The sequence below is a fragment of the Mus musculus genome, chromosome 11 (assembly GCF_000001635.26).
Source record: "Mus musculus strain C57BL/6J chromosome 11, GRCm38.p6 C57BL/6J".
Classification (NCBI taxonomy): domain Eukaryota; kingdom Metazoa; phylum Chordata; class Mammalia; order Rodentia; family Muridae; genus Mus; species Mus musculus.
In genome coordinates this window covers 16,235,176-16,307,264 of record NC_000077.6, presented here as the reverse complement: position 1 = coordinate 16,307,264, position 72,089 = coordinate 16,235,176, and the positions used below count along the sequence as shown (strand labels likewise).

Sequence of the window (72,089 nt, the reverse complement as noted above, 5' to 3'; positions counted from 1 at the left end):
GGAGTACTACTCAGCTATTAAAAAGAATGAATTTATGAAATTCCTAGGCAAATGGGTGGACCTGGAGGGCATCATCCTGAGTGAGGTAACCCAATCACAAAAGAACTCACATAATATGTACTCACTGATAAGTGAATATTAGCCCAGAAACTTAGAATACCCAAGATATAAGATACAATTTGTGAAACACATGAAACTCAATAAGAATGAAGACCAAAGTGTGGACACTTTGCCCCTTCTTAGAATTGGGAACAAAGCACCCATGGAAGGAGTTACAGAGACACAATTTGGAGCTGAGACGAAAGGATGGACCATGTAGAGACTGCCATATCCGGGGATCCATCCCATAACCAGTTTCCAAATGCTGACACCATTGCATACCTAGCAAGATTTTGCTGAAAGGACCCAGATATAGCTGTCTCTTGCGAGACTATGCTAGGGCCTAGCAAACACAGAAGTGGATGCTCACAGTCAGCTATTGGATGGATCACAGGGCCCCCAATGGAGGAGCTAGAGAAAGTAACCAAGGAGCTAAAGGGACCTGCAACCCTATAGGTAGAACAACATTATGAACTAACCAGTACTCCCCAGAGCTCATTTCTCTAGCTGCATATGTATCAGAAGATAGCCTAGTCGTCCATCAGTGGAAAGAGAGGCCCATTGGTCGTGCAAACTTTATCTACCTCAATACAGAGGAACGCCAGGGCCAAGAAGTGGGAGTGGGTGGGTGGGGGAGTGGGTGGGGGAGCATGTGGGAGACTTTTGGGATAGCATTGGAACTGTAAATGAAATAAATACCTAATAAAAAATAATTTTAAAAAAGAAGAAAACCCTCTTAATTAAAAAAGAAACATCAGCCTCAGAAGTAAAATAAGTTGTAGTAGAAGAATCATTGAGCCAACATATTCCTGTAAAGAAAATAAACTCTATTTGATCCATCAATGCAATTATATGGATCATATCTCTCCTAGAGTGTATATTATATTTTTTAGATTTGTCTCCCTTGGATGAGTAACAATTTTAGATAGTTGAGAAATTAAAAATACTTTAATTTTTAGAGGTAACAGAATTCCTAATACTTAAAGTTACTTAAGTATAGAGAGGAATGGACAAAGAAAATGTAATATATATTATATATGTATAATATACTAAAACACACACACACAATGCATTCACAAAGAATGAGGTATTCCATTTACATGAAAATAAATGTCTTTGAAGAGAATAATTTTAACGCAATTAATTCAACCACCAGAAGGCAAATATCATGTATTTTTCTGTCATTTTTATTTCTTAAAAATTTCATAAAAATCTATGACTATACAGCATGAAAGAAAAGTGAAACTTTAGTGAAAAACAGAAGGAATAGTTGGGCGGATTCAGAGACCAGAAGCAGGAGGGTGGGGTGGTATGGAAATATATTCCATGCACAAAATATTCTAAGGTATGTTAATTTACTTGAAACTCCGTGGTGGGCTCCTCATGACCCACCCGTATATTTTAGATTCGTGAATGAAAGACATACACACACACACACACACACACACACACACACACACACACACGCAAACACACGCACACACACACACACACACACACACACACACACACACACACACACACGGCCTTAATTTTAATATGCCCTAAGCAGCTCAACAGTGGGGCCACTCCTAAACTTCTGCATTGCTAACTTCTCTCGGATGTTCCTGAAGTATTACTTACAAAAATCTGTATTTCCTCAGCTACCCGAGACTCAATCAGCCCCTGGGCCATCTTCCCTGATTCTTACATGGTTATATGCTCTCTCTCCTGTAGCTCTCAGGCTTGATCTTTCTGATTTCCCATTATGGCAATTCCAAAAACTCTTTCCTCACATAACTTGCCCTGGAACCTCAAAGAAACAGGATGACTCTGACTCCTTGTGTAGTTATTGGCCTCTGACAACTTGATTTACCGATTAGAACCAGTTGGGGACATGGACTGTCTGTGTCTCCCATACAGACATGCGAATTCTCCTGTAATTTGGGAACTCAAATAACATAATATAAGCAACACACCAAATCCACAATAATATACTCGCAAACTTTTAAAAATATTTTTTGAAAAATCTAAAATAAATACCATTAAAAACAATCCAGTTAAAAGTTGGAGCATATGATGCCAAGAAGCACTTGCTGACAGGAGCCTGGTATAGGTGTCCCCTGAAAGGCTCTGCCAGCACCTGACAGATACAGATGCAGATACTCATAGTGAACCATGAGACTAGGCACGGGACCCCAATGGAAGAGTTAGGGAAAGGACTGAAGGAGCTGAAGGTGATTGCAACTTCATAGGAACAGCAATATCAACTAATGACACGTCCAGAGCTCCCAGAGTCTAAACTATCAACCAAGGAGTACACATGGAGGGGCCCATGGCTCCAGCTACTTATGTAGCAGAGGATTGCCTTATCTGGCATCAAAAGGAGGGGAGGCCCTTGGTGCAATAGAGTCATAATACCCCAGCATAAGCAGATGTTGGAGCAGTGAAGTGGGAACGGGTAGGTAGGGGGGGAGCACCCTCATAAAGGCAAAGGGGAGGGGGAATGGGATGGGGGTTTGTGGAGAGGAAACTGGGAAGGGAGACAACATTTGATATGTAAATAAATAAAATAACCAAAAGAAAAAAAAAGTTGAAGCATAGACCTAATCAGAATTCTCAAAAGAAGAAATACAAACATTTGAGAACTAATTTTTTTAAAATCTCAATACCCTTAGATATCAGAGAAATGAAAATTAAAATTACTTTGAGATGTTATCTTACCTTAGTCAAAATGTCTAAAAGCAAAGAGCAGAATAATAACAAATGCTCTCATGAATGTGGAGAAAAATAACACTTATTCCTGTTTATGGGAATACCAACTGGCACATTTACTGTGGCAGTCAGTGGAGTTGCCTCCCAAAGCTAAAACAGATCTAGCCCTTGATCCAGTTACACAAGCTTTAGTCACAGTCCCAAAGGGCCCAATGTCCCACTCCAGAGATAACGTGCTTATCATATGCATTGCTTCTCTATTCACAATAGCCAAGAAATGGAAACATATAAAAGAATAATCTTTGTCTTTGTCTTCTCATTTTTACTTTTGGTCTGGATTCATCCTGGTACCTGACATAGGGGTGAAAGACTCCAGGAGGAGCCCCTCGCTCAGGCCTCAGGACAATAGCGGACACCCAAGAACTCACGACAGACTGAGCTTGTTGCAAACCACATGAGGCTTTATTTGGGGAAAGCCAGAGCTCTGGGGATGACTCATATCCCACACAGGGGTAGAGGAGTCGACCTCGAGGGGAAAGAGTTCCCAGTTTTTATAGGCCCTCAGGGGGAAAGGAGAAGGGGGAGATTAGGGGATTTCCAGATCTAAACAATGTCTATTCTCAAGAAATGGGTATGGGAGGGGTACAAGGAAAGAGTCTAATGAAGGTGCAGCAATGGGCACACACCTGGTCAGAACATTGGCAGACACACAGGTTCAAGGAGTGGCCAGAGCATTGTGCACCTCTATTTTTCTAAATCAGTGAAGCTAGTTCTGCTAACACTGACGTCTATCTTGCCAATTTCAGGGCTTCTGTGTCCTTTTACATTCTTCCAGGATCTTTCAGGGGCTTGTTTCCCGGGTGGTGGTACCAGGGATTGGCTTCGAAATGCCTTTTCCTTTCTGGGTACACTGTTCAGGTATAAGGTCTTTGAGCTGCACCTGAGGGAGTCTCCTGCTTAGTACACTGTGATTCTCATCATATCTTCTGTCATATTTGTCATATCTGTTCATTGTATGTTTCCTTTGTGCTCATCATCATGGGTTCTCTCCCCTGTACCATGAAGAAACCCCAAATTAGGACTCTGAAAACCCTTCTGGTTTTTTCTGGTTACTTGTGGTCTCAAGGTTAAGACTCACGACCTGGATCAATTTTTTGGGAGGAGGCAGCTATACTGGTCCCCCAGATATCCTGAGAAAACATGTGGGACCCTGACGTCTGGATATCTGTTCTCTTCCTTGTGTAAAAGCTCAAGGTACAGTCAGCAATTACCCCTCCTTTGTTCTTTGTCCTCATTCTCCTTTCAGTCACCACCAGTCTAACAATTCTTCCCCAGAGGAAGTGGTGGCTGCCCATAACAAACACTGCCAGGATCAGGCTAACATTCACCTTTCCATTACTGACCCCACCCTTCTTTCTCCAGGCAAATAGATTGAACATGATATGGCTTTTACCCTCTTGAAATGATAACAGACATGATTATCACCACAAGATAGTTCTTGTCAAGATCTTGTTTGTGCAGGGTAGCAAGAAGACCCAACCCTGCTTGCATAGGTTCATGGGATTCTACCTCTCTCCAGACTCTCTACGAAGTTAATGAATTGCTGCTGAGCAAGAAGAGACTTTTTTCCCCAGTGATATGGCCATTGGTAAGGTGCCCATGATCTTATTAATCCAATTTCTTTGCTTCTGCATGTAACCACAATGGAGCTCATTAAATCAACCCCATCCCAAAAAACATACAAATAAAAGAGGGACTAGGAAGGAATATGAAAAGACCAGTGCTGGATAAGAGGAGGGATGTAAGTACGAAAAAATACATTATATGCACACATGAACATGTCCCAATCATCCAATTATTATATATAATCAGTAGATGCCAATAAAAGCAAAAAGAAAGGGACAAAATAAGCAAGGAAAAAAGGGTGGGTATAGCAGTGAATTGTTAATCCTCTCTGAGATCCCTGTGGATGTGTGATCGTCTCTGCATCTGCCCAAGAGCTCTGGTTTCACAAATGAAAGAAACTCTCTCTCCCTCCCTCTCTCTCTCTCTCTCTCTCTCTCTCTCTCTCTCTCTCTCTCTCTCTCTCTCTCTCACACACACACACACACATCATCATCATCATTATCATCATCTTTATATTTTAAAGTGCCTAAATTGCTCAGTGGTTGGATACTTCCAATTCTTCCCGCGCCTATCACATAATCCCCTCAGTATTCTCGAGTTAATATCGCTGAATCTATATTTCATCTCTGCTATCCCTGAGTGGGAGTGGCCTCTGGGGCTGCTTCTCTGACTCTTACATGTTGAGGATGGGGATTTATGTGTCTTAAGTCTGATCTCTCTGCTTCCCCATCATGGTGAATCTTTCTTCTGCGTGGTCCGTCCTCTGCCCCTCTCCTGCCAGAATCCCTTCCTTCTCTCCTCTGTGTTTCTTGCCCGGAAATCCTAAAAGTTCCACTATTGTCCCCCGCCCAGCCACTGGTCACTGGCTCTTTATAGATCAATCAAAAACCAATTGTGGACAGGGGCCTTCCACATCTGGATATGTAGATTCCTATGTGATTTGGGCAGCCAAATTAAGACAAAGCATTAGAAATAACTCCCAACAGAAGGGAGAGAGAAAAGAAAGAATTCAGGACAAAAACAGTGGAAAAAAACAGTGTCAGCTTCAAATGATATGAGAATGAAAGGTGTACATAAGTAACGTGGAAACGTGAATGGCACATTGTGTCTATTAGATGAACAAATGCTTACCTACATATTTTACACAGTAGTTCATATATAACATACTCAGTTTTTACTATTGTGTTATTTTTGCTATTGTGTTAGAGTTGACTATGGGGTAACTCAAATTATTAATATCACAACTCATAGTGGGATCCTTTTCAACTTGTTAAGTTCTACTAGTTTGGAATTTTCAATTCACTTCCCTCTAAGTTCTTTCTGTAAAATCATGAATAAAAGGATCTTATCAAGACTGACCTGTTTGATTTCTGGATATATGAATGGAACTCTGATCTTTTGATGACTCTTTTTTTGTGACCTAGTCTCACTAGGTCTCATTTTCTAACATGGGATGCACTACATAGAACCTGCTGCCCTTGAGCATTTAGGAATCCTACTGCCTCTGCTTCCTGCCTGATACTATACCTGTCAATCACTCTAGTCCATTGTGAGCTTCCATTCTAATCAGCAGCTACTGGACAACCCAAACCTCTAGGTAAACATTCAGGAATCAGTCTAATGTGGCTCTGTTGAGTTGAAATAAGATTATTCTTCAATGCACCTGGTTTATTCACTGACCATGGAGATGTGCTAGGATAGATGAAAAGCCACAATATTCTGTCGGCTTCAACATCAGACTTCTACTCACTTCTCTTTGACCTGGACTACTTGTTGGGGTGTATATTTCTCTGACACATCTAAATCAGTCACAGTTAAGTGGAGTTGAAGCTGCTCTTTCCTCTGAGGTATAGCCATTGTGTAATTGTGGGGATAGACAGGGAGGCTTGCTCTGTTCTGAGAATCAGAGACTGAGACTGCCAAGAGCAGTTTGAAATCCAGATTCATTGGCAGTGTAATTAGCATAATATCCCTGCAAACTCTGGCAAAACACTAGCTCTCTGTCTTAGCCTTTGCAGACAGAATGAGTTTCCGTCATTCTGCACTGGCACGATTTCAGAATTTTTAAGTGAGGATTCAGTTTAATCTACACACTATCTTTTTTTCCCTTCAAAATCAGAATGAACTGTAATTCCAGGGAGAATTTTTCTAAGATTCCCTAAGTACTAAACTCTTGAAAATTTGCTACTCCTTTAATATCTAAAGACAACTTCAGCTGGATTTTGGGAAGTTGTAACTCAGCTGAAGTTTAATGCCATCTTGATTGGGTTTCTAGCAGGGACTGCATGCTCACTGTTTTCAGTGTTTTCCTTTCATTCTTGGGAAAACATTTTGCTATGCAACTTCCATTATTTTTCACAGCAACACAGCTGGTAAGAGGTTAAATCCACTGCATCTAATTCCAGGCCTCTTTAGCTGTCTTCTGTGTCAAGATAATAAAATGACACTTTTAATCTTTTATTAGCATTTCAGAAATTTCTTCACATACATTGTCTTATTTGCTTCTTGTAGCTGCCATGTGAAACAGGCAGGGCAGAACTCATTACTTCCTTTGACAGGGGAAGAGATTGAGGGCCAAGGGGGTTAAGTGGCTCATTACCACCACACTCCTTCATTGGTGGAAGGTGTCATTGTAGACTGGGGAGGGTACCTGCTTAGAAGGCAGTGCCTGGAGTCTTGTCATCTCCATACTCTGTACTGTCTTGGCAATGTTGTTTAAGTTCCCTGAAGCCTAAGTCATTAAGGAGACCCCTAAAGCAAAGCAGTGTCAGGGATACTGTAAACACAAGCTCATAAGGCTCATTTAAAGCTACAGATAAAGAGTGAGGCGGCAGAAAGTAGGTAAGGGAGAATGGGCTAGCCAGGGTAAAACAAATGATGGAAACAGAGTGCTGAGGGAATTGTCATTATTATTTTCCTTTACTTTCTTTGTTGAAACATTTATCTGTATGTAAAATATACCAAAGACCCGGGCCACATTTAGTAATGAGCCATGTGGGGTTTACTGTGTAAGACATTATCCATTATCCCTTTTCTTTTTCTTTTCACTTTTTCTTTTAAACAGAATTGAACAAGCAGCAGCAGGAAAATGCATTTTAAAAATAGCTTGATCTGTGCAGCCTGGGGGCTTGAGTGATGTGTTACTGGGTTGTATGTTGCTAATGACAACATGCTGGGCACTGGGATGTGATGAATAGGGTTCTGTTGGGCCTAGGGGGTGTTTTGTAAAACCAGTGTTGGAAGGATCAGAGATGATAGGGTGAGCCCAGGGCTTAAAAAATTCCAATCACTTGCTTAGAAAATTTATGGTCTAAAGAAATGGGGAAGAATGCAATATTCAGCACAATCATATTCGACATTTGTTAGTTGTAGGCACACTTATAACCAGAAAAAGAATCCACTTTAAAATTTAAATTATTTCCAAAAGGTCAACCATATATTACTATACATTGCTATAATTATAGTTATTTAATTTACTTAAAGTTTTTTGTAAGTATGTTGATTAAAATAAACATGTCGTGGCTATTTATGACAACTCTTAGTGTAACATTCTCTATCATGTGTTTTAGGGAGAACAACACTGGATTCAAAACAAAGTAGAATGTGCCAGGATTCACTTGAGAGTTTCATTTTTTGTGAGTTGAATGGAGTGGATAGAACCTTTGTTTTTTCTAGTTTTTACACAACAAAATCAGTATTTATTTTTAGAGACATTTCATCGAATTCTTTTCTATCATGCTTTAAGACTAGTTCCCACTCATGGCTGCTTCTCAAGATCCTTAGAATAAATTATAGTTGAGTGTTCAGTCATAAACAGGACATTCATACCAACCTCTCTAAGTTCCAGGGGGCATTTTGAAAGAGGGAGCCTAAAGAATATAAAAGTTGAAAGATAGCAGAGATGCCAAATTCTGTTTCGTGGAATGAGAGCCATTGCAAACATAATCTTAAAGCAGCTGTGTTTGCCTTCAATATCCCTGCACAGGCCTGCACCTGTCAACAGCTAATATGGATCAGAGAGGAGCTTGTGAGGTCCCTACCCTCCCCTACAAACCACTGGCAACTGAGGTGTTTTTGGGTTCAAGAGATAAGTCTTCAGTTGTATACCATGGTGACTCATCAGGATCCAGAGTATAGTTGCAAACCAGTGGCCACACAGAAGATCCCGGTTAAAATCCGTAGGACACACACACACACACACACACACACACACACACACACACACAATCACTTTTTTGTATTTTTTGCCTCCAACACTTTTGATACTATAATGATTCACCAGCACAAAGGAAGCTTTTGTGTTGGTACCAGCTTGCTTCCTCCATGTCTGGCATTAAACGTGATACCTTACCATTGAGTTTTGGTGTGTTACCAAGAACAATGACAACAGACTAGTAGACCATGTGGTTCTGGGGGAGGAGTGTTTCTGGGACCCTCAAAACCTGAACAACAACTTAAGGGAAGAATTCTCATGTCTGATACTGGAATTTTTATTTGCAACCTATGGCTCTTGGGAGGACATTAACTCCGCATATGTTAACTCTGGTTAAACATTTTTTACATATTTACATTCTTAGGAACCTTGTAATATAGTAGGTTGCCAGATTACCTTTTCAAACATCCTTAGTGTTAAGCATTCTTCCTCCTCCCTCCCTCCCTCCCTCCCTCCCTCCCTCCCTCCCTCCCTCCCTCCCTCCCTCCCTCCCTCCCTTCCTCCCTCCCTTCCTTCTCTCTAGTTTCATATTTCCCTCACTACTTATACTTCCCCAACTTTTTTCCTTTATCCCTTTATGTTATCAGTGTTCTATTAAGTTCTTCCTTTAAATCTTTCGTCCATCTTCAAATGACCACATTCTAGTTTCTTCAGGTTAAACACATTTAAATATTTGACATTTGGATCCTTGTATGAGAGAGAACATTTGACAAATCTGTATCTAGGTTATCTTGTTCAGCACCTTCGCACTCCCCAGTTCTACCCATTTCCATGCATTTACCTTGAGGCAGTAATGCCTGTAGGAGGTAAGTAGAGGAATTTTGTGTTCTAATCCAATCTGCTCCATCTTCTTTTTTAAAATGGGGAATCCAGCCCATTGATATTCACTTACTACCAAAAGGTATGCAATGTTCCCTGTCATCTTCCTGATTTTATAGTTTTTTATTTGTGTTTTCTTTAGTCTCTTGATTGTGTTTATCTTTCTCTACAAGCATAAGTCCTTCTGTATCGTCTATATAACTTTACCTTGTGTATTAGGCTGGTGGGTAGCATCTTCTCTCAGAGTTTCAAGTGTGGTTTGCCTCACAAGCCCTTCTTGCTTTCCTAGTTTGGATTGAACAGCCAGTATCCTTCTGAGAGGCTGCCTTTGAATGGGAGATTATTTTTTTTTCCAGCTTTCAAGGTATTTTCTTTGTTCTAAAGATTGAGTGTTTTAAGGATGTTATGATGTGAGTAGTTTCTTTTCTAGCCTTGCATATTTGGTATTCTGTGTGCCCCTTAACTGAATAGCTCTTCACTATATTTAGTAAGCTTTTGCCTATGATTTATTATAAATATTTTATATTCCTTTTGCATAAAATTGTTCCCTATAATTTATAAGCTCTTATTTTCAATGTGTCTGACGATGTGTCCTGAATGATCCAATTCTTCTATTTTGTGTTAGTATCTTGATATTTTGTCTTCTATTCTATCGGTGAGGTTTCCTCTTGAACATCTTACTTGATCCACTGTGGTTTGCATTTCCATCACCAACAGTTGGTTTTTATTGAGAAATTTTATCTCTTCTTTTAAATTCTAATTTCATATCTTAAACTGGCATCTTTTTACACACAGCTATTTGTGCTTTTGTGGAAATATTCCTGGTTTTATTTGTGCTTTTGTGGAAATATTCCTGGTTTTATTTGTGTGGCCACATTTAAAATCACTTTCCTTGAGTTCTTTATCTGGAAATTTTCTAACTTGTTTTCATCTGGGTTCATTGCTACAGGGTTGGCAGATACTTTAGGACAACAGTTATCTTGCTTTTTTTATGTTCCCGGGTCTTTGAGCTGGGATCTGCCCATCTGGATTTTAGATTGTGTTTTTGTTGTTTCTCAGGAATGGATTTGTTTGGCTTACATCCCAGGTCATAGTCCATTACTGAGGGAATTAGGGCAGAAAGTAAATAGAAAATTAAAGCATAAACCATGAAGGAATGTGGCTTGCTGCTTCACTCACTGATTCATGCTTAGCTAGCTTTCTCTTTATGAATTTTTATACATTATATTTTGATTATGTTTCTTCATTCCCCCAATACTACCCAGGTCCTCCCTATCTCAGTAGCCACTGAACTTTGTGTTCTTACTTTCTCTCTTTTCCTTGAAAAGGGTAAAGATATATATCCAGATATTGTAAAACCGACCAATTTCTGGAATTGGAGAGATGAGGAATGGGGGTAGGGAAAGATTGAGGAAAAGGGCTGAGGGCTTCCCTCCATGCTGTGTGCAGCTTTATTTTTCTTTCCCTGTTTCTTTCTTAGAAAAAAGAATGAAAACAACAAAAAAAGGGAAAACAATAAAAGAAGCAACATCCCCCCCCCAAGAGACCAATATGACCAAAAGTTGTCAAAATATAAGAGAAAAGTCCACAAAATACAACTCAGTTAGTTTTATGTTGCAGCTACTATTGGGCTTGAGGCCTGCCCTGGAGTAGTGATTGATACCCTCAGCAACATGTCAATGGAGAAAAATAATTTCTATTTGTCAGTGGGTGTCAGTGGCAGATAGGTTCATGGTTAGGAGGAGGAGCCATGTCCACTTCCCCCTCCCAGTGCTGGGACCCCATCTGGCTTGAAACTGTACAGGTCTTGTATGTGCTGCTACAGTCTGTGATGAACATCAGTCTAGTTGTGTCTGGGTCTAAGACAGTCTCCTTGGAGTTGTCTATCCCCTCTGGTTCTTCCAATCTTTCTGCCTTCTCTTCCATATAGATCCCTGATTCTTGATGCAGGAGTTTGTTGAAGACATCCCGTTTAGGACTGAGTGCTCCAAAGTCTCACTCTGCTTGTTTCTAGTTATGGGTCATTGTGTCAGGTCCCATATACTGCAAGAAGAAAGATCTCTGATAATGGCTGGGTGAGGCATTGCTCTATATGTATAGTAGTGTGTCATTAGGAATCATTAGGAATCCTCTTATTGCTTTGTTACCTTAGTAGAATTATGTAGTATTATGCTTTCCTATAGACCTCACCTTTTAGTCTCAGGTTCGTGGCTCCTTCAGCAGTGTCAGGTATGTTTTCTATCATGAAGTAGACCTTAAATCTACTTACTAAAAAAAGGGTTTGGTTCTTCCCACAGTTGTTATTTATTTCAGGCTTTCTTCTTTCAGTGACTATATTTGCAGTGTTGAGATGAGAGTATATTGTCATATGTCAGAGTGTTCTTCTCCAAGGTCAAGTTTAATTTGACAAAATTCCCATGTTTCTGTTGGCCTTTCTGCTCTGATGGAAAAGTGTACTGGAACTCCGAAGCCCGGGAACCACACAGCTCTGAAGTGGGACAGTGTCCCAGTGGACAGGTATCTTGCCATGGAAGCCCAGGAACTACACAGCTCTGAGAGGAAGTCTCCTCAGCAGAGGTGGTATAGCTTCCAGGGGAAGGTATCCCCAGCTGAGCTGAGGTGAACTGAGCTGAGCTGAGCTGAGCTGAGCTGAGCTGAGCTGAGCTGAGCTGAGCTGAGCTGAGCTGCTCAGGAGCCTCAGTCTGGCTCCTTCTCTTTGCTTTTTCCCTTCTTCTCTTCATTATTTCTTTTCTTCTGGTGAGAGTCACACAAGGCAGCAAATCACACACAGGAGATTTAGTAGAGAGTCCACAGAGAAGAGGGACGATTCCAGACGAGGCTGTCTGTGCTTCTGGGAGGGAGCAAGCGGCACCAGGGAATTGGACAAAGCACGAGGCTTCTTGGAGGAATGGTTTTAAGGTGGAGGTTCTCAGGGAGAGGAGTGGTAGGGTTTCATGTCCTGAGCTTTGGAGAGCTAAAATTAGCATACTATTGGGAAGGTCCTACTGAGGGGCTGGAGATGAACTTTGTGACTGTTTTGACAGGGAGGTCTGTGGGAAGTGCTTGGATGTTGCAGCTCTTGAGGGTTTACAAAGTTTGCAAAGTATACAAAGTTTAAAAAGGGAACCCACCCCATGGAAAGTCTTTCCTGCCACTTGGGTGGTATAAATGCCTAACACTTTTCTAACCCTTCCCATAAACAACCTAGAATATGTCTCACAGTCTGTGACATTGGGAAGGACTTTTGTCTTAATAAAGACTCATTCTGGAACATGGTATGGTTTGGTATGGAACATGGAACGAAGAACTTTTTTATGTTCTCTTTGTAGGTGTGGTGGAAATTTTCTTCATTTAAGTCTGTTTGACATGTTTCTTGTTAATTTTATTATTTTCTCTTATTGAGATTGATTAAAGCCCAAGAATCTATCACACACCCATACTTACTGACTGAATATTGGTTTCAGCAATAATCACTATACAGCAGTAAATCCACACTCATAAGAGTACAGGTGCTTCACAACAGACATTTATTCAATTCCAGTTGGTTTAGTGAGAAAAGGAATCCAGACAGTAAAGTGCACTGTGATGTTAGTATGCGTCAGAAAGAAAGTGAAAACAGAGGTAAGCACTCGTGTGAGATTAGAGGTTAGGTTGTTCAAGGGGCAACATGGAAAAACTGAAGTAGATATGTAGAATTTTGATTAATTGGTCCAACTATAAAAGGGGGTAGAGTATGTAAATATGATAAGCCAGATCAGCTTCTGGGCTTTGGGAGAGTCACAGCAAGAAGACTGGCTGTGAGAAAAGAGAAATGAAAAAGGAGAAAGGGAGGGGGAGAAAATGAGGGAAAAGTGCAAAAATGTTAAAGAGGTATGTGCATCAGGGACAGAGTTGGCCTGCCATCTTGACCTAGGGTTATATAAACTGGCAAAAGCTGTTCAGAGGAAGGGGTGCTAGATAATGACATCACTGGCAGATAAGGAAGAGCTGTATCTGAAGAGCTGGGTGGAGATCTACAGAAAAGAGATAACTGGTCTTCTTGGTGGATTTTCTATTTAATTTTTCTGGTCCTGGTCCAGGTTGTACTTGATGCAATTTTTGCCTATTCTGATCTTCTAGACACCCAGGTCCAGATAGTGTGTAGATATTGAGCCACTGTCATATTGTTTTAACTATTAAAATTTCAATTATTTTTCCACCTTTCTATCTTGTATTTTCTTTCAGTTCTTCTCCAAGATCAAGTCTAGTTTTACAAACTTCCACATCCTCTGCCCGCTTCCCCACCTTAAATAACCTAGAATACGTTTCACACTCTATGGCTTTGGAAAAGAGTGTTGCCTTAATAAAGACTCATTATGGAGAATGGTCTAAATTTTCCAGTGACTAATACTTTTCTATGTTCTCCTTGTGTGGTGGGCATTTTCTTCTTTTAGGTCAGCCTGGCATGTTTCTTGATACTTTCATTTTTTCCTATAATTTGAGATTTGTATGTGTTGGGGGGGACTCTGTTTTGATCCAATCTACTCCCCATTCTTTCCTATTTGTTTCTGTCTCTGTCCATCCAACCACTCTTACTCACCATTTCATGGGCTCTGATTTTAAACCTAGTGAGTCCACTTAGTACAGCCTCCTCTATGGGCACTGGAGTAGGACGACCTACTGGACCATGCGCAGCCTCTCAGGGATCACATTGCAGAACGAATTCTGCATCTGTCTCCCAGCACCAGCTCTTCACAGAGGATCCTAGCAGAGGATCTATGAATAACTGTTACTCTTGGTATTGTTATTGCTGCTTGTTCATGTATACGTTTTTATATCCATCAAGTGTCTTTAATGGAGGAACACCATGCTTGGTGTATGAATATGCCATCTTTCTCCATGTCAGCAACTACTAGTTAGAAGTTGTCTGTTTGTTTTATGCTTTGCAGCTGCCACTATGCCTCCTTGAATTTGTGATAATTATATTCTTTCAGGTTTTTCCTTTAATTTTACCATTTTTACTGGCTCAGTGATCAGGTAACTATTATATTTTAAATAGTATTGGAGATCTTGCGTATGTTTCTAAGCTGAATGACAGTGTTCATATAGTTTAAATGTTAGCTTAAGACACGTTTCTTTTGCCTTGGTTATAACTTGAATTTTAAATTCAAATGTAAAAAGTGTGTGTGTGTGTGTGTGTGTGTGTGTGTTTGGGAAATTTTGAACTGAGTAAAATAATATTATATTGCTGGAAATTACACTTGTTTTATTACTTATTTGAGAAAATTTATCTTATATTTACTCTTTGAAGTTTTCTGTAATGCAATTAATTATTTTGTCTTTATTTATTATTATTTCTTCTTATGTTTTGTTTCATTTACCTGGTTCTTTTATCCTTGGATAGAAATGCCACTTATGCATTTTTTAAAATTTGATTCCGAAACACTTTGGAATATATACTGTTCTAAAATTCCAATTTCTATATGAAAAACAGTCTTTTCTCACTCCATTTGGGCTGTTAAAAATGCTAGACTGGATGTGTTTAACCATACAGATTTGTGTTTCATAATTCTGGAGGGAGCCGCATCAAAAATGACATTTTTGGAGGATTACTTCCTAATTCTGACATGATTATCTTTTTGCTGTGACCTCAGTGTGTGAAGGATGCTGGTGTGGAGGGTGAGTGAGGAAGGAGAAGAACATACTGTAGCAGGTCTCCTGTCTAAAGAGCACTAACCCCACTCATGGGGCTCTGATTTCCTGATCTCGTTCTGGAGTTAGAATGTGGAAGAGAACAAATGCTTAGACCATCACAATCAAGGTATAGTTGGTTTCTTTTGTTTCAACAATTGGACATTTTTATGTTCATCTATGTTGGCTATTTATGCTTCTTAAAAATCATAATCATTTGTTCATTTTTTTACATAACTGAGGTGATTTTCTTTATATTACATTAAAAATATGCTGGATATTGAGTTTCGGATCATTATATGTATTGAAGAGGAGTTTTCTTTGCAGTTCACCTGCGAATTTGAAAAATTACATATAATTTAAGTTCCTCACTACTGTTGAGAAATAGGACACTCACAGACACCCCTAAAGTGGAATAGAAAATCTTTATTACTGACTGGCGACTGCATAGGGAACTTGCCCAATTCACCCAGTCCTGAGCCTCTCTTGTACTTTTTTTCCCTTTTTATTATTATTATTATTGGGTATTTATTTCATTTACATTTCCAATGCTATCCCAAAAGTCCCCCACACCCTCTCACACCCACTCCCCCACCCACCCACTCCCACCTCTTGGCCCTGGTGTTACCCTGTACTGAGGCATATAAAGTCTGCACGATCAATGGGCCTTTCTTTCCACTGATGATGGACCAGGTCATCTTCTGCTACATATGCAGCTAGAGACACTAGCTCTGGGGGGTGGGGGGATACTGGTTTGTTGATATTGTTGTTTCACCTATAGGGTTGCAGATCCCTTTAGCTCCTTGGGTACTTCCTCCAGCTCCTCCACTGGGGGCCCTGTGATCCATCCAATAGCTGACTGTGAGCATCCACTTTTGTGTTTGCTAGGCCCCAGCATAGTCTCACAAGAGACAGCTATACCTGGTTCCTTTCAGCAAAATCTTGCTAGTGTACGCAATGGTGTCAGCGTTTGGAGGCTGGTTATGGGATGGATCTCCAGGTATGGCAGCCTCTAGATGGTCCATTCTTTCGTTTCAGCTCCAAACTCTGTCTCTGTAGCTCCTTCCATGGGTGCCTTGCTCCCAATTCCAAGAAGGTGCAAAGTATCCACACCTTGGTCTTCGTTCTTCCCAAGCTTCATGTGTTTCCCAAATTGTATCTTATATATTGGGTATTCTAAGATTCTGGGCTAATATCCACGTATCAGTGAGTACATATCATGTGAGAATGAATTTATGAAATTCCTAGGCAAATGGATGGACCTGGAGGGCATCATCCTGAGTGAGGTAACTCAATCACAAAAGAACTCTCTTGTACTTTTATGAACAAAACTTATATTCTGGTTTGACGCACTTCAGTTAGAGAGAAAAGTCTGCTTGTCTTCAGTGCCATGTTCTTAATGAAGATTTCAGTGGCCACCAATAATTTGTCATTGTTGATAATGAGACACCTTACACTCCAGAGTACCTATATTATCATATTTGTTAAAGCGAGCTTTTTTATCATTGCCTGGACCAGGCTTAAGATCCCTTTTCCCTTGGTTTACAGTGAAAATTGGCAGGCTTCCAGGTCTGCAGAAAACAAATCAATCATTGACCTGGTGGTAGCATGAGTTCTTCCAGAATCCAAAGGGAAGCACTAAACACATGTCTATTCTTAGTGTTGGGTACATAAGGTTCCAGTGACTCTTCTTTGAAAATGAATTTTCAGACATGCTTCAGTATCTGATTTAATTTACATGACATTCTCTCTCTCTCTCTCTCTCTCTCTCTCTCTCTCTCTCTCTCTCTCTCTCTGTGTGTGTGTGTGTGTGCTAGTGGGTGTATACCCACACATTTGGACTGTGTGTAAAAGTCCATACATTACTTGCTTGCATTTTCTCTTTATGTTTTGAGACAGTGTCACTATTTGAAGCCCCAACTCATGGATTCAGTCAGGCAGTGTGGCCAATGAGCCTAAAGAATCTACTGCTCTGCCCTGCCCTCTCAAGGGAAGGAATTATAGGAACGTAGCACTTTGCCGGGCTTTAATGTGGATTATGAGGGTCTGAAATCAGGTCTTTGTGTTGCTTGGGAGGCACATTACCAATGGATTTCTCTCCCAAGTCCTATTTCTATTTTGCTTAGAAAGTAAACAAAATGCCCCCATACAGGAATATAAGGTATGTATGCATGTATGCATGTATGTATGTATAGCTACATGATCATATGTACATACTCACATGTGTACACACACAGAATATATATCTATATAGAAAGTAGATAATATATAACACACACATTACTTTATGGCTCTAATCAGTCAAGATGATTTTAAGATTCATCCATAATGAATGTTATTGTAGAAAGCGCTAGTTTATTCTTTTCTCCAGTTTCTCTTTGGTAAACAAACCTATGGTTTATATGCTTTTCTATATTGGCCTTTTATGGTTTCCTTAACTAGAGATCATTAAATGCTTCCCATACAAGCTTTCTCCATTTTTGTCTAGAAAGGGCAAGTGTCTAATCAAGAACAAATAGTTTCGCCAAATGTGTTGTTTCCTCCCGTGCAATGTATGTAGGCTTGTTCTCTTTGGGTGTGGAAACACTTGCTACAGCAGGAGCTGTCATGGCCCATATTTACAGTAGCAGTAAATTATGTGCAAACACATCCCCAGCTGTCAAAACCTGTACTTCTTTTACTTAATATGGTCTTGGAAGCTGCACAGGGCTTGCTGTATTCTGTTCAGGGATAGTGAATTTTATACTATCTGTGGTTTTTCATGAGGTGAAATACTCTTTGCTAATACATTTTTGTATTTCTTCTTCTACTATTCATAGTCCTGAATAAATAAAGTAATTGTAAACAAGCCCTCATCTGGTGCCTACTGTGAAGTACTCTTTTCTAAGACCACTGAGAATGTCATTGGTGGCTTTTTCAATTTACTTTTCTAGAATACATCATGTTCATGTCATATGATGTATTATATTTTGCTGTGTTTGCTTGGTCAACTGTAGTCATGAGCTAGAGTGATCTGTACATTTCCATTTCTTTTACATGTCATTGTCAAATTTTCTAGCAAGGTAATATTTTTCTCACAAATGAACTGAGGAGTATACCATAAATTTTTAATTCACTGTGAAAGACCAGAAGTAATACTTTGTTGGGTATTTAAAATTTTTGAAGCCAAATCTTGTGTATACTTTTATAGAGTTTATCTACCACCATATAGACTGTATTTATATTCTCAGATCTGTAGGGTACTATGTTTTCCTGCTGTCTGGACCTTTTGAGAATGCTACCATAGGATCTGGCCAAGCAGAGTGCGGTTAAGACCTGGAAACTCAATTCAACCTTGAGATGAAACAAATGATTAAGAGGCAATAATTGTATACCTTCCAGGTTTAAAAATATCTTGTTTTAAGGAGTTCTAATTACAATAAACTAGAAGGTTAGTCAAGGATTGACTTTGTGGCAGGTGTTGAGAATGCTGCTCATTTTTCCCCAGGAAGTAAGCTGCACCTGGACCAGCAGCTATAATTGCATGCAGCGTGATTATGCTATGATTATCCATACTCAAGACTCAGCTGCCTTTCATATCACTAAAACCAGATATATAGGCTTTATCCTTGTAGCTGATAGTATCATAGTTCCTTCATTTTCCAAGAGAAAACTAATTGTTTTCTGTTGACTGTTTTGGTACAGAGGAGAAATTTCAGGACCCTTTTTACATATTTAGCAACTGCCTGGCAGGACAGAAAAATCATAGTGGACTTTTTTTTTTTTACATTTCTAAAGCTACACATTTCAATTATGTGTTGCAAGCCAGGGAAATGACTTCTGGTAGAAACAGTGGCCTCATAGGCCTCTAAGGACTCTCACATTCTGCTGGTCATGTGTCCCAGGGTCCTCAGAATGTAACAGTTGTCCTGAGCCACGGTCTGAGAACGCAATCAAATGTAAGTATTTCTCTTTTTCCTCACATTTGTTTTAAAAAGCTTCAATTCTGAGTAAGGATAACAGAAGTATTCCTGCTAGGATGCTCAAAACATTTTTAGGATAGGTGCTTTCTTTTAGATAATGCTCTAGCTTCATTAAATGACTTTGGTAGTAGACTGGTAGGCTCTGACTTTATTAGGACTTTGGTTGTGAACAATAATTTTATTATAATGTTTAGATCTCTGCTCTCAAGGAATGGAGGATTTTTATTAGGCCATATAAATCAAAATCAACTGAGAATTGAGGAAAGACATCCTTCTGCGTCCTTCAAGACTCCACAATCAATTTACCATTCAAACTAGGTCACTAAATTCTGTGACTCTTTCCTTGTCTTTGGGCAACAGGGCAGCATGGAAACTTGCTTGAGTGCTGAGATATTACTCACCCAGGTGCTCCTCAAATCTTCATAGATGAAATGTCTGTTGCCAGTTAAACTTAGTTAAAAAATACTAAAAGAAGCAAAATGTAGCATTTTTCAAAGAACCTTGTCTATTACAGGGTGTTTTTATTGTTTTAACAGTGAAAATATAACAGAAATAATTTAAGATGATTTGGAGTCAAATTTCCCCTGAAAATACTGTAATCTTTTGTTTCATTTGTCTAGACAAAGCTCTCATTCTGAAGTCTAGGCCAGCCTTTCTTCTTGCCTCAGCCTACAGGTATGTAAAGACACACCTGGCTTGGGCTCAAACCACCTAAGTGTTTAATCTACTGTATTCTGAGATATTATTGTGGAGATTGCCACAATCTTAATTTCTGATTTTTTAAAATAAACTTATATCTATTTGTGGTTACATCTTAGAATCAATTCTCTACCTTTGAATAAGTCTTTCCAATAAATATGTAAGAATGTGTGTCTATTCTTCTAATCTGTACTCCCTTTCCATTTGAATAAAGAAATCCCTCCCCTCTTACTCATTGCAGAAAGGGATGTGTTCCAAGATTCCCAGTAGATGCCAAATGCCACAGGTAGTACAGCATATTATGTATGCTTATTTTTTCTATATGCACTCAACTTCAGTGTAGTTGAGAACATTCATGATTTTTCTTAAAGTAAGCATTTCACAGCTTCTCTTTTTGTTAACTGAATTGCTACCATCACTTCTCTTGTGACAGTAGTCAGTTGAAGGTAAGACTCAGGATATCATTGCAATGCACTTGCTGACTTAGGTGTCAAGTGCATAATGGGTATATAGTGTATATTTCCTTAATAAAAGATTGATTCACAGAGTGATGTGCATTTTATTACACTACTGAACATAACATACACTTGAGTTTTCCATTTACTATTTCCAAACTATGGTTAACAGCAGGTAACTTGATCTAGAGAGGGAGCAAATGTACCCATGCCTTTATTTTAAATCACCTATGCAGTTACAGTAACTAGTTCATTGCCAAATTTTAAACAGTCCCAAATTTCTTTCAATCTCCTCTTTTGCACCTGAAGAGTATCAACTGTGTATTAGCATTCAGACCTGTTAATGTCCCACATGTCCTGTATACTTTCATACTGATACTGCCCTACAATATCAGTATGAAAGTATGACCCGTTAAGGTCTAGGGAGATGATTCAGTGGGTAAAATCATGGCTACACAGTATGGGCAAGGATGAAAATGCAAGTAAACACAGGAGATGGGCAATTCCTGGACCTGCCATCTTCCAGCATGGATCCAGGTTCAGTGAGAGACTCTGTCTCAAGGGAATGAGGTAGAGAAAGAGAAAGCAGGAACCTGACATCCTCTGTACACAACATGCATGCACAAACACATACCACACACACAAGCCTATACATCTCTCTCTGACACACACAAACACACAAGCAAACATACAGTGCACACTTACAAACACACAAAGACACACAAAAACATACAAACACACAAACATACACAAAGACACATGCTCACACATACAAACACACAAAGACACACATGGTCATACATACATACAAATTCTCTCTCTCTCTCTCTCTCTCTCTCTCTCTCTCTCTCTCTCTCTCTCTCTCTCTCTCTCTCTCCCTCCCTCCCATATACACCACAACCAATTTGGAAACTTCAGTGTTGTAACCAAAACGACTTGCTAACACAATAAACTTCAGAAAAGCTTCAGGATGGTAGAAAAGGCCTGTCTTCTAGGAAAAGAATAAAACTTTTAACAGCTCTTTGCAAGCTCTAGCTTGGCTTTGTGTCTGGTCTCAGTACCCTCTGAAGATTCCTTGACTATGCCTACCTCATGCTCTCTCTCATGTCCCTCCCCTGCCACTCTCTCTTTTTCTGTATGCCCTTGTTCACAGCCTAGGTCTTGGACAAATCTACCTGACGTTTGCTTCAGGAGATTGGCATTGCTGCTCCCTCTTTGAAATCCTGCATTTCCTATCACATAGAATGGCATGCCTGCATCCCCAGGGCAACCTCCTCTGACCTCTCAGTCACTCTCCTTATAGCCTCCTTATGGGTTTTCATCAAATTTATTGACATCAAATATTTTATTGCTTTTGAATACTTTTTGTTGTCTCTCACTTTGTATAAGGAAAACCCTTATCTACTTCATGACTGAGGTGCTTCAAATTTTACATTTCCTGAATGGCAGGCAAAGAGTTTCCTTTGCTAATGAACAATTCTAAAATAAATTCTTTCGGTATAAATACTTGAAACTTAGTGAACTCAAGATGTTTTAGCTTCATAGTCTTACTTCTAAGATACAATCATCAGTATATGTATTACCCCAAGAAATACTGTATTTATCTTGTGTGAATATTCTTTATACAAATTAACAGTACATTCTATATTTTGCTTTCTAAGTAGGATTAATACAGGAATAATATCTGTGTGCTTTTTGCAAAAAACTAAACTAGCATATTTTATTTTAATTTTTAATGAATCAGTTTTACCATGTAGACAGGTTGAACTTGGATTAGCTAGTTTCCTGTTCTAATCTCCTGAGTACTGTGATTACAGGGATGTGTCACCATGCCTTTTTAAAAATTAGCATCTGTTATAAAAGTCAACAAATATTACCCTATCTATCATTCCATCCCATGTATAATAAATTTAAAAAAATTTTTAGGCCTAAAAATATATGTTTTATTTGCCAAATGTGGGTGTGTATATACTAATATAGTTATTTGAACACATCTTGCTTCTGAGAACTTTTAAGTTAAATAACTTAAAACAAATTGTAATAAGGACTTCTTCGGTTCTCAAAATCATGTATATATTTCTTTATCAGGGAGAACACCATGATTAAATTACTTCTCATAATTAATGCATGCTGAGGATCATCTCTATCGACTGAATATCGGAATATCCATGTATAGCGAGCTCTTGCCCTAGCATCTGTAGATAGATGGCTGTATAAGCCAGTCATTGGCTATCAAATTGTGTGGATACTCAAGTCTCTTAGATAAAATGGAATAATATTATGATATACACAGCCTCCTATACTTTAAATTATCTCCAGGGATTTAATATAGCACAAATACCACATGGATTGTTGCTACAATGTGCTTTTTAAGGACATGGAGGGCTAACTGCAAACAGAGCCGGTTACTAGACTCCATTAAGCCTACTTACTAACACAGATTACAGCTTCTATTTTCAAGAATTACATCATCTTACTTTGTTCAGGAGTATTTTTATTTGCTTTCTTTGCTTTTTAGGCTGTCTATAAGTCTTTAAGAAACAAAGTAAGCAATTTCAGCTTTCTATAAGTCTCTCTTATAAAAAAAATACTGTATAAACTTGAAAACAAGGTTGAGAAAGCCAGATACTTCTCCTTTGCATTTCTATCCACTTCCATTGTCATGGTTACATAAAAAGTTATATTCCCAAAGGAATATAATGGAGTATCCAAGCATATTGATCTGCTGTATTTTCTGCTCTAATATTTAAAGTTCCATACTCTTTTGGAGTTTGGAGCAAACAGGTGGTTTGCGGTATTCTTTTTACAAAGTGGAGGGTGGGGTGGACTTTGGTCACACAGTGATAAACAGGTCTTTATTATTTTGGACACTGATACAATGAATCTAATGAGCATTCTTCCAAAACTAGCATATACCCTTTTATTACAAGCATGGTGAACATTACTGATACGGGTACACATTTGGCTTGCTGTAAAATTAGCTGAATTCATTACCTAGACATTGAGTAAAAGTATAATACATGATTTTCCCCCCCAGTTTGATGTTAAATCAGTATTCTAATATATACTGCAATGTATGGGATTCTTAAAGCTCAAAGAAACCGAATGAGTAATATTTCTCTACCATCATTTTATACAACTTTCAGATATTTAACTTAGAAAGAAAATACATTTGTATGTTAATAAAGTATCATAATTAAACCTTTATTTTCTTCATTAGAATGAAATAATGAATCAAATGAAAGAAGGAAAATGGCAAGGAAAGATTTACCATAAAACAATATTTGTTAAAGGAGAATGTCAAGCATATTATGAAAATATTCACATTGCTTATAAGTGCATGTCAGAGGCCAGTCCTTTACCATAAAAAAACAAATGTATTCCTTGCCTTCAAGCTACAATTTATGGCCTTACATTAGGAATGAACCATTCCTACATATATGGTTTCTGGTTTTATAATGAAAATAAAATAATCTCTCTGGAAGACCATCTGGATGCATTCTTTCTTAAGCCACAACCATTCCATACTGTAAGAGGGAATGTATTGATTGTTCTATCTTTCTTTGCCAGAGAAAGATGTAATTAGAACAGGTCTAAACAAAATATCATAAGGTCAAAAAATAATGATGAACTATTTAAAATTATAATTATTGAGTGAAGATTAAACATCTATTTTCTTCAGTATGGGCTTTGCAGTCATTTGCATATTGTATTCAGCCAACAATCACATTTTAATTTTTAATTAGTAGACATTAAAATATAATTAGCAGCAACTAACAGAAAGACAAAGCTACAAAAAAGTCTTGAAGAACAAAAAAAGCAACATTATTTAGTCAGAGTGTGAAGTGCTCTTCCAGGATCTTGGGAAGTCAAAATGTCTTCTTAGTTTTCCCACTTGGTGTCTTTCTTTCTCTGAGATAGAATATTGGTAACATGAGGAACTCTGTCAAAAACCAGGTGTGCATTCTTCAGACTCAACTCAAGATCCCCAAACCTTAATAAATACATGTTTAAAAGAACACAGCAAATTCCAACATAGCATACACACAACAAAATTAATTCATTTATCAGAGACATACACAATTTTAAATTTTTCCAGAAGGAAGTAGAGGACAACAGAGACAAACTGTAGCGGTCAAACTAGTGGAACAGAGAAATATACTACAAAATTCACAAAATACATGAGGTACAAATGAAAAATAATTCTTTAGGAAAAGAAGTTGGTGGCCTAATATATGCTCATGAATATATTTGTATATAGAATGAAGAAAGTCAGCTTGCATGAGCATCATAGCCTATCTACCTTGAAGTCATATCACACATACTATAAGCAATTTACAGAATTTGCCAGGTTTGCCTATACAGAAATTGCCAAATGAATTAAAATACATTGATATATACCACACTCAATGTATATGAATATAAACCTTCCAGGATTGACAAGGATTGGCCATAATTGGCACTTGCTACCATTGAACGAAAACGGCAATCAAGGAAAAAAGGGAAACTCCAAGATAAATTCCAGGGGGCAAAAAGGAAGTAAAAAAAAACTTTCTTTGATTATTCCATATGTAAAATAAAGTTGTCTGATGTTGATTTGCCATGGTCAGCATTTAGCTATTTGTTTTGTTCCTCAGCTGGGGTGCTGTATGAGACAGTTTGTGGTTCTTAGGTTTTCCATCTTTGTTTGCTTCTTGAAGATTAGGTGTCCCTCGTTAGGAAATTGGTGGAATCCATGGAAATATTTAGTATACTGATGTCATTCAGGCCAACTCCTGAGCAGTCAGTGAAATGCAGGTTTTATTTGTTGAAATAAAAGGAAAAAAATTGGTCTTGTAATTGGAAAATGTCCTATCTCTTCCCATTAATTCTCTTGAAATAAAAGATCAGCAACTTCCCAAAGAAAATATTATCAATAAAGCGTGTGACAGTGTCTTCACTTATGCTTCCGGAAGCTGATGCTCCTTGTGTAGATAACTAGAGTACAGGGGTGCAGAATGGTGCTTGGAGTATAGGGTCAACTTTGCTGTCCGCTCCGTAGATTTTACAGGCGATTTGCTCTTTGCTTTAAGAAGAGAAAGTGATATTGGAAAAAAGTCAGCACTTTAGATTAAAGCAAAGCACCCTTCACAAAGCCACAAACAAGAAGCAGGACAGAAAGTCCATGGCTTGTAGCTATCCTCGCACCTGCGGAAGAAGTTATAAGATATTCGCTCATCTTGAAGATTTCCAATGCTCCTTATTAGGCTGTTTTAAACATATACATATATATATTTAATTAGCTCGCCAGCTTGGCTCTGGTGCTCATGAATGTCTTGGCATGCACTGCAAACAACAACACATACAAAACATTTCAGTCCCAAGAAGCTGGTGGTGTCTGTTTTCAAACAATGCCATCCCGCGGCTGGGAACTCTGAGAACGAACGAATCCAAACACTTTTCCCTTGAGAAATTGTGTGAGTATCACTTCCTATGGTCATTTGGTTATTCCTACCCTTGTCCCCGAGACAAGGTATTTCAGTAGTGTGTTAGTGTGAAAGTGCAGGAGAAATCCAAAGCTTAAGAGCTCTGTGCTGATCAATGCCGAGGACTGTGGTGGAGGATACAGCCTCTTGGTAACAACTTAGGGTATGACCATTCTCAATCTTTATTCCTCAAGTCTAGGGAAGAGCTAGTGATGTCAGTAATGAACAAGCTCTGAAACTAGTTAGTTACAGTAGGGAGGGCATTAAATTGTGTTGTCACAATCCTTCATTACCCAGTCAACTTAATGACATATGAGTAACTATTAGAGTGATGAGGGGCAAAAAAACCATGCTTCCTTCTTTGTTTGTTTAGTTGGGGAATGGTTATAAGGAATTGGAAAAGGGTGAGAATTAAAAATTTTCAACATTTCAGCGAAAACACATCGGTTCTTTAATTGTAATGACAGAAACTGATTCATTCAGAGAGCTGCTGCTGAGTAAATGTGGAGGTTTGGAATGTGGGTCTTTAAAGACCCACATTTTGGAACTTTTGCCAGGTTTCTCTGATGCTGACTCTAATTTGCTTTCTAGGCAGTAGCCTGTGTATGGTACCTGGCTATTCGCCTAAGGACTGGAGGCTCTGTAAGTGCTCTGTATTCAACTTGTGTGGAAAAAGTTCAGAGACCCAAAAGTTACCCTCATTCCCCATGTAGCTCTAAGTACAGAGATCATGCAAAAAAAAAAAAACAAAACAAAAAACAAAAAAAAAACCAAAAAAAAAACAAAAACAAAAACAAAACAAAACAAAAAAACAAAAAAAGAAAATCAACAACAACAACAACAACAAAAACCCGTGTATTCTAACCCACTGTTTGCAACTAAGTGTGTATTCATTTTAGATTTTGAAGAAAGATATTTGACATAAAGAAAATGACAAATTATGAACAGTTCTCTTAATAGCTGATTGAAATTGATTGGACACAAGTGTTATTCAACCAAGAGAAATTTTTAAAAGGATGAAAGTAGAACATCTTGAAAAAAGAATTCACTCTGGGTGTTATTTTGTGAAATAGCAGTTCCTTTCCCAGGGTGAGTGCTAGATGTTGGCTTCTAACTGAAATTACAGTTTCTGATGCTCATTTCTTAGATCTGCTCTTTCCACAGCATGCCTGGTCCATCATCCCTCTAACACATTAATAAAAGAACAGCTGCTTCATTTACACTTGGCATTTCCTATCATATGTCTAGCATGTGCAAGTTAAAGCATAATTTACATGAATGTTTTAATGGAAAATAGATAAGCCAGTTGTCCATGGTTGAAAATATCTGAAGGCCACTGGAAGTCTGAATTGCCTTCGGATGCACAATCCACCATTGGAATACAGAACTTTCTTTTTTCCCAGGTTGGAATCTTTCATCCACTTTAAATGCATGTGCTCACTAGCACACTAGATGAGCTTAATTCTCTTGTACAATCCTAAGATTTTGTTCTATGTGGAAATTCTACACCCCGTTTCATCACATCACGAAGTGGTTTTCACTTCTTTTTGTGTCTTATGCAGAGATGGACTCCTCAATGAAATTTGAGGCTCTAAACTGCTGAAATCTGTCTTATGTGATTGTAACAAGTTACCAACATCACTGTTTTTATTAATATTCATACTGTTTCAAAACACAATATTGTCAGCCAGCATACTCTTGTTTGTTACATAGAAATATTAAAAGTACTGTTTTCTTTTTTTTTTTGGTTTGGTTGTTTTTGTTTTTTTAATTTTTTGTTTAGTTTTGTCAAGAAAGAAAGAGCAACCCCTCTGGTACTCTTCACATTTTCCCATACAGAAACATTTCACTTTTGTGGGACAATAAGCCAAGCTAAAGTCACAGGCTCCGAGTTCCAACTTCTATTGTTCGCTTCTGAGATTTCAAATGAGGCATTTACTTATTATATGTCTTATAAAATTACCCTATCTACACATATATTATATTTTTTTTCTTTTTGGCCCTTTTCACACTATTAAGCCAGATCTGCCTTAGAAAAGAGTCACCTGCTTTATTTCATTTAGTGTTCTTTCCTCTATTCCTGGGTCAACCATGTAACCTATTACTTGACCTAAATTATTATACATTTAAGCAATCATTGTCTTCAGGTGACCTGTTGTACACTGTATCTTTTTTTTTTTTTCTCCACAGGATTCGACATTCTGACCTCTGAACTTTGCAAGTATGTTGATTCTGCTTCTCCTGCCTCGTCACATAGTTAATATTGTTTGCAATTAATTTTCTTTATATATTATCTCACTGACCATACCAGTGATCCATTAAAAACAAAGAAGTGAATTTGTTTAAGCATTTGTTAAATATGCTCTGTATATATATATGCCCTTAGAGGTTTTAAACTTTCATCTCTAATATAAAATGTTCTGTGAAGAGGAAAGACATTATTTAGGAAACTGTTGGAAGAAAATGTGCAGGTAGCAAGTCTGGGCTAGGAGAGGCCAGATCTGACAAAGAGCTTTCTTCCAGTTTCAGAAGTTATGCCCCTTAGAATGTAGCTAGCCAATAATGGCACCTGCCCCACACTCTACTGTCCTTAATCATGTTCCTATGGCACTTTCGGGTATTATCCCCATGTCTGTGAAAGCTGGTGGAGATATTTTCTCTGTTGTAAATAGAAAAAGAGATGTCCAAGATGTCTTAAAAGTCTGTGAAATGCGGAGGCTTAGGTTCCATTTCTTTGAGGTATCATGGTTTTTGCATTGTCTCCAAAGATGCAATTCTCTGAGGTGTGAGAAATAAGTCTTACCAAGGAGCAATGAAGAATAGTCTTAGCAATTCCTTTATCATCATCATCATCATTATCACCACCATCATCATTATTGTTGTATAATAGACTAGGTCCCTTGCTTATTTTTGAATAAATTAAAAAATGACCCAAGCTCAACAGTCAAGACTTGGCAACTTCCTCAATTGAGCCAGCAATGGTATGTGTTACATAGCCTTCTGATATCTAATGTTCCAACAGCTATGCTTTGTCCCAGGTCATCAACAGAGATCACATTCTAAAGGGGCTCATACTCCATCTTCTCCTTAGTTGTTGAGTCTGTGCCAGCAGGTAAATTGTTTCTTTCCTCTTACCCCATGCCACTCTCCTCTGCCAGATGGAAGAATTTAGCTTCCTTGCCCCACACCATACTTTCCATTAGCATTCATTTGAACTGCACAAGTTACGCTTATGATCTACAAAATAGGTAAGATGTATGGAGGAGCTAGTATGCATCAAGACAGTAAACATTTATAGACAGAGTCTTATTCCTCAGAGCAAAACCAGATGCTTAATGCTCAGATTAAGAACACAATTCTCAGTGACATTAAGTCACTCAGTCTGAGATACACAGAAAACAGAGTAGGGCAAAGTCACATACAAGAAGCCTGAGTAGACTCAGCTAAGAGCCCTGCCAAGCTCCTGTCTGAGCTCTGGGGCAGTGACAGTGCTTCAAGAGCCTCAACTTTGTTAGGGCATCATTGGAAGAGTATGCTCGAGAGATAAACCTATTTCACATTTTTTTTTCCTATGACTTGATACATGTTGGATATGGATTCATCCCCATGTCCAAGTGAATTTTAGCTATGACTTTATAATGTTTTGGATAGCACATGGCACAGTGTTTTTAACTTTTCAGAAAATAAACTTTTAGAGTTTAAAGTTTCTTCAAGGTTTCTTAAGTGTTTAAGTGAGATGTGGGTTCACCATTATTTGGACATGGCTTGGCTAAGAATTTCTTTTTCCAAGGTTTTGACCCAAGACAAAAAAAGACAAGGTAGGTTTTGAATGTGCCATCATTAATTAGCTATGGTATGAAAGGAATAACAAAGCTCATGGTTTGGAAGTGTTATCACCAGGAGCAAATATCAAATGACTAAGTAAGAAGTGAAAAGAAGTACTTCAGACTTTAACTCATGCAAAGCTCATTTAAATATCTACTCTCTTTTGACTTAGAATATTTTTTATGCATTATTTTCCTATGCACATGCAACTTTTACTTGGTGTAGTAACAAGACTCACTACATATGCTTCCTGAGAACCTCCTCTTCTTCTCCCTGACCATCTACTATCATAAACAGGAACAAGAAAAAAAGGAGAGGATATTCTCTGCCTATATGGCTCCACTAGTCCAAAAATAGAATATTTATTTTGCAAGAATGAATGTCAGAGGTACTCATCAAATGAACTGAATTCCTCCAAGATAAACACAGCAGTAGTTTGATATTTTGTCGTCTGAGAAGTCTGTGTCTCTGTTCTTATAGCTCCAGAAAAGACCTGTCCTTACGGTCCATCGGGTCTGCTGGATCATATGGTCCAAGTGGTAGAGCAGCCTGCACAGCAGCCTGGACCTGTTGAAGGGTCTGCTCCTGTTCCAGACCCCACACAAAGCTTTTCTTTATTACAGATGTCAGCTTTAAGAAGTGAAAATGACTGTGGGAACAAATTGAGCTAAATTTGAAGACACTTTTATTCCAAATAGCTTGTAATAAATCACTACTAAGGGGAAAGATCAGATAATACTATGATATTATCCTAGAATATTTTTAAGAACGATAACTTTTTATTAAAAATCCTAAGGGTCCAGTGACAATTTCTTTGAGAAATTTAGCTTTTATGAAGAAGTGAGTATCATTTTGACTTAATACTTAAATTACTGACTTTGCTGTGTGCTGGCTTGTTGGCAACTTAATCTTTTCTTGCTTTCCTTTGGATGGTAAATCACAGCCTTTTCTTATTAGAGAGCTTTCTACTGAGGATCAAAGAGAAAGTTTAATTGTCTTTCTATTCCAGGTCTAAATGACAAGATGAATCAGTGCCTTGTGGGCCCATTTGAGAGACCTTGGCTCAATACGAGGTGGAAAGTGATTGAGGAATATGCCCAGTGTCAACCTCAACCTCTGGTCTCTCTCTCTACATATATATATATATATATATATACATATATATATATATATATATATATATATATATATATATATATATGCATATGCATTCATGCACACGACACATACAGGGCAAAAAATGAATACATTTATAAACATTATAAAAGATGTAATTTTATAATGATCTTAGTTGGAAGAAATCAACATTCCTCTTACAGATCCAGTCTTCCTTAGACAGTAGATACCTAAACTTTGAAGTGAATGATTTTAGGCAAAGAGGAAGCCTGGAACATTCTGTATTGATTGGGGTATTATCCAAATGCCTTGCCATTTAGACCTAAGTTTTCTCTGTCTCTGGATTATAAGAGTCCTTCATATATTTGGGGAATGAAGAAGACAATGGGAGAAAAATAGCACTGGAATGTGATGACAGGAGCTTTGCACATGGTCCACTTACCTAAGAGCAGCATGAAGACTGATCATGTGTTAAGAAGGCAATAAAAGTGCACCATGGCTAGAATTGTTGAATGCTAAATGTAGCAGCCACAGAAATGTGTTTTAATGATACCTGCATTGATGAAGAAGAAGTCAGCAAAAATATTTAGGTAATTACTCACTAACTGATAGACTAAAGAACTTCTCATTCATTTCCTGTTTTTGTACAGACCTCAATCCTCAAGGCTGTCAAGGGAAATTCCTTATCAAATAAGTAAAATATCTCATGTTAAAAAAAAAAAGACAGTGGAGGAATTCAGAATGAAAGAGTGAAAGGAAGAAGAGCAGCAGCTGTCAAGACATAACTTCAAATTTCACAAGTCTTCTTAAAGAAATTAAAATGATGTCATCATGATTTGTAAAATAATAATTTCACAGAACTTACAATTTAGCTTTTGCTGTTCAGCACATTTTTGTCTTTGAGGTGGCAACTACTGGAGCACTGAATGCCAACAAAACAAAGAAACTCTTAGTGCTATGGCTTTAACAATACCATCCTTCAATATAAAGCAAAGGGGTAAGATTCTGTGTATGCTTTTATTAACTTAGTGCTATGGTTTTTATCCACCCCTACCCCCTTTTTTTCTATAAATCTAGCTGGTTTAATTTTTTCTGTAAGATATTTATATAAGAGAGATTATCTTTTGGCTATCAGCATTAAATAATTAGAGATCCTAGTATGAATAATTTAAAAAATGTCTCTTTATCAAGACATGCAAATAGTCCAGATACATATGTAGCAGAGGATGGCCTTATCTGGCATCAATACGAGGAAGAAGCCCTTAGTCTTCTTGAGGCTCAATGACGTAGCATAGGGAGATGCTAGATTGGTGAGGCAGGAGGGTGTAAGTGGGTGGAGGAGCACCCTCATAGAGGCAAAGGATAGAAGGAAGAGAGGGGATAGGATGGGGTTTTTGACAGGGTCACTGAGAAGGGGGTATCATTTTAAATGTAAATGAATAAATAATTAATAAAAAAGACTTGTAAATCAAAGGATCAACAAAACTTGGTATCAGAGAATGTTCCTCTAACCTTCTAGATACAACTCATTAGTAAGTACCACTTGAAATATCAGTACGGCTTTTATCATTAAACCTGTAATGAGGAGTGGTCCCAGTGCTATTTTTCAGTTTTTTCTGGCCATTATTATATAACTGACCAGAAGCTATTTTCTTAAATAGTAGCCAATTTATATAAAAACTTATTAATCTTTTTTAACAATGATGTATCCTGGTTGTTTTAACTTAGATAAATTAAAACATAAATCTTCAAATCCTAAACATTTTTTTACCCTAATTATATTAGCTAAACTGTGAGGCCCTAAATTAACATTAAAAACACCAAGATATAATTCATAGCTCTAAATCTTCTATAATATTTTAGATGGTTTGAAATAGAGTTTTCAAATTCTGTCCATTTTTTTTCTTTACTACATTTAGAAGTTGTAATTCTATTGATTGCTCCTTTAATGCAGCATCTTTCCACATTAAGGCTAGAAATAGGAAAGTTGCCTTCAAACCACATGAGCTTGTTTGATCATAAAAGTTATAAATGAAATATTTTACAATTGGCTACAAATGATGCCTTTGCTTATTTGTTCATATGATATCTCAGTGACACAAGAAATGAACTGATGTTGCCATAGATTCTGTCAGAGCTTTATCTATACATTCACACAGCAAAACTTTAGAGTACCTGACTGAATTATTTAATGTCCACTAAAATGTTTATGACTTGGAAGATAAATTGCTTTAATTTCACCTTCTAACTTTATCTTCCCCAAAGTTCTATAATTGGCTGCTCAATGAAACCAGGACTTGGAAATTCTGGCTTCACAGTTTGCTTTGGGTCAAACACGGAGACTTTGAAATAGTCAGATCAAATACTAATGCCTCTTGTTTATAAATCTTCCTGTGTATGGATTCATTTGACGTTCCCAGTGCTGGCACATCACCCATCTTCTTAGTATTTCTTTGAATTGTAAGGCTGAGCCACTTCATCGAGAGGGTAACAGATTGACTATTTTATTTATGGCTATTATGAGTGCTCGACTTACAAATTCATCAACTTACAAATTCATTCATCTTTCTGCTTAGAAACAATGATTTGATAGACAAATTTTGTATTCAGTGTCAAGAAAGTATGGTGTTGCATATGTGTATGTGCATAAAATATTCCTAATTCTATATCCTACATGAAATTCTCAGTATAATACTTTCATAACAGTTCTTCACTATAAACATGTGACATACATAACATGCATCTATTTTAATTTTGTCATGAGCTTGATGTCACATAGCTGTACTGCTTTAATTCTCTTATGGCACTTTCATGAGATGCCTAGTTTTGTTTTTCCACCAGGCACAGTTTAATCATTAAATTGTTTTACTTTTAATTATAGCAAAGAAGCAAGTTATTGTACTGACAGTATAAATATGAGCATGAAATATTAACATCTTTACTGTTTAATGTACATTTTCATGTATCATTTTTATTAGTTTTCTATAAACATAGTGATGCTTTGTAAAATGTGGTAGATAGGAAGGGGGCTCTGTAGTGGACCCATGCTGAGGCACTCCTTCCCTCCCCCGAGGCAACAGCCACAAGACAGGTCTAGTATGAAATGAAGTTTATAAGAGAAAGAGAGGGGGCAGAGAAAGAGAGTGAGAGGGGGGAAGAAGGAAGGGAGGGAGAGAGAGAGAAAGAAAGAGAGAGAGAAGGAGGAGGAGGAGGAGGAAGAGCAGGAGGAGGAGGAGGAAGAGGAAGAGGAAGAGGAAGAGGAGGAGAAAAGAGGCTGGTCATGAACACTTGGAGAAAGAAGTGGTGGAGGGAGAGAGAGAGGCCAGAGGAGGAGGTCAGAGAGAGGCCAAACAATCCATTTATAGCAAGCTAGGTTCCTACTTGGCTATTGCCAGTTAACTGTTGGGTGGAGCCTAGAAGAAATACTAACACATAGATCAGATTGGTTTAAAGTTTTACATATGTATGGTTTCATTTAAGGGCTTTGTAACCTGTACTTTCACATGTTATATTATATACTGAATCTTCCTACTGTCATTAAATTTTCTGTAAAGTTTAGTTTTAGAAGCTTCATAATATTTAATGTATAGTTTAATACATTCATCAGTTGGCTTCTCTGGTTTCAGTCACTGTGCATTTTTTGTTATAAGAAAATTTGTCATGAGTATGAATGATCAGAAGTTGGCATCTGATTCACTACTGATCCAGAACTTTATTCCCACAAATACAATTTCAGAGAACACAAATATAAAGCTCAACATTTGACCTTCCTTGTCAAATCAAATTGTTCTTAGGAAGAATTGTTCTGTCCCAGTGCAGAGTGGTAGAACATTGAATTCACTGGGACCTTGATAATCTCATGACCGTAGGCAGCACTTCCTACAATCATGTCTGTCCAATTTTAGAAAAATTACTTAGGATTTTAACTTCATTAAACATATGGATAACTGCAAAGAGTCTGACAATTGCAGTACTGAGTCTAGCCATCTAAATGCACAGTGTTTATTTGGCTTTAAATTATCTCCGTAAGTTGCTCCATTTACGTAAGGAGTCTCCATTATGTTTTGACTTTTTCCTCCCTAGGTATTGTACTTAGATACAGGATTGAATTGAGTTTGTACATTAGTTTAGTTTTATTCTTATCACATGATTTCCCCCGCTCAGTAGCTCACATAATCACAGCGCATTTTACTATTGATATGCTTAACTCAATTTCTAAGAGTTATACAAAAATATAACCGGCATTGTTTCAAGATTCCATTAAATTTAATTAAACATTTAAATTCCTTACAGTAAATGTCATTTTCACCTGCTAACTATTTCAGAGCCTCAGATTTCTGATTTGACCTTTCTATTTTTGATTTTATTTTCATTTGGAAATAGAAACTAACTTACTTCTTTTAATTTCTCCTATACTTTTGTTTCTAACTTTCATCATTTCATAAGATTTCAGAATTTTCCCATCTTTGTTCACTCTACTCTCATTTGTGTTCCTTTGATTTCTTTATTTTATTTTATTTTATTTTATTTTATTTTATTCTTTAATCTTTTTTTACAGTCCAATCTTTATCTCCCTCCAGGTCTGCCCTCTGAGTGTTCCACATCCCATACCTCCCCCCACTCCCTGTCTCCAAAAGGATGTTCCCACTCTCCTACTCCACCCTACCAAACCTCTCCACTCCCTGGGTCTCAAATCTCTTGAGGGTTAAAAGACGGCCATTTGACACAGGCTTTGGGGGAGGAGGAAGAGGGTGGGAAGTAATGATCTCACCTACATGCTAGGTTTGGTAGTTAGATTGTAAAATCTATTATTTTATTCAAAGTTGAGAAATGACCTAGGACATGAACATAGTCATATCAATTTTTATGATAAAAGCATTTCCAAAGTTCAGAGTGATTCTGAGGGAAGGTCACCCACAATAAAAGGCTGGAAGACAGTCGAGGAATCCGTCTGTATCCATCTGGAATTCCAAACTAGACTTTCATCATCTTTCATTATTGGCTTTACCTACTTAATCTTTTCTTTACTGTTAAGGGTTTTGAAACTAGTTTCATTTCTGTATATTTCAGCTGTATCTCTAATCATTTAAGTTTTTTTCAAAGACTTTGTTGAAACCTTGAATCTAATTTAGATGAGAGAAAGTCTGTATATGTACAGCTTTCAAAGTCTTGCTGCTTATTCAGATCCATTTCTTAAAATTCTCTGAATTTTTATTGCACTTTACATTAAAGATATAATTACAACTTTGAGCAAAATAGTTGCTGGCCAATATGATGTGGTTCTATAGATGGAAACCTAGCACTTAGTAATGGCACTGTGACAGAAGGAGGAAGAAAGCTGTGGAATGATAAAAGACGAACCTAGAAGACTAACTTACTCACATCTCCATGCCCCCAAAGGGAAATATCTGTCTCATACAACAGGTGGACCTAGCCATTTACAGCCTTCCTCCTAAGCGACAGTTTTCTCTTTCTCTGTCTCACTTATCTATGGTTAACTGCACTCCAAAAATTGTATTTGTCTTATGTGTCTGGAGAGATTGCTCAGTGGTTAAAACCATTGGTTGCCCTTTCCAGGGTTTGATTTCCAGCATCCACACAGCAGCTCACAAACATCTGAAACTCCAGGCCTAGGGAATTCAGTACCCCTGTAAGGCCTCTGCAGGCACTGCATTCATGTGTTATATTAGACATACATGGAGTCAAAATACCCATATACACAAAATAAAAATAAATGAAAAATACTAAAAAATATTTGTCTTGATTTTTTTTATAAAGAAACCACATTGTCTTGGCTTTTTAAATAGCTCTTCTAACTTTGTGATTGCTTTTGCTAATCTTTTCCTATGCCTTATTTGTAGTTTAAACTGGGTTATCAGCATGTGCACAAAAGCAGAGAACGGTATCCATAGGGTTGATGTTATCTAAAATTTCATGGGTCCTGAAATGCATGCCCTGTAGATTAGGATGAACAAGTGTACTCTCATCACTTTGTGCTGGTAATAACATGCAAGCCTGGGCAACGAGGGCAGTGCTTGCAGTGTGACTGGTTACCATTTCCTGGTAAGATGTTATTGAGTGCCAAGCCTTTAATATATAATTCTCAGAAGTCTGAGGATTTTTGCTTTAGTTTGCTGTCAGAGAATGGAGAAGTAAAACCACGGAGCTAAACATTTTTGATCATGGCTCCATTTTCTTTACTGTAGTACGCTATTCCTCTGCTGGCATCAGAGGCAGGGCATGGAGTCCAGCCCCCTGGGCTTCTCAGCCAAGACATGAACTAGGTGTGGATTATCTTCCTCTCCATGGCAGCAGTATTTCTTGGAGAAGGACTGCTGCCTTTCATTTCTCTTTCAAGATGTGTGGTCTTTTGACCCAAAGGGTAAAACATGTCTAGTAGCCTTCTAATCCTTTTGTCATCTACCCAGTAAGATGCTCATTACAGCAGCAGCTTCTTGCAGTTCCACAGCCTATCAGAAGACACACTATTTGAGACCCAGTTTAGAGTACTGACAGATTCTGCTTTGTCTAATAGGTGGCTTATGGATACAGAAAATGTGGTAATTTACACAATGGAGTACTACTCTGCTATTAAAAAGAATGAATTTATGAAATTCTTTGGCAAATGGATGGACCTGGAGGATATCATCCTGAGTGAGGTAACCCAATCACAAAAGAACTCACATAATATGTCCTCACTGATAAGTGGATATTAGCCCAGAAACTTAGAATACCCAAATTACAAGTTGTAAAACACATGAAACTCAAGAAGAACGAAGACCAAAGTGTGGTCAATTTGCCCCTTCTTATAATTGGGAACAAAACACCCATGGAAGGAATTACAGAGACAAAGTTTGGAGCTGAGACGAAAGGATAGACCATCTAGAAACTGCCTCATCCAGGGATCCATCCCATAATCAGCCTCCCAACGCAGACATCATTGCATACGCCAGCAAGATTTTGCTGACAGGACCCTGATATAGCTGTCTCTTGTGAGGCTATGCCAGTGCCTTGCAAATACAGAAGTGGATGCTCACAGCTATTGGATGGAACACAGGGCCCCCAATGGAGGAGCTAGAGAAAGTACCCAAGGAGTTAAAGGGGTCTGCAACCCTATAGGTGGAACAACAATATGAACTAACCAGTACCCCCAGAACTCATGTCTCTAGCTGCATATGTAGCAGAAGATGGCCTAGTCGGCCATCACTGGGAAGAGAGGCCCCTTGGTCTTAGAAACTTTATATGCCCCAGTACAGGGGAATACCAGGGCCAAGAAGTGGAAGTGGGTGGGTAGGGGAGTGGTTGAGTATTGGGGGACTTTTGGGATAGCATTTGAAATGTAAATAAAGAAAATACCTAATTAAAAAAACATAAAAAAAAACAAGCCTCAAGTGAACCTTCACTGTGATCTGATAAACCTACTCAGGAAGAAGATAGCTAAGCTTCAGTTAGTAAAAGTTGCTAATGGTTTTTGGAAAAGTTAACCTGTCTTGACTCCTGATTTACATAATTCCTATTTTAGCAGCTGTGGTACATTCTTTGGTCTGTGGTATCTAAATCATTGCCTCTCATCTGTTTTTCTCCTTATTCACTGATTATCCATTTACACAGCTGCCTTTTAGTTGATGGAACAACAGTGGTCAAATTAACTTATCCTAAGTATCGATATTAACATCTGAGTTGTGCAATGGCTCGGTACCTCAGTGTGGAACAGCACTTGCTTATATACCACATTACTCTTCATGAAAGGACTTCAACTCCTCAGCCCACTTTTCCAATTACTCTGCAAGGAGTTTTGTACCTAGCCACTCTTGGAGAGCTGCCATGTTTATCAGCAGCTGGGGAGCTCCAGTGAGCCCTGGGCTTCTGGCAGCTTTACCAGCAGCTGACTCTCAGCTCTAAGGATAATATCATGGTAGAAAAATAAAAATTATATTTCAGAGTTCAGAGAACCAGCATTCCCACTGAGTGACTAGAGGCTCCACATGTAGCAACAATACTAAAGATATCCTTAACCATTGCCAGCTTTCTCCACTCACAGCTGTTCATCCCTGGAGTGAAGAAAGAAAGCTTTGTAAATCCTTCTGAACACTAGAAAAATACAGTAGGCACAGAAAAGTCTCTATGAGTATTTTGAGGTGCTGGCAACCTTGCGAATAGATCTCTTATTCTTTTCTTGCTCCAAATGACTTTTGAAAACTAGTCATTCTTATAGTTTACAAACATACAGATGTCCTTTTTGTCTTCAGAGGCTATAACTGAGTAGGTGTTGGAGGGGCTGTTAGAATAGAAAAGTGATGCATGCTCTCTTGCATAGCCAGTGTGGAAGATTCACTTCAAGAATCACTGTCCATAGTTTACATCATTTGGGAGATTGTGGCATAAATATTCACTTCTTCTAGTGATGTAGAGCCGGCTTAAATTCTTACAATATCTACTATCCGTTTCCAAGGAAGAGTTACCTGTCCTAGTTGGCCTGCAGAGTGAAACATAAGGTTTACAGAGTGAAAAGAGGCATTTTTCACAACACAAGGGAGAACACTGGCTTCAGAGCAGCTATGACCAAACTGATGAAGGAGATCTCGCTGAAGAAACAATGGATTTTATTTCCTGATTAGGGAGCATTGCTTGTAAGAGATAGACTTGGGGCTGAGGTTAGATGCTGGCTGGGGAATGATGGGTGTTCAGGATGGCTTCTTTATGGTCATTGGCCCCCAAGAGGTAAGGATGCCTTTGAGTTCTTATAAAGCTTAGAATTGGAATTGTATAACTTTCCCAAAATTTATTAATCGTATGATCCCAGGCCAACTAAAACTCAAGCTGAAGGAAAACAGACTTTACTTCTCAGTATTAGAGCGCCAACAAATGTGCTCCTGTCTTATATTTTCACAAGGCTTTGAGTACCCACATTCAGAGATGTTTAAAAGGACAATTATGAACCCTAGTCTGGATCTCCTGAGGGAAATTAGAATTGTGAATGAAAACATTTTCTAAGGAAATTAGCAGTCAAAACTACAGGATAACATCAAGAAGTTATGAATGACAGAAGAATAGCATCCTAGAAGAAACTGATGTCAAGAAGAAAATAAATCAGAAAGAGACAAAGAACAGGGGACCAGCCTTCACATGCAACAGAGGTCAGAATCTCAGAAGTGGGCCATAAGGAAACCAGTGTTGCCTAGATGTAGGAAAGGATAAGTTATAAGAGAACGTGCAATAGACATCAGGGACTTGACAGGTACATCAGCAGTTCTCTTAAGAAGTGAGCAGTACCCTGAGGGACTGAGGTAGAAAGAGGAGAGAGCATGATACCACTCTTCTGGGAGGAACTGGCTTCAGGTGGTCAAATACAAAGAGAGAACAGAGTTCTCCAAGTGAGAACAGAGAGGGGATGACTTCCTTTGGGTTTTATTTGTCTATTAGTCAGGTAGGTAAGAATGATCAGTAAATGAGAAGGAAAGAGAAGAAAGAAGGCAAGCAGACTGGGTCAGTGTAGGAGAAATTTAGCCTCTGAAGGATTGCAGATGGGGAATGGAGGAAACAGGAAGCAAAAGCAAAGACAGGTTAGCTTGATCATTCAGGTTAGCTTGATCATTCAGGTTAGCTTGATTATTCAGAGATATGGGGTGGGGAGGGAGGTAAGAAGGAGCTAGAGGAAGTCTCCAACTTTATGGAAAGTTAGCTACAAGATTCCACCCTGACATTTCACATCGTGGTCTCCCTACTTTCACCCTGATTGGCTCATGCATTAAATCTGATGGCATTTTTTTCTCTCTCTAAGCTTTGTGTATCATAAAAATAAAACACAGTAGATCAAAAACATGATTGGAACCTGGGTTTGATAGGAACAAATTCTGTCTCAGGTATACAGAACTGGAGAGAGCTTTAAAGAACTGAAGATTAAAAAAATAGTAAGAAAGTTATGTCTAACTGTTTGCATTATATTTTCTTTATTATTTCAAATTTAGTTCTGGTTATAAGATAAAAATAAAATTTAAATAGTTTTAAAAGTTAAGAATTTATAACTTTGTCATTTATGAAAGATTTTATAGAGAGAAAGAAAATAATTACAAGAAAGAAAGGAACACATATAATCACTAACTTTGATGAAATTGTTGGGGAAAACACCTAGGACTAGTTGCACTATTATCTCTGGTGGGATATGGAAGGTCACAGGGTATATAGTAGGTCACAAGGCAGCTTTTCTCTCTTCCTTTTCATCTTAATTTTGCTTTAAAGCTAAATTAACTTTTAAAACAATTTGAAGATTCTATCTAAAGTTATTGTCAGCTAATGTTTCATTTGTAAAGATGCAGGAATTACTTGGCAGGAAAATTGTATGAATTTATAGTTAAGCATGTGAATCTAAATAGACAAGCCAAAGAGTGTAATAAAAACAAAGAGCCAAAGAAACTAGTTTATTGTGGCACAGGTTAATATGATGATGCTAGAGAAAAGAAATTTCCAACCTGTGGGTCATGACCTCTCCGGTAGCTAAACTACCTTTGCATAGAGGCCACATATCATATATCCTGCATATTAGATATTTACATTATAATTCACGAGAGTAGCAGAATTTAATTTATGAAGTAGCACCAGCATAAATTTATGGTTCCGTGTCATCACAACACAAGGGCCTGTATTAAAGGATTACAGCATTAGGAAGGCTGAGAACCACTGCTATACATGATGTAAGCCTCCTTATATCTGTTGATAAACCATAAAAGGCTAGTATAGACATTTGTCACTCACAGAAAGATTTTCATTTTTAGGTCTTCACCATAAAAAAAAAAAACTGCACACTCTATGGAATCTATGGATATCCTTTTTAATTTTTAAAAATTTTCAATTATTTTAATTTACTTTACTTTATTTTATTTTATTTTATTTTATTTATTTTATTTTTTTTCCAAATGGGAAACTAAACAAATCCTGTAGAGGGAGTAAGTGCGCCTTTCACTGTTGTGTTCCTCTGTTTGTCACGCCTTGCATACATGGAAGGTAAATGAGTAAATAAAGGAGGTGCTGTAATAAGGTGCACTTGAGTCTTTTGTGAAAGTTGTGAAGCAAAATTATTAACTGGGACAGGAGTGTCACATGTACAATGTCTATGTAATGTGTAAATATCCATCTCAATTACTGTATTGTATGAGACGATCGTGCAGGCATGAAACTTCGACAACACATTAGAGTGGCTGGAAAGCCTTGGCTTCTGAACAAGAGGATTAGAAGCTGTGGATAAAAGCGCATGGGAGATTTTTCCCGTATCCACTGGTAGAAGAAGGAATACTGAACATTTTGAGAAAATTTAGGTTCCTCTTTGCTACAGCCAGGAAGGGAGTGACACAAAGCTTTTACTGGATAGAGGCTTCCAGGAGAGACACACTTCTCCCCTTTAACCTTTAGGAAAACAATTTTGCGTTAAGGACAGGGCTGATGGGAAGATGCAAAATGGGCAGTAATTTTACTTGAAAATTGTTTGAAGATATTCAGTTCATAATTTAGTTCCAATCACAGCTCCAAGAGAGATAGCAAAATAAAGTACATATTTTTAGAGTACATTATTTTATATCATAAAGTGGATAGGATATTTTAGAAAGAGAACACTTCATTCTTTTTAGTTTCTCACATGTAATATTTGCTCCTTTTGACTTTATCACACAGATTTATGGTGTCTAGCTTGGAATATTCTATATATGCTAATAACTTCTCTTTGGGGTTTAGAATTCTCATTAATTTTATTGTAAATTGACTGCCAAGGACTGCTGTAATTCTACAGGTAGAGTTTAGCCTCTTGGGGTTATAATATAAAAGAAGATGAAAAGATCACAGTTTCATCATTGGAAAATAATAGTTAAGAAATCTAATTGAGATAGCCATTTGTATACTCTCACAATGAAACCATTAGTAGCTCTACAGGCTTTGTTTTTGAATTTGCAAAACAAAAGAGATCATAAGAAAAATTAAACAAAGCCAGAAAAACTGGTTTCCAGAAAGGCTCAGCCATCACTCAGCAGATGGCTATGTTAATGTGATTAAAACATAACAGGGGTCTCATCAGCATCTAAAGCAAAGAGAATGCACAGGACCCCATCTGAGCTTCCTGATGAATCTACATCATGTCTATTCAAACAAGAAGCATAAAGAGGAGATGCATGTTGGCATACGTAATTTTATTAGTTTTTATTGATTGATTGATTTTTTTTTCTAGGATGCTGGAGGCTGAATCCAGGGCTTTACACAAATTAATAAAGTGATGTATAACTGAGCTATACCCTAGACCTGGCACTTATATTTCTTAACCATATTAACAAGCTAGAATTTAGAAGTGTGCATTGGCTATTGCTAATGACCTTCAGGTAGGCCCGGGCTTGTGCTGCTATAGCTCCCTATAGCTGGCTTCAGTCACCCTGCACTTCTGTAAGGACTCATGGCATAAACCCCACTTGGCTATCTCAAGCTTTCCGTGGATAGTATTATCTTGGACTTCACTACCAGAAAAATTGCAAGTGGAAAGAAAGAAGCAATAACTCATCACAACAAGTGATTCCATGTATATCAGGTATGATGCTCCCCTTATCCTGTGTTAGGCAAAGCGTTTGAGAAAATAGGACAGCTGGGGGTCTTGTACAAGCCTGCTCAACACAGCCAGCCTTTATCCCACATCAAGGTTAGAAGTAGAGTGAGTTTCCATTGGTGGAACAATTGCATAAGTTAATGCTGTTCAGAATTACTTTAACTTGCACAGCTGACTCGAGAGATGTGTGACTAAGTTTCCAAATTGGCATCCAAGGCACATTTGTAGGAGCTGCCTTATCTCTGCACTGTTTCCTTGCCCACCCCCCCCCCTACTTCCTGCCATTATCACCATCAATTTCATCTCAGGCAGCTGAAGTTTCTCCTTCAAAATCAAAAGCCCTTGGAGAATAGCTCTGCTTAAAGCCAGAGGTCACTAAATATATGGATGATTATGGTGAGTCTTTTTCATTTCCATTTTGATTAAGTGAAAGCCTCTTAATTTGGGTCATTATTGATACATAAATCTGTAGAGAAAATGAACATGCATTTATAATGGAGCCAACATTACATGATTTATTGTTCTTATAGTGTGTAAATACAGAAAGAAGGGGGAGAACAAAAGGGTGCAGCTCTCAGATCCCTGGATATGAAACAGTGCCAGGGATTAATGGAGCAAACTCATCCTGAACGTCCAGCCTCCTGCTCTGAATGGCTCATGTCTCCTTATTTCAATCGAACTCAGTCTCCTATTTGAAAAGCCATTTAATAATAATCTCTCTATGCTACTGAACCGAGCTTTGGGTAGCAGGGTTGTGAGTGATAAAATGAAAGGCTCAAAATGCGTTTTCATACCTGATTGTGGACTTTGCTTGGGGATTTTGGCTACCGCTTGAGGGCTGGAGGTGGAGTGCATTCGTTGGTTGGCAGAGTTGTGGACGCTGCTGGGAACCACCGATGATGCGTTCTTTCGAGGCTTCGTGTCTTGCAGCCACATAGGTGAGGCTTCAAAGGCCTGCATCCTCCGAGCATGGCTGTTGGCATTGACTTTCAGATAGGCCTGGGCCTTGTGTTCCTGAAGCTCCCCGTAGTTAGCGTCAGTCACCCTGCACTCGTATAAACCTTCATCCTTTTTTCTCACTTTGGATATCTGAAGCTTGTGGGAGATATCATTGCCTTGGACTTTCACTGTCTGAAAAATTGCAGGTGAAAAACAAAGTTTCACATCAAAGGGTTTTATTCCCACCCTTTAAATTTACTAATGTTGGGAAACTTAAGCATCTTATTGGCTTCGTAGAACAAACCTGAAGGTCATTATTTATCCTGGTCTATGAGCAAGCCTACTTGAGAGGTCATAAGTGCAATTTTAGCAGTGCCAGAGTGACTCTACTGTCCTCGTTTCCCAGACTGTCATAACAGGAGACTGATCTCTGCCTGGTTGGCTCTGCTGGATGAAACACTGCATAGATTTTTCTTCTTTACAGCTATATGACAACTCCCTCAAATATGGGGCAAGGGGTAGTGGGAGTGTTGGCTATAATAGTTTAATAAAAGAGGGTGCACTTTACTGAAAACACTACTTATAGACTTAGAGAGTAATTTTTTTTTCCAAATTGCCTACTAACAGACTACTACTGAGTCCTACTAGCAGGACTCAGGCTACAGAATAAGGCTCAGTAATATGCTCCAGTCATTATATAAACTTGTGATGCTGTTAATGGAACATTGATTTGATTTTCAAAACTGAGGTCAGCCCCACTTACTCCAATAATCTTATCCAGATTAATAATAAGATCATATGTCTAAAATGTAATATTAAATATATACTGTGTATTCTATATATACATATATGCAGTTAAATTTGATATATATTATATGTCAACCCATGACTGACAGACTCAAAGATTACATATGCCAGGTTTAAGAATATGATGGATTTTTATAAAAATAGAAATGAAGGATGATGGAGGATATTCTAGCCATGGCTATTGTAATTATTACAAATAATCCACATCTTTATATTATCAGCAGGCCAGTTTGGGCTAAAAACAGGTGTATATTTACTTTGGTTTTATATTTTTGTGATTTATTTGAATACAATATTTAGAAATACTTTACATGAATTATGAATAATATCCAAATTGAGTTACACTACTTCATTACATTTCAAAGTCCTAACGGATGGTTTCATTTTTGTTTTCTTGAGATTTTTATTTTATATTGAGAGTAGGTATAATTCTATTACTTTGAATTATTAAAATTATTAATGTTGAAGTATTGCAGGCCTTCATTGTTAGGTGAGTGTGAAAAAGATTACTAAAAAACAGTGCAATAATCCTACTTGCTAACAAAATAACACTATGGCAAATTTGTAATTATTTACATGGTTAAAACATGCAATTTTATTTATGGACTCTAAATTTGACTCATTTTTTAGGGATTTAATGAGGTATAAAGAGAGAACTGTCTCTCATTCTGATTTTGTAAAGTTACCTCTTCAAGCTCAATGAATTAAACGGTTTTACATCTAAAACCGTTTCTACTAATATCCATCTTGGATCTGCTTGGTAGTTTACTAAAGGATGTGCCCCCTGTCGCTGGTCCCTGTGACACTCACACTAATCTTGGTCCCATCGTTGTCCGGGTCTCTGTCGGGTAAGAGCTCCACCTGTAGGACAAGGGTGCAAATGCTCAACCTCGCCCGAGTTCTTCAGTCCCAGGCGCCGCGATACTGCAGCGCCCCAACTGCTAGTAGAGATCCCGTCTTCCCTTCTTGAAACGCTTCAAACCAAGCAATTTAAGAGACGGAAGAACGACCCAGGTCCCAACCGCACTCAGTCCCGAGGCCAGGCTAGGGGCTGGATTGCCTCCCTTGTCCCTCCCTGGAACAATCCCTGAATTTCCCCGTCCCCGCGCCAGATTCCCAAGCAGTTCCCGGGGTCTCCATGTCTTCCTTGGGCATCACTAAGTCCTCGGCTCTCCCCAAGAATTCCTAAGGTCTCCGTGGTCCCCTCTGTCCTAGTGACACCCTGGAGAGTTCCTGTCGTCCCCAAGCATTCCCATGGTCGCCGGTTCCCGGTCACTAAGGGTAACCGAGGTTCTGGCGGCTTCCTCTATCTTAGAGACACTCTGGAGAGTCCCTGTGGTGCCCCGCATCCCTGAAGGCTGTGCTCCCCTTGGATGGCCCGGTGCTAGCGTTAAAGCGCTGCCAGGTCTTGTGCCTCGCAGTTCAGTCTGCCTGGCCTGCGGGTTCGGAGAACCCAGGCGAGGACAAGAGTGAGGATAGAAGTTTTCCGGAAGAATTTCCATATCTCTGCTCTCGCTGCTGACCAGTCCGCAGCTCTCTTCTACAGACTTTCTCATCCTCTAGGTCTCAGGTCCGAGTCCCTTTTGCTTCGTGGGCCTCCGGGTTCCCGCTCTTACCACGACTCTTCTAGCTTCTCTTTAGATTTTCCTTCCTCCTCTTCTTCCATTCTCCCTCCTTTACTCATCTCCTGCTCTACTTTCCTCTCAAGTCCAGGGCCTCTCCTTTATTTTCTGATGTCTACCCCATTGCTACCTCCCCTCCTCTTTCTCCTCCCCCTCCCCACCTCCGCCTTCCTTCCCTCCCTCCCTCCTGCCCGCCTCTCTCACTCCTTCAGAGAGAGAGAGAGAGAGAGAGAGAGAGAGAGAGAGAGAGAGAGAGAAAGAGACAGACAGACAGACAGACAGACAGACAGACTAGAAGAGAATAGAAAGGAGAGGAGGAACATCCCTCTTGATGCTGGGAAAACAGAAGGCTGGTGGAGGGTGGGAGAATGTCCTGAGCTGTATCAGAGACACACTGCCTGTTTGGATAGCTCCATAATACCCGTTACTAAGAGCTGTTTAATTCCAGTCTAAATTGGGAAAGTCTCCCTCAGATCCTGCGACTTCCTAGGTGTTTTTCACTTACTGTCACTAGGACAAATTCAACCTTGCTCACTCTCCCAGCGCAAGGAAGCCCCATGGGCAGTGCCTTGGTCCCTGGCTAATGATTAGATAGACCTGCACAGAACTAACAAAGTGACATGCGGGGGCTCTGTGGGCTTTGAGCTATGGCTACCTGCGAGCCTGCAGCCTCCGTGCCTTGCTCCAGGTCCTCTGGCCCCCGAAGGAACCACCACTGGATCTCCAGGTACACTGAAGCAGAGCCGCTTTGGAAAGCACAGGACATCTCCACATTTTGCCCTTCGGTAGCAGTCACATTTCTCGGCAACTCGGTAAATTTTGCTGCAAGACAAAAATGCACCGTTTTGGTGTATCTACACCAGCTTTGCCAATGTCTCTTTCCTGGAGAACTCAACACAAGTTTTTGTTTGCTTGGCCTTTCTTTTTCGTGGGCCTTGAAAAAAGAAAAGAAAAACAGCAACAACAAGCCCTTAGCACACCCCTGTGGGCCTCCCCATCCCCACTGTTCTGCCTCTGCATGTCTTGCTCTTGGTGTAGTGCCTAAATCACTTTGTTGTTGATCAAGTCCAGATAATGGAAAGGTTAATGAGCTTGCCAATAGCTCTTGTTGCTAGCCAAGATGCCTAGAGTTAGAATCAAACATCTTTTGTCAGATTGCAGCATTCCCTAAAACTTACTGAGAGACCCAGGGAGGTGCAATTTAGACCATCTGTCAAAAATGATCTATGAGGAAGCCTCTAGATTCTTAAGTTTCTCAACAATCTATGACTAACTGGGATGTTTCCTGTTAGAAGTGGGTCATAAGTATATGTCAAAATGCCCATTCTTAATCTCTCAAAACAGTGGTTAGCAATTTTGTTCTGGAGCCCACAGTAGTGAAACAAGTTGCACACTATCTAAGAGGCATATGTTTCATCTCCACAAGTTAACCTTCACATTTGTTCCCTTCAAGCCATTGTAAATTGCAATATGTAAGGAGATATAAAAATCATACATCGCATGTTTAGATCAGATCAAAGATTATTTGAAAGATACCACAGAGACTCCGTCTAGCCCCTTTGCAACTAACCTTGACACTGCCAGCTTGTAAGATTAATAGATCCATGTGAAAGTCACAAAAATAAAATCCCCTCCCTCCCTAGAGGGATCCTCGAACATGGAATTTTTGTTTTTTTGTTAAGAAGGCGATTGTTCTTAGCTTATCCAAGGGGTACTTTGCAAAGACCTGATGTCTGTCTAGAAGGAGCCTTTTATTTGTGGGGGAGAGAAGAGGACAAGCACAGGCACACATATGAAAGGAGGGTGACTGAAAGGCTGGCAGGAATGATTACAGCCACTTTCTCCTCTTTTCTTAAAGATAGTGAATCTGGGTGTCTCTTTTCACTGTTTTATGAAACCCCAAATTGAGCAATAATTAAAGTGAACATTTTATGTTTTATAGAAATGGACACTATTCAAAAGGTACCGTCTGAAAAGGCTTTTCTGCTTACATTAGCTAGTGGACTGGGGCATTTCTGCTTGCAGAAGTGATGCAGTCTTCAGCAGGCAAAAACTGTGATTTGCTCATGGTGTTGAAGCAACCACCGCAGCCTGCAAAGTCCTGAACAACTGGGCCCAGCAGGCTGCTGCCTCTTATGATGCAATTCATAGCTCCTTGTGGGTCCTCTGGTAAACACATGGGGAAGAAGTCACAGGGACCAGAGAAGGGGACTACAGCTTTCTGCCTCCAGAGAGGAGCCCCTTCCAAAGAGCAGCTTTGTATTCCTGAGTGCTTGCCTTCTTCATGCACAGTGAAAATGCACACACACACACACACACACACACACACACACACACACACACACACCTGTGTATGTGCTCACTGAACTCACCCATCATTACCTGGCTTGCATCTACTAGATGTTTCTCGGAAACCTGGCTTGCTTGCAATTAATAAACTTTGGGAGAAAAAGCCCAAATGAACACTATTCATACTATCTAAACCCGCTATTGGCTTGGTTTGAGCCACTCTCCAGCTGTCTGTCCATTCTTCGAGTTGGTTCAGCACACACACGCATCACCACAAACACATCACAAGCAACCGACTTACCTTGAGAAGAAAGCCCTTGTTGTACATATAACACGGAAAAGAACATAAATCCAACAGACGCCAAAAAGATCCCCATCATGCCAAGGGAGTGGGGCACATCCGTGTAGCCCAGAGCCCCAAAACCTAAAAAGACAGATAGGCAAGCGTGTCCGCAGGCTGCTCTCAGAGCCTGGGGCGCGATACTGCACGCATGCTGCCGCTCATAGCAAAGAGTAGCTTGGACACAGGGGATTGCGACTAGTGAGGGATGGACCGAGCTGGCTGCGATCCGGAGGCTTCAAGGCACAGACCCGGGTTGCCACGCCGTGAAGTGTCTCCGCCGCCGGCTGGCTGCTTCCGCTACCTGGCAGTTCGTCCCACGTCAGTCGCTCGGCTTGCGTGCTCGCCGCCCTCCCCACGCCCAGCGAGCCCGCGGCGAGTGGAGCGGGCGCAGGGCGGCGCGGACTGGGCTCGCGCGGCGCCCAACTTTGCCTCTAATGGCTGCAATGATGCCTTTAACTCTCTGAGCGCCGGGACTGCGCACCTGCCGGCCGGGGGTGGGGATGCGGGGCCCTGGCAGATCTCTGCTCTCCAGTCCGCCTTTACTCCCATCAGTCAGCTCGGGTTTAGCTGGATCAGATGGCGTTTTGCAAAGAGAGAAGGACAGGTTTAGGGTCTTGGCGTTTGCTCTGGGGTAGGGGTTAGGGATTTCAGGAGGAAGTTGAGGCATTGTTAAAGACGGAGGAGGAGTGGGGTGGGTTGGGAGTGACTGCTTTGGGGAGATGAAAACAGCCCACGGAGGAAAAAGGCGCTTAACCAGTTATTAACTGCTCCAGCTAAAATGATCTTATGCTATTATTATTTCACCAGAATGTATTGTAAGCAGTTTACAGCCCAGGAGAGGCCATTCATGCAGGCACCAGATCACTCCAGCTGGCGAATGGAAGGCACAAAAAGTACAAAAGTCATGTATTAGAGAATGCTCCAGAAGGAAAAGTCCATAACGCTATGCGTATCATCTTTTTCATGCTTATACCCATTGCCTGCGTTGCCTCCCTCCCACAGTATTCTGGGTGGAGGAGGGGTTTTGCAAATCATTAAGGTCCTCTTTACAAGATTTATTTTTGTTTTGTTCAGTTCCTTTTGCATAACATTAATTACATAATAGTCTTTAGGATTATGTGAATAGACAATATTTTAGCAGGCTCTCTCTCTCTCTCTCTCTCTCTCTCACACACACACACACACACACACAGACACACACACACACACACACACACACACACACACACACACACACACACACACAACCCTCCAGTAAGTTTCAGGACTTGGAATAAGCCTAGTCATTTGCTTTGGAAAAGCTTGAGTTGTATACTGTATTCTTAAAATTAAGAATCTTAAAACAACAAATACACTCAGAAACTCCTATCAGTTCTTGCCCAACTCAACCCTGGGTCAATGAACTTGCATTTTAAATTTTATTTTTATCCAAAATCACCGAATAATTTAAATTATTTTCATTATAGTTTCCTATGTAGATAGACATATAGTCTTCCTTAGTAATTGGAAATATGCATTAATCTTAATAATGCTACCAGAAACCAGTGAAGTTTATATATTTCCATTTTATAAGTTTTGAGTTTGTGCTTGGCTGATGGCTTTCCTGTCACACAAAAACTTAACCCTACCATGGCCATAGTATTTTAAAGCACTTGTCTGCTACAGTTGAATGCATCAGGAACTTAAAATATCAAAAAATAAAAATAAAAATAAAAAATGAAGGTACATGAACTTCATGGCAAAACATTTTATTTTGTGAAAATATAGTTACTCCCATTACTGATAGGCATGGGGAATATTTCACATCTGTTATGTTTAAGCTAGACATATTCTCCATCTTCCTTGCAACCAATGCAGAAAAAGGATTTTGAAGTCTGTCATAATTTTTTTTTTTAAAAAGTCTTTCTTCTGTTCTACCATTTTGTCTTGGAGAAGCTGTTCAGTGCATAGAAACACAATGCAGGGAAACACTCCACAGCAACCAATACTTCAAAAACCAAACAACATATTGCACGCATTCAATGCTCATCTGGCAGGTCATCTTGTCATTTAAATGTTAGGCCTAACTTGACATGTGGGAAGAGATTACAGGGTTTTAGCTTTCTTTGCAGCATTCAGCATAAACACTAGCTTAACGTGTCTTGAGAACGACCTGACTTCATGATTATCTGCTGTCCAAATAGTTTCCAGTCCAGAGGAAGAGCTCCACCAACAACAAGGGGTCTGTGTGAGTCCGCTTAGCAAGGCAGATGGCAGTAGACGGGCAAACTGAGTCCTGGAGCAGGATAAGTTCAATGGGACAAGTTTGAAAGTGCAAAGAAGAAAGAAAAGAGCGATTATTAGACACACCATCCAAATTCATAAACAGGAAGTGATAGCATCCAGATAGAGGGAAGGAGGGAAAGGAGGAATGGGCAAGAGCAGAAGGAAAGAAAAACCTACTTCTTCTTTTTTTTTTTTTTTTGTTTTTTTTTTAAACCTCTGTAATTATTAGTTTATTAGTATCATCCAGGACTCATGTTCAGTATTCCTCCTCAAATTACATTAACAACGCAAATGTAAAGAACCCAAGTCAAAATTATATAACAGCACTCCATCACAAAAGCGCGTGAAATTACAAGAACGCTATTTAAAACACTGGCACTTTAAGAGAACGATAATCTCAAAAAAAATCCACAAAATTGCCAAATTGTTCCCTAAACTAAGCAGATTAAACATGATTAATGAATGAGTTTGGGTTTTATAAAGAAAAAGCAAATGTATTGGACAAATGGTACATACTAATATGCAAAGTTTATCCTCTTGTATCTGATTCATAAAGGGACAAACCACAGTATAGGAAAATATACCCTTCATTTTAAATGTGGCATAATTTTAAAAGCTGGCTCAAGTAATTAAAAATACCTTTAAACAGTCAAGTTTCCTGAGCAATCCATATCTAGATAGAAGGGCAAAGGCGTTACAGCCAGCGTTCTTGTGATACCCTGTGTAATGACAGTTATATTTTGCAGTTTCCCCTACTAAAGAAGACCTGAGAATGTATCCCCAAAAATGTGAGCTTAAAATACAAGACTGCTGTACTATTTGTTGACCTTAGTCCCAGCGAAAACCTACTTCTTAAATAAGATAAACAATGTTGGCGAACACCTTCATTCAGTATGAAACCTTTACCTTACTGAAGGCAAAGTATATGTTAACAATTAAAAACTAGACGTTTTCTGAAACAGTCCCTGTAGTATGCTGCGATTTCCAAGATTGGTGGTGAAGTGATTGTAAAGGCCAGCTTTCTGCATCAAGATGTGCAACACACATTTCCTTCCCGTTCTTTCTCCCAAAAGATGGGTAATGTGTAATCTTATAAAAATGACTGCAAACTTCTTCTTAATGCCACTTCATATTTGCCATTTTGATTCCTAAAACTGTAAGCATTGTGTTCCCACCGTTCTTTCCTCCCAAGCTCCTGCTAGAGAGGATTACCTGAATGTCTTTCTCCTCAAACATCTTTTAGGCCCTTTGAGTCTTTCCATTGTTTTCCATCTGGCTTCTATGTAGGTTGCATTTATGCAGTTTTTACAAACTCAAACTTGCTTAACTTTGTCTTTCAAACAGTCTCTTTACAGGCTTTTGCATAAGCTTTGAGATGTATTGATCACTGAGTCAAAGGGAGAGGAAGGACTAAGAGCCCTCTGGCTAGGGACCATGTAATCTCTTTACCCTAAGAGGTACACAGGGGGTATTTTCCCATAGTGAACTTGAAAGGATTCCTCACTTTCAGCTCTCAAATGCACAGAATGTGTTTACTTTATATTTTACACTATCAGTTCTTTTTAAACCAAGTCCTGTGTACCAAATGAAATTTGGGAAAAAGTTCAGAATAATTTAAAGACATAAAAATAGACATTTTCTTCACGAATAGTCTGTAAAACGTTTAAAATATCTATGTGCAGAACCAAAGGTTAATCCCCATGGATGCAAGAAGATAAGCCTCCTTCCTTTATAGGCCTTGCTGGCATCTCCCTGACTTAATTGAGCTGGGTTCAGATGCTTTTCCATCTGCAACCCTGAGGGTGTTCACTATGGTGTTCTTGAACACCTTCTTTGGAGATAATAGAAACTGCATGAGGAAGGATATTCCAGGGTATTGAGGAACATTTTCACTCACAATTTCATGCCTGGATTAATTTATTTCTTACTTGGGAAAATAAAAGGAAGTATTACAAAGCTTAAATGTTGCAGTAATATAAAATTCTACAGAAAAATTTTTATTTCAAATAAAGAAAATAAGAGTTAACAGGAAAGTCACTACTTAGAGTTATCAAAAATGGACAATAAAATTTTGTTTTCTATGGAATTATACAAGCCAAGAGATATAACATTTAAGTTTTCTTGGCATGTTGAAATGGAAAGATATGCTAAAGTTAAGGCCGAATGGTAATGTCAGAAAAAATGTGACTGTCTCTTGCACACGTGCAGCTCACATCATTAGAAACTGAGTCCACTTCTGAACTTTTACAGATTTCAAATGCTTCCTGCTGGACCAGTGAGAGCACATGGCTGTTCAGGAAAGCAAACTCATACTTTATTTCTCCAAGATGCTAAGATCTAAAATGGGTTTGGTTCTACAAGTCATCTGATAAAAGGCCCATGCAAACCTCACGATTCTTTCTGAGACAAGGTTAAATAGTCACTTGGCATTCAAGACAGTGATAGTTTTCTTTAACACACTTCATGTTGCCTAGTGGGTTGTGCTTTGTAAAGCAAACAGTTTATGTGGAGAGACTAACTGGTGTAATCTGAAAGAAACTAAGCAGGGCACAGATAGCTCAAGGATGTCAACTGCCCACTGCACAGCTACTGTTCATTTAAATCCCCCACATAACACACACACCTTTATCTTTTCCTCTTGTACATGACAAAAATGTAAATTACTTAGGTCTGCCTTTTATGCTGGGAAATTCTGTGTAACTTTGCAATTGAAGTTCATAAAGTTAGAATACAAATTATTCATGAGGCCGTCTTATGTCATTTTAGAACTGTAATGTCTGGCCTACAGGCGACCTCTGGAGAAAGCAAAGAACAGAGTCACATTTTCTTTAAAAGTTAATATCAAAACCTTAGCTGCCCTGTACAAAATGTACAGCCCCTCCCATTCTCTCTCTTTCCCTTAAAATTGTCTTATATAAAGATATGTCTGTTAATTTCATTAGCAAATAATTAACATCTCTTGAAAGCATCTTTAACTAGCCTAGAAGAAAGGTTAGGATTTGTGTGTGAAGCTGCTCTCTCTAGAAAGTAACCGATAGTTACTAGCTTCAATCTTTTTGTTTTTTGTTTCAAATTCAGTGGGTTTGATTAGACACAAGTAAGCAGAATATATCTATTTTTGAATAATTTTTAATTATGCTTCTGATTTTTTTTAAGAAACAAAGCAATTTGTAGACATTTAATCAGTCTAACATCCTGAGTATATATGGTATTGAATTAAATGTACATTTTGTGTATCAGAGACCTGGCATTAGCTTTTTCCTAATATGTATTATTTTATTTTTATTTTATTTATTTTTTATACTTTTTATTAGGTATTTTCCTCATTTACATTTCCAATGCTATTCCAAAAGTCCCCCATACCCTCCCAACCACTCCCCTACCCACCCACTCCCCCTTTTTGGCCCTGGCGTTCCCCTGTACTGGGGCATATAATGTTTGCCTGACCAATGGGCTTCTCTTTCCAGTGATGGCCGACTAGGCCATCTTTTGATACATATGCAGCTAGAGTCAAGAGCTCCAGGGTACTGGTTAGTTCATAATGTTGTTCTACTTATAGGGTTGCAGATCCTTTTAGCTCCTTGGGTACTTTCTCTAGCTCCTCCATTGGGGGCCCTGTGATCCATCCAATAGCTGACTGTGAGCATCCACTTCTGTGTTTGCTAGGCCCCAGCATAGTCTCACAAGAGACAGCTATATCTGGGTCCTTTCAGCAAAATCTTGCTAGTGTATGCAATGGTGTCAGCGTTTGGAAGCTGATTATGGGATGGAACCCTGGGTATGGCAGGCTCTAGATGGTCCATCCTTTTGACACAGCTCCAAACTTTGTCTCTGTAACTCCTTCCATGGGTGTTTTGTTTCCTATTCTAAGAAGGGGCAAAGTGTCCACCCTTTGGTCTTTGTTCTTCTTGAGTTTCATGTGTTTAGCAAATTGTATCTTATATCTTGGGTATCCTAAGTTTCTGGGCTAATATCCACTTATCAGTGAGTACATATTGTGTGAGTTCCTTTGTGATTGGGTTACCTCACTCAGGATGATACCCTCCAGGTCCATCCATTTGCCTAGGAATTTCATAAATTCATTCTTTTTAATAGCTGAGTAGTACACCATTGTGTAAATGTACCAGATTTTCTGTATCCATTCTTCTGTTGAGGGGCATCTGGGTTTTTTACAGCTTCTGGCTATTATAAATAAAGCTGCTATGATCATAGTAGAGCATGTGTCCTTCTTACTGGTTGGAACATCTTCTGGATATATGCCCAGGAGAGGTATGCAGGATCCTCCGGTAGTACTATGTCCAATTTTCTGAGGAACCGCCAGACTGATTTCCAGAATGGTTGTACAAGCTTGCAATCCCACCAACAATAGAGGAGTGTTCCTCTTTCTCCACATCCTCGCCAGCATCTGCTGTCACCTGGATTTTATAACCTTAACAAGTATCTTAAACTCCTTCAACCTTATTCGATTTCCTTGCAAATAAAGATCCCCGCATCAAACTGTGCTGATGCAGTGGAATAGGGCATGCCATTAACTATTACTATGTACACCTTACAATGCTAGATTTTCTGATGGTCGCCATTTAAACCCAGGTGAGATGCTAAACTATAGGTTTATAGTACTTTTAATTTTATTTATCCAATTACTAGAAATGTTGTTCACTTTAAAAACAATCCTTGGTCATTTCTATGTCATCTTTTGAGAATTATATGTTCATTTTATTAACACATTTGTTGAAGGGCAGTTTTGGTGTTTGTGTGTGTGTGTGCGTGCAAATGTGTGTGTGCGTGCGCGCGTACACACGCGTGCTTTCCAGTGCTTTATAAATTCTGGTTACTAACAGTGTGTCTGAAGTATAGTTGGTAAAGCTTTTCTAGCATTCTGTGTGGAGGGTTGGTTGGTTGTTCCACTCACAGTTTCTTTCTCCCATTTGTTCGTCCTTGAAGCTAATTAGTTCCTGAGCTATTGGCATACTGATCAGAATGTTCTTGCTTAAACCTATATCTTAACATTCATATCTCATCGTTTCCTCTACTGGTGTTAGCATTTAATGTTTCAAATTAAGGTCTTTTAGTAGAAGAGGGTGTGTCTATAAAACAGACTTGGTTCAAAGATACTTAAATGATAGCTAATACATTACATTATAATTTAAAAAATTAAAACAAAATGTCAAATTTCTGGTAAATACTCATGACTGAAGTTTTATGAAACTTTATAAATTGAAAAAATCTCAGTATACTATACAGAGATCTATTTAGGAGTGTTTTATAGGCATAATCTGAAATACCTCAGAAGCACACTAGAAAAATTATATTCTATTGATACTGAAGTAACTAAGAATTTTCATAAAATGAAGAAAAATCCCCAGAAGTTAGCTCAAAAAGTAGACTAAATAAAATGTGCTAGGAACTTGAGACTGTATTCACGAGACATATATGAAAAGCGACCCTTAACTTTAACTTAGACATATTCAAAAATAGAATTATCCTGGGAAAGGGGTGCTTGTGTGACTTTAGTATAAATTCATAACACCTGCCCCCATCCCCAGGTAAGTCAAGCCAGAAATGTACTAAATAACTGCTAAGTGATTCTGTTTGATAATGTACGTTATTAAAGTTAATATGGCCACAAAGAGGGAGAAACAATGACTCAGATAAGGGGTCTACACTTCATAAAACTTTGACTGCTAGAACTCCCAAAAGCCCAAGACTTAGGTGAGTATCATTGAAGTCTTAGGGTGATTAAAATATTGTGAATCCAGTGAAACAGTCCTGGCTCATGGCAACTGCACCTGCATAGGCACTGAAGTGGCACCTTAGCCTTAGAGTGTAATGTGTTTTTGATGAAAATAGTGTAACTGTGCTAGTTAAAGGGGAATGGGAGGGTCTAGATGAATTAAGGATCATGACTGGGAAACTTGCAAGGTCCAAGCTGAAAGACAAAGTAAGGCTGCTTTGAGAGGTCAGGATTCAGCAGTGTGAGGCTATTTGAGGTTTGATGAAAGAAAAGATTGATTCCCAGTAAGCCTATTCTATATTCAAACAGAAGGAGTCAGCTCACCTTCCCTTTGGAGAGCCCCCTAGGCCATGTGGGAGTAACTGTGGATGTCTGAGCTGAATCATCAATTAGTCTTCATTTTGCAAAGAAGGAGCAAATGCACACTGAATTTAGGAAAATGTGAATACAAGATACTAAAACTTGGGGAAAATGCATTACAATTTAAGAAGGTGGGGGAAACAAAAACAATGTCGGGGAAGGGCGTCTGCTCTGAGTTTGGGGGGCTTGATTGCTAACAGTGGAAATTATGCCTGTTTCTCTTTCAATGTGAGAAGAGAGAGGAAGAGGTAAGAGGAGACGGAGAAGCAGAGAAAGGGAGCACATTGTGCTGCAACAATTTCACACATGGAAGTGGGGAGAGGGGAGTAAACAAAGGGTATGGAAAAGTGACAATGGAGAAGTATGGTAGGTATTCTTCCAATAGGTGACTTCCAAGGATCACTGGTGCACAGATAATAGGAATATGGGTGAACATTTTGGTGTTTCTGAGTATTAGGACAGACAAGCTTAGAAGCTTGGAGAATCATACTGAGTAAGTGTATAAGATAAGAATAAGATAAATTAAAGTGAGAACACGACTACTCTAAGTTTGAGGACGTAGAAGAGAAGAAGGGGCTAAAAAAGTGTCAGAATAGAAGATAGGATGGAGTTTTTGAAGGAGCCAACTGACTACTGTCTTGGGAGTGATGGAGTAAAACAGCTTTAAAAAAAAAGTGGTGGGGCATAGTATCCAAGTGAGTTATTCCTGTGGAACAATGATTTTAGGAGACAATGAAGTCAACAATTGAAATATATCCACTTTAGATAAAAACGAATGAACCAACCAACCAACAAACTTCAGTTTGCTCAAATTTCAGAATTTTAAAAGCATCATCCTCATCTGAAGGCTGAGGTAACTAAGTGAGGATAGTGAGACATTGGATATTTTGTTCAATGATAAGGCACCAAAAATTAGAAGGATCATTGAAAATAAAGACTGTTATGTTTGAGACTGAACTACATGAGTTTCAAACAACCACATCTGGCTTAGGCCACTCCATACCATATTTCAAATATTTAATCTATTATTTAATACTTTGAAGTTAGAAATTTTGAAGTTGTAATGTTTAGAATTTTGAAGTTAGAATTCAGCCACAGTGAGTAAAAGTCCTAAGGGTGCTGTACTGGCTAGTTTTGTGTCAACTTGACACAGCTGGAGTTATCACAGAGAAAGGAGCTTCGGTTGAGGAAATGCCTCCATGAGATCCAGCTGTAAGGCATTTTCTCAATTAGTGATCAAGGGGAAAAGGCCCCTTGTGGGTGGGACCATCTCTGGGCTGGTAGTCTTGAGTTCTATAAGAGAGCAGGCTGAGCAAGCCAGGGGAAGCAAGCTAGTAAAGAACATCCCTCCATGGCCTTTGCATCAGCTCCTGCTCCCTGACCTGCTTGAGTTTCAGTCCTGACTTCTTTCAGTGAGGAACAGCAATGTGGAAATGTAAGCTGAATAAACCCTTTCCTCCCCAACTGCTTCTTGGTCATGATGATTGTGCAGGAATAGAAACCTTGACTAAGACAGGTGCCATGTCACAAGGATGAAATATGTATGTATGTATGCATGTGAGTGTGGGTGGGTGAATATGTGTATATATGCATGCAAGAGAGCAATTGTAATGATGTAGAGAATCTAGTTCGCCTTAGTGGAAATAACTGAAAATATACTGTAGGGAAGGGGTGAAAAATGCTTAACCATCCTGGGTGATGTAAATTTTGACTATGAATTGCTCTCTGTACACTTCCATCATGAGGAATAAAGGTGACTCTTCTATGACTTATGCATTAGCTGGTTGGAGAATTTCAAGTGTCTCTCTGTGTGTTTTGTGTGTGTGTGTGTGTCGTTTGCCTGTGCACATGTGTACTCTTTAAAAAAAAAAACATGCTTTCTGGACAACTGCATTTTTTTGGTGTTAGAGGAAAAAAGAACATCTGTAGACAAACCAGAGTCTGTTTAAAATAAGCCCAAATAAAAAATTTTGACACAGCATTCATGATATAATTATGAGACGAAGATAAAAGCAACAGTTTGGACTTTTTTGTTTGATTTAGGTATGTTCTAATAAACTTACATTAGGTAAATTGGTTTAGAGTGACTCCGGGGTGTGTGGAGGCCATATTTTTTGATTCTACTGTTTCTGAGCATGGTGAAAGGATATTCTTTTTGGTATGTTTAATGACTTAAGTCATGCAACAACTAATGTTTTGTTTGTGTTCTCTGCTTGTGTACACTGGTGTTACTTTCAAAAATAATCATCCATTCAATTTCTAGTGTCTTCTGTCCACAGCTACACCAGTAGCAGTTGTGAATAAGTGCACAGAGCCACCCCAAAGCACTGCCTGCCTCCAAAGAGTCCTGTTCCAACCTGACACACACAGCTTTACCTGCCTTCCAGGAGGCATACTTCAACCCAGCTGACATCACAGGCAACCAGATAGAAAAAGGCAGGCCAAAGAATACAATCAACAGAAGCCGATGCAATTTGGCACCATCAGATCCCAGCTCTCCTACTACAGCAAGGTCTGGATACCCTAACACATTTGAAGATCAAGATTCTGGCCTTAAATTCCCAAATCATGAAGATGATAGAGACCTTTAACGAGAATATAAATAATTCCTTTAATAAAATACAGGAAAACACAGGCAAAGAGGTAGAAACCCTTAAAGAGGAAACAAAGAAACCCTTTTAAGATATACAGATCAAATAGGTGAAGGAAATGAATAAAGCAGTCCAAGACCTAAAGATGGAACTAGATGTAATAAAGAAAACACAAATGGAGGCAACTGTGGAAATGTAAAACCAAGGAAAAAGAACAAGAACTATAGACACAAGCATTACCAACATAATAAGGAAGAGAGAATCTCAGGCATAGAAGATACCATAGAAGAAATGGATACATCAACCAAGGAAAATGCGAAATGTAAAAAGTTCCTAACTCAAAATATCCAGGATATTTGGGACACTATGAAAAGACCATACATACGAATAATAGGAATAGAAGAGGGTTAAGATTTTGAGTTCAAAGGGCCAGAAAACATATTTAACCAAACCATAGAAGGAAACGTCCCTAGACGTAAACTTATGAGAAGCTTACAAAACACCAAACAGATTGGACCAGAAAAAAATTACTTCTGCCACATAATAATCAAAACACTAAGTGTACAGAACAAAGAAAGAATATTAAAAGCTGTAAGTGAAAAGGGCCAAGGAACATATAAATGTAGACCTATCAGAATTACACCTGACTTCCCAACAGATACTCTAAGAGCCAGAAGATCCTGGATAGATGTCTTGCAGAACCAAGAGACCACAGATGCCAGCCCAGACTACCCAGCAAAACTTCTAACCACCATAGATGGATAAACCAAGGTATTCCATGACAAAACCAAGTTAAACCAATTCCTTTCCACTAAGAAGTTAAATTCCACCAACCCAAATAACCCAGTTGGCCCATGGGAAGTGGCAGTATTAGGAAAATATGACCTTGTTGAAGTAGGTGTGGCCTTGTTGGAGGGAGTGCATCACTGTGGAGATGAGCTTTGAGGTCCTGTGCTGAAGTTCCACCCACTGCACAGGACAGTATTTTTCTGGCTGCCTTCAAATCAAGATGAAGGACTCTTGGCTCCTGCAGCATCATATTTGCCTGCAGGCAGCTAAGCTTCCCACCATGATGATAAGCCTCTGAAACTGTAAGCCAGCCTCAATGAAATGTTTTCCTTTATAAGAAAAAAAAAGGGGGGTGGATACAGAACTGAACAGAAAATTCTCAACAGAGAAATCTTGAATGGGAAGCATTTAAAGAAATGCTCAACATTCTTAGCCATTAGGGAATTTCAAATCAAAGGGACTCCGAGATTCTACCTGATGCCAATCAGAATAGTTAAGATCAAAAACGCAAGGGACAGTACATGTTGGCAAGGATTAGAGAACAAGAACACTCCTCTGCCACGGATTGGGCCCAGTCGGCCACCCTCAGTCCGTGGGAATCAGGGCCTTGGAGAGATGGGCATAGAGTCGGCAAGAATGGGATGACAAACAGACAGGACACAAGAGAGTGTGCTGGATCTGAATGTAATGTCACAAAGGAACACCATCCAGTCTTATATAATACAGAAAACAAAGGGGTAGGATGTCACAACAGGTAAAGTACACTGAAGTTATCTGACACAAAACAGAGGAATGACTTCAAAAGGACGTACAGGAACCAGGTAATATTTACAGTACAGATAAAACTGCCCTGCCTAGGATCAGCTAATGACAGGTAAGGATTTCACACCCTAGTCACAATTTGTGCTACTCCTGTGAGCCTTGTGAAAGCTAGTACCAGGGGGTTCTGCTCTAGCAGACCTTCTCATGAATAATGAAATACCACAACCCCCCTAATTTCTAGGCTTTGGTAAATTCTTGCATATGAAAGCAACTAGGCAGTTCTTTTAAGTATCTGTAGGGAAACTCCATTTGTCAGAAGAATTCATCAGTTTGCTTCTAATATGCAATGTAGTCTGCTATACCTGGCTGTAGTAAAGATTCTAAGAATACTTTGCTAGACTTGCCCTGAGATTTCTAACTCTTAACCAGTAAAGAAAGCATGCAAGACCCTCCACAATATTGCAGGGACATATCTAGGGCATTCTAGCTATGGGGATGCTGAGATTCCAGGAGACTAAGTTTCCTTGAAACTCTGCCTCAGGACTGCTTCCAGGTTTCTAAACCTGTAATGCGAGTCACTACTGGAGTGGATGTAGCACTCCTCCATGGCTAGAGGGATTGCAAATTTGTACAGCCACTATGGTAATCAATCTGGTGGTTTCTCAGAAATTAGAAATATTTCTTACTGAAGATCCAACTAACCTGCTTCTGGGTGGTTTATACCCACAAGACACTCCACTATATCCCAGGGGCATGTGCCCCTCTATGTTCAAAGCAGCTTTATTCATAATCGCCAGAAACTGGAAACAATGTAGATATCCCTAAAGTGGAGAAAGGATACAGAAAATATGGTTTATTTACACAATGAAATACTATTCAGCTATTAAAAACAATGACATTATTAATTTTGCATGGAAGTGGATGGAAGCAGAAAAAAAAATCATCCTGAGTGTGGTAACTCAGACCCAAAAGAACATGCATGGTATGTACACTGATAAGTGCATATTAGCCATAAAGTACAGAGTATCTACGATAAAACTCACAGACCCAAAGAAATAAACAAAAAGAAAGGCCCAAGTGGGAATGCTTGAGTCCCACTTAGAAAGGGAATTAAAATAGTCATAGGAGTCAGAAGGAGGGAGGGAATTAGGTGGAAGAGGAGGGGGATGGAAAGGGAAGTCAGGATCAGGAATGGGGAAAGACTGGAGAGAGGCCAAGAGGGCAGGGAGAATGAATGGAAATCTGCAGTTGCCAGGGGTGTAAGAAGATGAGAATCCCAAGGAAATCACAGAGACCTGGAATAGGGGAGGCTCCCAGGAGTTAATGCAGATTACCTTAGCCAAGATGTCTAACAATGGGGAAATGGAACCTGAAATTGACACATTCTGTGGCCAGGTAGGATGTCCAATGGAGAGATAAGACACCAACAAACTTGGAAAATTTTTGACTGAAAATTTGTCCTGTCTAAAAGAAATGCAATGATGGAGCAGAGACTGAAAGAAAAGCTAACCATTGACCTGCCCAACCTATCCCATGGGCAAGCACCAATCCCTGATCTTATCCATGATACTCTGTTATGCTTGTGTACACGAGCCAAGCATAACTGTCCTATGAGAGGCCCTACCCAGCAGCAGACTGAAACAGACGCAGATACCCACAGCCAAACAATGGATGGAGGTTGAGACACTTATGGAAGAGTAGGGAGAAGAATTAAAGACCCAGAAATGGATGGGAACCCCCAGGAAGACCAACAGAATTAACTAATCTGTACCCCCAGGGAGCTATCAGAGACTGAACCACCAACCAAAGAACATGCATAGTCTGGAAGGAGGCCCCTGGCACATATATGAAAGACATATAACTCAATCTCCATGTCTTCCACATCTGGCCTCAGTGGGAGTGGATGCAGCTAATCTGGCAGAGACTTGATGGTTCAGGATGGGGGGTTGGGGATACCCTGGGAGGAGAAGAGGTGGAAAGATGGGGAAAGGGACTTTGGACTTTGGGAGATAGGGACATGGTAGGAGTGCAGTGTTTGGGATCTAAGAAAGAAAGAAAGAAAGAAAGAAAGAAAGAAAGAAAGAAAGAAAGAAAGAAAGAAAGAAAGTTGCTAGATTTTATGTAAATGATCAGTGGAAGAGTTTTTGATTAATTGGTAATTTATCAATGTGATGTCTGTATGGAAATAAAAGAATATATGATCGCTAAATTATGATATGCAGGGAAATGACCCAGGTATACTGTTATTTAATACCAATGGAAGACATCAACATTTCTAAGACAATAATGCTAGCTAAAATATCCTTCATTTTAGCAGAGAAAAACACTACTTAACATGGTGCAAAAATCACCATTCATAAAGAGAAGGATTAATAAATTTGAACTCCATTTAGTTTAATATGTTCATTTCACCTAAAGACATCATTAATTAAGTAATAAAGATAGGAGTTTAGTGTCATAGAGGACTGAAACACCAATAACCGATAAATATTTCATATCCAATACAAAAAGTATTATACGTTAATAACAAAAGAAGACAACTTAAAAGAAATTACTTTCATTCCCAGACTTCAGGGAAGCAAGAGGCTCCCAGAACCCAACAGTGATGACTTTAGCCAAATTACCCAACGATGGGGAGATACAACCTGTAGAGACCACCTCCAATAGATAGGCATGGACCTCTGAAATGTTCCTGTCAAAAGGAAAGACAGGGACAAAAAAGTGGAACAGAGACTAAAGGAAAGGCCATCCAAGAGACCACCCCACCTAGCAATCAATCCCATCTGCAGACACCAAACCTTACACTATTGCTGATGCCAAGAAGCGCTTGGCAACAGGAACCTGTTTCCTGAGAGGTTCTACCACCACCTGACCAATACCAATGCAGATCCTACAGCCAACCATCTGACTGAGCCTGGGGATCACAATGGAAGAGCTAGGGGAAGGGCTGAAGGAGCTGAAGGGGATTGCAGCCCCATAGGAAGAACACTATCAACTGGCTGGACTACCCAGAGCTCCCAGGGACTAAACTACCAACCAAAGAGTGTACAATGAGGGATCCATGGCTCCGGATATATATGTAGCAGAGAATGGCCTCGTCTGACATCAATGGGAGGGGAGCCCCTGGGTCCTGTGGAGGCTCACTGCCCCAGGGTAGGGGAATGCTAGAGTGGTAAGGCAGGAGTGGGTGGGTGGTTGGAGGAGTATGGGTTTGTGTAATGGAGGCTTTCCACAGAGATCTCTGGCCAGGCCAGGTGCGAGGGTTCAGGTAAAGGGGAGAGAACATGAGCAGGGAGACGGAATGGCCTCCACTCCCTCAGCTGCTGCAGCTGCCTCCACCTCAGTCTCCACTGCTGCTGCTTCACTTGCTACAAGAAGCTGCACCAAAGTCACTCTGTGCTGAGTCGGGCCAGGCCGAGCTGGTGCCGGGCTGACTAGCTAGAGAGGAGTGTGGGGGAGCTTCTAGTGACTTTTTTTTGGGGGGGGGGGGAGTAGATCTCTTCCCCAAGCGGCAGAGTTACAGCTTTTATGACAGAAGCTCTCAGAGACAGAGTAATTCTCACACACTTTTATTCCTTCTGGATAGGATCCTTACATACAATTTTGGGGTGGGTCATGGTCTGACAGTAGGTACTTTCTATTGGTTTGGTCTGAGAGCTTGGGGATACCTTATCTACATGTGGAAAGGCTTGGAAGACTGCTCCTAAGTGACTGAAGGCCACAAACCTATCTACGGGGGGATATGAGGACTCTAACTACGTGACAGGGGACTGGTGCCTGGGAACAGGTTACCCATTCAGGGTCTCTGGTGGTTTTGAGTCTTAGCTCAGCCAAGAACCAGACTACCTTTTATAGCCCACGGCCCCACAGAGGAGCACCTTCATAGAGAAAAGGGGAGAGGAGAGAGTAAGGATGGGATGAGGGGTTTGTGGAACCCTACCCTGGGGCAGTGAGCCTCCACAGGACCCAGGGGCTCCCCTCCCATTGATGTCAGATAAGGCCATTCTCTGCTACATATAACTGGGAAGGGGTTAATGTGAATAAAATGATTAATAAAACAATTACTTTCATTATTTTACAAGATCTTATCTTTTAGTCAATGGATACCTTAAAAGGTGTTTTGTCATTTTGTTAATTACTAAATGCAAATAAAAAGTACAGTGACATGTCAGAGCACTTTATAACGGTCAAATTCTCTATCTATCTATCTATCTATCTATCTATCTATCTATCTATCTATCTATCTATCTGATCTGAGACAGGGTTTCTTGCCACGAACTCCGGTTGAGTCAGTTTGACAAGCCGAGAGGCTTAAAAGCTGCTCATGAAGCAAAATGAGTTTCACAGAAACTCAGTCCTGGAGTCTGGTGTTCTAACCCATACATTAATTTTCCATTCCTGCGTTAGTCTAGTGTATGGATCCACGTGCTCTCTTAGTATTATCCTATTATAAGTGCCTTTTAAGATTGAATTCTGACATAGCTAAAGCCTTCCGCCAGTGTTCCAACAGTCCTAGAACGTCCTTGAGCTCGACAGTGACATTCAGAATAGCCTCTGGTATTACACTATCAATAAAAGCCAAGTCACTCCCATATACAGGAATTTACAATGGTTTAGGAAGTAGATCAGGCTGTGGTTTTAGAGTATTACATTATTCATGAGATGTTAGCTAGAGTGGAACTCCCTAGTTAGAACCATGACTCGGGTGTGAAAGCCCTTGCCCTAGGAGAGTAAAGACCTCACACCTAGCTTCTAAGACTATAGCTGAGTTACACCCATACACACGTCTTTACAATGGCCTAAGGGGAAGGTGGACTATACAATAGACTAAAATAGGAACTATGGCAAGGGCACGAAGCTTCTAAGATTAAGAGAATTTTAGGTGGAGCCCTTTTTGATCCCAGTTGTTTACAATGAATTCTATCCCAGGTGGTTCCCATTAAGACCTTTTGTGTTTGCATTCCTCTGTTTTATGTAAGATTCTGGTTACCTCATTTGTACCTTGTGAATATGTCACCCAACTTCCTTATTGTCTTCTGCATAAACAGTCTGATGCTCGATTTGAAAAATACATTCAGATTCCACACGACCTCTCTTGTGTGCCTCTGTCTGTCAATTCATCCTACGCTTTATCCACCCGCGACTAGAGACCCGTTCCACGCAGACAAAGGGGCCCAGAGGGTCTGCGGCAGTTTCTCTATGTAGCCCTCTTATCCTGAAACAAGGCTAGCTTTGAGCTCACAGCAATCCCTCTGCTTCTGCCTCCTAAAGGCCACCTTATACAAGAAAGGGTTTATTGTAGCTTACAAGTTCAGGTTATGGTCTATGATAGCAGAGAAATCAAGGTGGGAAGAATTTTAAAAAGTTTAGCCAGGTCCCATCCATATTCAAGACCACAAACAAATGCTTACATACTTTTTGTTGCCTACTTGCTTGTGCTTAGGTCAATTTCTGTACTGACACAATCAGGATGCCCCTGCCTAGAAAATGGTGCCACCCGTAGTAAGTTAGGTTTGCTCACATCATTAGTTTAAAACACTCTTATATAGATATGCCCACAGGCTGATGCAATGCAGATTGTCTCATTGAGACTCTCTTTTCAAGTGATTCTAGATTGTGTCTTTACGGTCTATGCAACCAATGCCATAAAGTCACACCATGTGACAAATCTCATGTAGGAGATTTCTTGGTGCAGGGATATACAGAGGATACATACCTCTAGATGAGGATAGAGGGAAGAAGAGAGTGGGAAGAGGGACTGGCCTTTTATAATGGGATGTAGCACATGAGCAGGGAGGCTATGCAACTCTAGGCGACAGTGGGAATATATTGTGTCTTGGCAGCTAGTAATGACCCTGGTTGCTGGGTCCCAGGGGCAGGTGGTGGAGATGCCTGATGTCAAGTTGACAGATAATCTAAATACCTCATTTAATATCCAGAATTAGTCTGTATCTGAAGTAATTTGGGGTCTCTTAAGCAACCTGGTGGGAATACTACAGACTCAGTGCCAGTTTTTAATCACAATTAATATAATTGTGAGATATAAATATATTTGTACTAGGAACTCTATTTTCACTCCTGGATACGTATTAGAAATAATTTGGACATATGTACAGTACTAAATTTGTATAAGAGTATCATAATAAGAATTTAAAAATTCACAGTAGAAATTTTAATAGCTCAAAGTAGAAAAAAATTGATGTCTATCTGTAGTAGAATATCAAATGGGTTACTGTGCATTAATACAGTAAATTATGAAATAGCAAAGAAAATTAAGAAATTTAACTACAAAAATTGATAAAGCATGCAAACATATTGAACATTGGAAGTCAGACACAGAAGGATGGACACTGGTTAGTAGTACTCAATAAAATTTCATTAACTGGTTGAGCTATGTTAGAATCTAGTGTCGGGAAAGAGAAGAGGGTTATATGGTACAGGGCTTAAATGAAGATGGTCTTATTCTAATTTTGATGTGGGTGTGTTCTACCTGGAGATCTATTGATGTGGACATCAATTTTTCAGATATTTAAAAACAATATATATGGGAAGAAGTTACAAATCAGTGTTATTAAGCTTATATTACTGAAAAATGATTTTTAACTAATTCCCTCAGTCATACTTACAACTGTTCTTTTCGCAGTAATAAAAGATCACCTTCCCCATTTCTGCTTGGGTCACTTCCTAGTTTCCATTGTTACTATTTCTAACACTTGTCAGTTGCCTGAAGTCTCTATGCACAGGCTTCTTCCTTTGTGTGTACAAACACCTTCTGCTGACACAGCGAATGTTAAGAAGAGGCAACTGTAGGAAAAGTTCTTCCACTTGGTCACAAAATGCACAAACTTACCTACATAGTCGAAGCTCTTATTTTTAGAAGGCAAGCTTATTAGTAATGACTAAACTTTATGTGTGATAAAACCCACTGATAACAGTGCCTCAAGCAAGCGGGTGCTTTTCTTTGTCTTCTATCTATCTTCCACATATATAGTACGTGAGGTCCATGATCAAGGCTAACATGAAAGTCTGCTCTTTAAGTACTAGAGAGGCTGAGTATGGCCTTTGTCCTCATGTCTCAGCGAGGCCACTGTACCAGACAGATGTGAGTAAAAAGAAAGTACAAACCCAGAGGCGAGCAGCAGGCTTGTGTTATGTATGCAACCGTGTCCTCTAGATAGGATTTGAGATGTTCTAATTTTCTATAATACATGCTACACAGATAATGTTCTGGCCACATTTTTCTACCCATCTGTCCTCCTGGGACAAGTTAGAATAGTTTTAAACAACCAGTCGTGATGGCACATGCCTTTCGTTCCATCAGAGGAAGTCAAGGCCATTCCAGTTTATAGAATGAGTTCCAGGACACACAAACCTATACAGGAAAACCCTGTCTCAAAAATAATATTAAACAAACAAACATCTTTCAATGCTTGTTTTCTCTCTCCCTTGCAACGTGCCTTACTGGATGGGCTGCCCTCTTCACTGCAGTCAATGCCTGCATCCAGCACAGTGCCACAAAACCCATCACTATTAATTCAACACAGTCTGGACAGGGCCAACAAATTTTACTGACAAATTTCTCCAAAAGGTGAACAGAAAGTTTTCTTCCAAAATAAAATGAGTGGGTTTTCTTTCAATGCCTTATCTGACTTGACCTTTCAATATAAGTGACTTTGACGGTCACCTCCCACTCCCCCATTTTCCCCTTGATCAATAAAAGTCAGTCTTCTATTTTCCTCCTGCTTCTTTGTCTGCCCTCATACTCTTTTTGCAAATCCTCTGTTTATGTCCCCCATTCAGTGCAAGCACTGTTACAAATTCTATTCCCTGCCATCTTCTCTTCATTTTTTATTCAGTTCTGAACAATCTTGGCCCTTATGGTTCCAGTCACACCATCGACAACATACAGACACAGCGTCCTCCATACAATACAACACATCATTTTTTTTTTTTTTTGCTTTATGGATAATTTATTGCAACTTTCTAACAACACATTATTATTTCTTTTCAACATCTTGCTCTGCAGGTTCCTTCGCCCCTTTTGCTCGGATGCCAAAGAGCCGGGCATTGGCACAGATCATGAGGAGACTGGCAAAGCCTTGAAGTTCTTCTCTTCTTCTGTGATGACTCTGGCCTTTTCCTTTTGGTACACATTCTGGATGGGCATCACAGGTCCTGTTAGCTGGATGGCTAATTTAAGTTCTTCAGCAGAACTGTCTCCCTTCTTTGGAGCAGAAGGCTTCCTGGGGAAAGTATGAGCTTGGAGCGGTACTCCTCAGGTGTACAAGTTGACGTATTGTGAGTCAGTGGATTTGTTTTGCCTCCATGGGTGCTGATGGTGCAAGTTATTTTCTCGTGGATACCAGCCACCCTGAGTTCCCCGGGCTGAAGCCCCTGCCTGCCCGGATCTTCTTGTAATATCTAACTGTAGGGTACCTCACGATGAGCCTGATGGGACCGGATGTGGGATGAGGGACAATGCGGTGTGCTTTTGCCTGCCAGACATTGCATCTGAGGATCTTGTCTGCTGGCTGGTTGAACCAATTTTCTTTTTGCTGCTGCCAAGCCTTGTGGAAGTGGGGCTTCAAGATCATGCCATTCCGGCTGGGTGCCATGGTTGCCTCCAGTACTACAGAACGACTGAGCAGAAAGGACAAAACAAAACATCATTCTTAAGTCTAGAGCTGACAGGAAAAAATTTATTACATTAATATCTCCTAGACACACCAAACTAAATATTTGGGTTCCCCCCTCCCCTTTTCTGGCAACCTTAGCAAATCAGTACTCATTTTTTTTACTTCCTAATTAATCTGAGCTATTGTCAAATATTTTTTTTCTTTTCAGTAAGGAAAATTTTGAATCCTCCTGTTTGCAACCTGAGAACCACCCATATTCCAGAATCAGGGGCTTCCACTATCCTGCCTTAGTGATCCAGCACCAGCCGTCTCATCATCCCCAGCCGCCAAGTGCAACAGAATTCCACTGTTACTGTGCGTTGCATATTCTTCTGATGCATATGTGTCATATCTTTTAAAGTCCCTGCCTTCATGGGTTACTCTCTCTTTTATTTTCCATAGGAAGCCTTTTCTAAATACATCTTAACGCTCAATAAATCTCTCCACTGAGGTCTGTTACCTGGTGTAACTTTGTGGCATTTGTCGGTCTTCAAATTGCTGGGAAAAAAATTCCTAGCACCTTCTGCTTGTTTTACCTCTTTCCCAAGTTACTGTTTATCCTACTTTGAATTTCAGTACCTTTCTTGTGCATCATCTCCAGTTCACTGACATCTTTTACCTGGATGGCAGCATTGCCTTTGGACATACTTTTGTTTCATCAATCTTGATGAAGCAACTTACAGACCTTTTCACTAATCAGTAATAAGCTATTTTCAAAATTACAAACTGTATTTAGTTATTCTTTCCACACAATCATTAAAATAAGTTTTCTAACAGTAAGGGAAGGACACTTTGTAAGTAGATTCCTGCTTGTTTCATTAGTCTTATCTGTTGTACTGCCATAGAAGTTTATGTATCTCTTTCATGTCTATAAAACAACTATTTCCTGTTAGTGTATAGGATGTTTTTCTCTTTCTGAGCACCATGTTATCTCATTCTCCTTTTAAGGTTTTTACAAAGTTATACTAAGTTAATGTAAAGTTATTTTAATATCCTGTCAGGAAACTCTCACTGATCCATGTATTACATATGTTTGTTCCATGATCAAACAATTGTATTGTTTAAAATTAATAAAAATTAGTTATGTTTGTTAATTGGTTATTACATTTTTTTTGTCTTTCATGATACTCTTTTTGATTTGTTTATTTACAAATTGAGTTACGTTAATTGCAATATCTAATGCTGTGTCTGTCAGTTTTAAAACTTATACCTATGAAGTATTTATGCATATAACACATTAAAACTGAGAACCTGAATATAATTTTGTTAAATTTTACTACTATTGGTGAAACAAAAGCCTGCTTGCCTAAATAATTAAACTTGTTTAAATCTAATGTTGTTTCAAGAAATTTTAGATTATATCTTGCAGCATTAAAAGATATAACTATGCAAAAGGAATTCAACAGAAAAGTAGTATTCTTATGATTAACAGTAGAAATCTATCTATCTATCTATCTATCTATCTATCTATCTATCTATCTATCATCTATCTATCATCTATCTAATCACTCTCAAAAGTTGGCTCAAAAAGTATAATAATTGGCCTTTCAGAAAACCAGGTAGACTGCCAGAAAAGAAAAAGTATTTCACCGCATAAGAATCAAAACCACTAAACATGCAGAACAAAGAAAGAGTATTAAAAATTATGAGCAACCAAGTAACATATAAAGGCAGACACATTAGACTTACTCTT

At 39.1% G+C, this 72,089-nt stretch overlaps 1 protein-coding gene and 1 pseudogene across 5 annotated transcripts; both read right to left on the bottom strand.

The window, feature by feature from the left end:
- Positions 1-22,713: 22,713 nt before the first annotated feature.
- Vstm2a (V-set and transmembrane domain containing 2A) lies at positions 22,714-49,523 on the bottom strand. 5 transcript variants are annotated; one of them, NM_001363461.1, is made up of 5 exons: positions 49,179-49,523; positions 47,244-47,410; positions 45,777-45,827; positions 44,015-44,351; positions 22,714-25,562 (listed from the first exon to the last, which is right to left on the bottom strand). In NM_001363461.1, the coding sequence occupies exons 1-5, from the start codon at positions 49,255-49,257 to the stop codon at positions 25,516-25,518; spliced, it is 681 nt and encodes a 226-aa protein (NP_001350390.1). In that variant the 5' UTR covers positions 49,258-49,523; the 3' UTR covers positions 22,714-25,515. The 5 variants fall into 5 exon arrangements, 3 of the variants coding, with proteins under 3 accessions (NP_001350390.1, NP_666079.2, NP_001277468.1); NM_145967.3 differs by having other exon boundaries at positions 22,714-25,424; NM_001290539.2 differs by having other exon boundaries at positions 22,714-25,302.
- A 20,195-nt stretch (positions 49,524-69,718) lies between these two features.
- Positions 69,719-70,336, bottom strand: Gm12011 (annotated as a pseudogene).
- Between the last annotated feature and the right edge of the window lie 1,753 nt (positions 70,337-72,089).

What these genes read in the sequence shown, in the direction of transcription:
- Vstm2a (NM_001290539.2), bottom strand. Translation starts at nt 49,257, where the DNA reads ATGATGGGGATCTTTTTGGCGTCTGTTGGATTTATGTTCTTTTCCGTG. An exon ending in CGGAGGCTGCAGGCTCGCAG is followed by an intron (nt 45,828 to 47,243) that starts GTAGCCATAGCT and finishes CTTGTCCTACAG; the next exon opens with GTGGAGCTCTTACCCGACAG. An exon ending in CAAGCAAAGTCCACAATCAG is followed by an intron (nt 25,303 to 44,014) that starts GTATGAAAACGC and finishes CTCTTCTTAAAG; the next exon opens with CAAAGAGCAAATCGCCTGTA.